This window comes from Eretmochelys imbricata, chromosome 1, assembly GCF_965152235.1.
Source record: "Eretmochelys imbricata isolate rEreImb1 chromosome 1, rEreImb1.hap1, whole genome shotgun sequence".
Classification (NCBI taxonomy): domain Eukaryota; kingdom Metazoa; phylum Chordata; order Testudines; family Cheloniidae; genus Eretmochelys; species Eretmochelys imbricata.
In genome coordinates, this window is record NC_135572.1 from 86,673,845 (window position 1) to 86,745,933 (window position 72,089).

The following is a 72,089-nucleotide window of genomic DNA, read 5'->3' on the forward strand; positions in this document are numbered from 1 at the left end:
GCAAATAGACAATTTAACTGGTTTCATGCTGCCTGTGGCCCCAGAGTGGTACAGAGCTACCAGAGTGGGAGTCATAATATGGCCCAACGTATTGGCAATCTTAAATTACCATCAGGAATAGATGGAAATATCCAACAGGACAGGAGTTTCAGACAGTATCTGTCTGGGTGATTATACTTATTTCTTTTAATTTAATTTTACCTTCTGATGCATTGGCCCTACATTTTTTTATATAAATAATATTTCCCTCCATGTTGTCATTCTTAAACCTCAGATCAACCTAGGTAACAAAAATGTAATGGGAGAAGTTGCTTTATCATTAATGTTCCTATATCATTGTCAAACTTTTAACACAACTCATCAATCATTTTTGGTGCAGAAATAGAACCAACCTTTTTAGAACTATCTTATATATTTGTTATGTTTCTCAGAAGACTGATTTGACTGATATTCACTTTGGTTTACAGTGAAATCACAAGTGGTACTTCTAAAGGCTTCACAAACTGACACAAATATTCAATCATCTTCCTCTACCTGGAAAAAAAAAAAGATCTAAAATTGACTTTTGTATTTGGCCTTTTAGACTCATAGCAAACCCAAACAATTTCATATAAGAAAGAAAGGTTGAAAGAAAGAAGGAAGGTTGGGTATGTGTCATGAGGAAAATATTTAAGCCACATAAAGGTGTGATAAATATAAAACTGATCCAGTACAGGGAGTAGGAGGACAGAAATTAAGTGAGGTTTGATTATACTATTTCATTTTATCCTTGTTGTGCAACGAGTTTACATAGGCCTGTTGATTTTAATGGGGCTCTGACAAGGACAGGTGTGAAGATCAGAGGGTCAAAAGCAGGGAATTGGAAGGGACACTAAGCAGAGAACCTCGGACAGTGCCCACTGCTCCTTGCAGTTGCCAAGGGAACACATGGACACTGCCCAGAGGAACGCTGCCCTGATGTGTGACTGGAGGGAGGATCGGCAATAGGCCCTAAGGTCGCAGAGAACTCCCTCAGCCAACATCCTCTCCCTGGTTTTGTAAAGGCCACTTTGGCCATCATTAGGAGGAGGTTGACAAAGATGTCCCATCACTTTGTGGGGCTGTGTAGAGGGTGTGCATATATGAGAAGGTGGGGGGAGAAGCCAAAACCACAACAGTAGGTCTATGAGGAGCCGGAAAAGGGGCTGCAACCTGAGGCACTCAAGGTAAACATATGCCAGGGTCTCCTGAATGCCACAAAAGGGACAGGCATCGGGGACAGAGGTGAACCGCGCCAGGTACACGCCCGTGCTCACGGCTCCGTGAAGGAGCTGCCAATCAATATCTCCAGTGGGATGTTGGACCAAGGTGGAGTATATGCTGGCCCACTGGGGTTCCTCCCCCCCAATAGGAGGCAATAGGTCCTGCCACTTAGTATTGGGGTGGGACACAAGGGTGAGGAAATGGAGAGTATGGAATATGAGCATGTACAGATGTGCCCTTGGCGTGGCTTGAAAATGAACTGGCTGCAGGTTGCACAGCTGGCTTGAGGTGTGTGGTTGAGACAACGAGGGAGCTCATGAAGCACCCTACCACAGCACCGGCTCAAGGTAAATCCGAGAGATGGACGACAAGGCTGCCTTCATCGCCTGAAGTATTCACTGGGAAGTTCAAAGGGTGGAGAGCCCCGTGCGCTGAGCAAGCACCAGGGGATCCACCCAGGCTACTCGGTCATAGTCCAGGCGTTCTCAGATACTGGTGACTCCAGCCACGACCAGCCTTTGGTGCACCGAGGGGGACTCCGCCACCTGTACACTGAGTTGGGGATTGTGTAGCAGGGGCTCTGCGAGGAGATCTACCCCCTCAGCAGCCATCACAGACCTGGTTGCCTCTGGAAGAGTGTTTGAAGGCAGGTATTAGAATGGTTAAAACCCTTTTTCTATGAACTGAAAGAGGTTACTTCAGGTTAATTATGGACACCTGAGTTGAATTAAGGGCCACCTGTGACCTTTAAAAAACTCTGACAGAGAGAAAGTGAGAGAAGACGTACACTACAGAAGGGTTGTGTGAAGTGAGGGGAAGAGGCTTCTTTTAGGCAAAGACCTGTTTCCCCCTGTGTGGGAAATCTTGGTTTTTTCTCTGTCATGGGAGGTGAACTTGACTCCTAGCATAGCTGAGCCCAGAGTGGATTAGGGAGGGTGGCTGGATGGCAACTGTTAGCTGGTATAAGGCCTACCCTGCAAATAAACCAATATGAAGTATTATACCTTTGGAGTGGGACTCATTTACCCCAGGCCCTCTCAATGCCAGAAGGAAAATGCTGAGCACTGATATGACTAAAGAGGTTTGTTGTCACGCTAGTAAACATAAGGATGGCAGAATCTAGCTCTTCTTGAGAGATTTTCCATGCCATTTTTGAATATGCAATATAACAAGTGAAAGCATTTATTTTGTGGGGGAGGGATTGAATTTAGAACTCACAAATTCTGTGTTTTGAGCCATGATCAATGTGGAAAAGCATTATATAAACTTCCAACACATCTTTGCTAATGAGCTTCTGTCTAATTCTGAAATACACTGTTCTGTTCCAGCCCTGGATATTCTGAGTTGAGATTGTCACTGGTGAATTTGTGATAGATTTCTGATGTGAACAAATGGGAGACTTTGTGTGAGAGCAACAAATTATTTTGTTTCCTACATAAACCAAGAACTAAAGTCATAGAAAACAAGTACACAAACCATCTGCACTTTTAGTCCCTAGGTTTTAAATTAATGCTAGAAATGTGTATAGTAACACTTTCATCAGAATCCTATATAATCAGTATATCCTTAGCAGTATTCCTGGAATTACCTCCTTCAGGAATAGAATCTTTTATATAAATTACAGCATAAAAGTGTTTGGGCCACGACAGTACAATTCCTTGAAGTACTTTCTTTAAAAGAAGAAACTTTTATGACTTACTGTGAAATGTTTAGTATCTCTCCTGGGATAGATGAAAGTACAGGGTCCAATCTGGTGAACATGCACAAAAATCATTTTATTCATGTGTGTGTGTATATGATCAGATCCCCAGATATCAAATTGTCCACCAACCCCCATGATCAATCCGTATGGGCCTAGGGAGATCCTATTTTACATAGTACACCATGAACCAGAGATTTTCAACCTGTATGCCACAGGCAGCTATTTCTAAGTACCCATGCCCTTATATGAACCATATAGGGCACATTAAAGTAGACAATTAAAGTTCCTTCTCACCTCCCCAGGCTGGGTGGATGATTTATGGGTCTTGTTTGCCTTCCGGCTGCTTGGGAGTTCACTATCTCACACCCTAGACACCTGCTTCCTTCACTCCATGTCTTAATTTTCATAAGCAGGGCCACTTTTTATACAGTGGTTGTTTTAGGGACAATTTAACCTTCCATTTTCAATCATAAATCATCCCTATGATAACTATAGCAATGGTTTACAGTAGGGCTGTCAAGAGATTAAAATAATTAATTGTGATTAATCATGCAACTAATCCCACTGTTAAACAATAATAGAATACAATTTATTTAAATATGTTTGGATGTTTTCTACATTTTCAAATATATTGATTTCAATTGCAACAGAGAATACAAAGTGTACAGTGCTCATTTTATATTTATTTTTATTACAAATATTTGTACTGTGAAAAACAAAAAAAAACAATTATTTTTCAGTTCACCTCATACAAGAATTGCAGTGCGATCTCTTTATCATAAAAGTTGAACTTACAAATGTACAGTAATGTACAAAAAGCACCTGCATTCAAAAACAAAACAGTGTAAAACTTTAGAGCCTACAAGTCTATTCAGTTCTACTTCTTATTCAGCCAATTGCTAAGACAAACAAGTTTTTTTGACATTTATGGGAGATAATGCTGCTGGCTTCTTATTTACAATGTCACCTGAAAGTGAGAACAGAGATTCGTATGGCACTGTGGTAGTCGGTGTTGCAAGATATTTATGTGCCAGATGCGCTATTTCTTTTGTTTATCATCTTACAGGGCAAATATTTGTAATAAAAATAATAATATAAAGTGAGCACTGTACACTTTGTATTCTGTGTTTTAATTTAAATCAATATATTTGAAAATGTAGAAAAACATTCAAAAATATTTAATAAATTTCAATTGGTATTCTGTTGTTTACCAGTGCAATTTAAACTATGATTAATCAAAATTAATATTTTTTTAGTTAATCGCATGAGTTAACTGCAATTAATCAACAGCCCTAGTTTATAGGGGACATTTTATATTAGGAAAATATTTAATGTGTTTTAGTTGTCTTTTAATGCAGTTTAGCATCTGGAAACATGGAAGGGAACCAAAATATTATAACTAGCCATCTTTCTGAAGATCACTAGAAGTGCTCACAGATAAGTTTTGGAACCTCTGTTTTACATGGACAAGGTTCAGACTGTGTATTGTTCTCAAACACTGTAATCACAGTGACTATGGCATGAAATATTTTCCATTTACAATCCACTATTCTTGCTATGAGGCTGATCACCTAGCATGTGGTATTGGTTCTCCTTCTTTATAGAATTTTTCAAAACTTTATAAACAAGACTCAGGCTTGTAGTGGGCAGAAAATGTATATTCATAACACAAATTATGTGAATACTTGTGCACACGCCCTCATTCACCAAGGTACTTATACATATGCATGCTAGCGTATTTATGGCTCTTGTCAACAAACGTTAACTTGAACAAAAATCAGTCATACAAATATCTATGGAAAATGATATTTTAAAAAGGCATGAACTCTGTCAAACACTGTTCTCAGGCTTTTTATTTATTTAAGCAAATTGTTGGAAATGCACCCTTCAATATTTGCTTGTCTCTATTCTTGATTTAATATCACCAGCAACATTACATATTATCGCAAATATATCAATATTATTTCAACACATTCTGTTTGTGGTATAGTAGTGATGTGCCCAATTCAGAAGCAACCTACTCTCTAAGAACTTCTTTGGGGAATGTCTAGTCTTTACTAATTCTCCCCTACACAGGCTTCTCCTCTTACTGGAACTTTTTTCCCAGCATGCCTTTCCAGAGCTGGCCCTTTAAATTAACAGGCAGTTTTTTGTAACTAACCATTTGTATTATTCTGTCTTCCACCTGGTAAGTTCCTGTTTATATTTCCCCTCCCCAGTTTTTCCTTATTGCTGAGGATACAACACTATTTTAAAATGCTGAGACTATATTTGTGGCTTTCTGCAGTTGTAGAATACCACTGACTTAAAGAATACTGAAGTATGATTGCATAACTGTGAAAAAATTCTATGCCGGAAGCTGAATCTATAGCTAAATGGTGACAATTGGCTCATTCTGGATCTCAATTGTGATGCTGATGCAGTATGACTATATATTTTATGAAGTCAGTTGCTGTATGCACACAGAGAAATTAGATTCAAGAGTAAATGTACTACAAACCACCAGTAAAGCTGTTTAAATTAGTTGCTGTACTGCATCTAAAGATTAAAATCTCATTACAAATTACTGCCTTTACTCTGTGTGCTGCACCACTCACAGCTCATTTAAGCAGCCTTAATGGTATTATCAGCTACTATCTTATTTCTATCATTTATTTACATACAGAATAAACTCAAGAACCACTTTTCTCTTCCCACCCCGAGTTTGTTTATTTTGTCCTGTGCCTGATCCACACTGAAGCAGTGGAAAAGAACATTGGTAATTTTAGAACAGGATCAGTAGGTGACATTCTTTCAAATTGATCTCATACAGAACTGCTTTTAGTCTCTGTCTTTCCCCTTAACTCTGCCTGAGACTAACAGTTTAATACAACAGCAAGACTAGACACTACTCATTTTTATCCTACAGGGCCTTATTCAGAGCTACCTAAATTTCTAATCTCCATACCACTAACAGCAGCCTGGCTCTATTACATAATAGAACATCATGTGCAAAATTCAATTAAAATAATTGTTTATGTGAAGCTTGAGTATATACATCACATAAACTTCATCATTAACTTAGTCCTCAGTCATGCAAGTTGCAGTATGTGGATGGACCTTCACAGCATCCCATATTGATTACAAAGGGGCTCCACATGGCTACAGATGTAAGCGGGGGAATAGTCCTGCTATTGTGGGGAACTTTTCTGGCTTCTGCACTACCCCGGTGAAGTGGGCTAGCGAAAGGATCTGAGTCCTCGCTCCCACTTCCTTTACCCGGTGGCCTCCCTGCCCTTGAGCACTCCCCTTCCACTCTCCTGTCTGGCAGAGTCCTCGTAACCCCAACAAGGCTGGGCCCAGGATTCCTGGGGGGCTGAACCCCCAACCCTGCTGTGGTCACGTAGGACAGGGGCTAGGGTGTCCCCACTCTGGGGTACTCTCTCTGCAATGGGCACTTCTCTGACCCACTGACCATTACATACAAGTTAAAGCAAATGCAAGTTATTTAATCAACAATTAATTTTAAAAAGAATAAGGAAAAATGGGAAAGGTTAAAGGAAACATCAACCCGCTCTGTGGCAGGGAACATCACAAACGGTGTCTCTGGAATGTCAGGGCAGTTCAGAGTCTGTTCCTTGTAAGTCCCAGGCCTTCTTCTCAGGCCCTGGCTGTGCTGTAGGGATGCTGTGGGTTGGACACTTGTTCTGGTGGTGGCCACATGCTCTCAGGCTCTAAGTGGTAGGACCCTTCTTCCCAGTGTCACCCCACCCTGTCGGGGTTATGATCCAAGACTGGCCTGCAGAGCCTCTTGGCTGAGGTATCTCCATGTGCTGGGCCCTCTGTCCAGGGTCCCCCTCGCTCTCCCAAGCTGCTCACCGCACCCAGCTCCGGACTGCTCCAGCCCCAGCTCCGCCACTCTGTCTCTGCTGCTCTGCCTCCAGCTTCCTGGGCTGCTTTTCTGGCCCCTCTGGCTCTGGTTGCTGCAGCTCTGCTCCCAGGGCAAGTCTGCTCTCTCTGGGCTGTGCCTCTGGCTTTGGGGCTGCAGCTCTGCTCCCAGGACAGGGTCTGCTCTGTCTCACTTTTCCTGTGTTATCCTTTAGCCAAGCTGGAACATGAAATAGATTTATAGTTTATAGACGAAGTATGATCCATGGCTTAGGACACTTAGCCAAGTACTTGGGAGACCCAGGTACAGATATCTGCTCTCTGATAGACTTCTTTTGTCACTTTAGGCCTGTCACTTAGCCAAAGGCAACACATAACTGTTCATAGTGTGTGGGGGGTGCAATTTATAGGTTCTGCAGACACATGTGACTGCCCCATAGAGGTTGTCAATCTGTGGGGCGTGCCCAATTAATGGGGAGTGGAGGAACGTTTTGAGGGGTGAACAGCTACACCAGGTGGCTCGGGACGGCCCTGTGCAATGAGGCTCAGGGAGAGAGCGCCACTTTCACTCCCTGACTCACATCAGTGGGCCACTCAGCTCTCTGGATTGGGTGGGGCACTGCAACCAAAGCATCTGGGGGAGGGCACATGACTCCGCGTGTCCTTCCCCACACCAGTTGTTGCCCTGCACTTAGCTCTTCAAAGGAATTTAGGTGCCTAGATAGGCATGTAGTGGGATTTTAAAAACTGCCTAACCTGCTTAGGCATTTCTGAAAAATACCACTAGGTGCCTGTCTGCATCATTAGACACCCCAATACCTTTGAAAATCTTTCCTCTGTGTCTCTGTACCTCAGTTCCACATCTGAAAAATGGGAGACGAGCACTCCCCTTTCTCACAGGGTAGTTATGAAGATAAATGCATTAAAGATTGTCGTGCTCTCAGATATTACAGTAATGGGAGCCATATATTTACCTTAGATTAATAGATATAATCACATACCACATCAAAACCATCTAAGGAATTTATTGTTTTGGTTGGTAGCCTACAGACCTTCAGCTCCTGGCTGTTGGAAGCTTGAGTTGTGGGACAGCATGGCTGGTTTCGGAACACCTAACTGACTTTTTTGTTCCCTGTCTGCTTTTCCTTCCTCACACAAACAGGAATTTTAGCTATTTTCAGTGGGTATATTCCATAATTAGCTGAATTTGCTATTGAAGCCCGGAAAAGGAACCTGGCCTTTTGTAGACTGCATCTCTAATCAACATGAGTGCTACATTTAGCTAGAATTATTTTGGGGAAGTTCTATGGCCTGTGATATATAGGTCAGACTAGATGATCATAATGGTCCCTTCTGGTCTTAAAAGCTAGAGCTCTCTAAAAGTTCTTCACAGACTTTCTAAACTAGTCACTCCTTGAAATCAAGGTAAAATTAAACATCTAGGAAGTTAACACCTACACTTCTTTCCACAAGCTCCCTGCTGTGGTGTCCCACCTCTTATTTACCCAGTGTTGGCTTCCTGCTCTTTTGTGTTTGTTCTTTCTCCCCAGCTCCCTCCATAGCTGCATGCTACCATGTCTCAGCACTCCAAAGGAGTGGCATGTTCTTGATGGTGTGTCTTTGGTTGCTATGGCAACTGAGTTAGATTATTAGGGGATAGCCCAGCCAGTTTTGGCTGGTTTGGTTAGTTCAGTGTGTAAAAAATAAATGGCTGCTTTTATGGCTCACAGCTCTGTGTGTCAAGTGATTTCTTCCTAAAACTGCTGCCCCCAAGGATACAACAAAGTGGCGATGAGGATGGGATCCTGTGCTGCCCCAGCAACAGAAGGAAGTAGAAGTCAAGGTAAAAAAGAAAAAAAAGCTACCAAAATCTTTTAGCTGTTGCAAGGGGGTGAGAACTGGCTTGTTGGCATTGATTGTGAAACCTGAAACTAAAACCATGGCTACACTTGCACGGCCACTGGAACCTTTTGAGAAGAATATAGTGCAATGGCATGTGTATACTGAGCGTTTTGAGCTTTTTGTTATTGCAAATGACATTACAGAAGAGGAGAAGGTTCCAATATTCTTAAGTGTTGTAGGGGCTAAAACCTGCTCCCTGCTATGCAGCTTACTACACCCTGTTAAGCCTGAGACCAAATCTTACAGTGATATTGTGGAAATCCTGGGGTCCCATTTTTCCCCCAAACCACTGGTAATTGCTGAAAGATATAGGTTCCACAAAAGAGACCAAAAAGAAGATGAAACAGTTGTACAATTTGTAGCAACTTTAAAAAGGCTAGCAGAACACTGTGAATTTAAGGAGATGTTAAATGACGCCCTGCGTGACAGGTTAGTGTGTGGCCTGTACAGTGAAACTATACAGAAGCGCCTATTGACAGAAGCTCAACTTACCTTGAAGAAGGCAGTTGATATTGTAGTCTCCATGGAACTGGATATGGGTGCAGCCGTCTCGCTGGTCTCCGAGACTGTATACAAAGAAAAGCTACAGCATCTGCCGCTTAAGGCAACAAAAACTGTTCTGAAGATGTACACGGGAGAAGCTGTGCCCATGTTAAGGTGGAGCTCAATGGACAGACTGCTAAATTGCCACTGTTTGTGGTGAGAGGTAATTACTCAGCCTTAATGGGTAGATCCTGGCTTGGGAAGACTCAGCTGAACTGGGCAGAAGTGCACCGAATGACTAAAGAAGAAACCGGTCTGACCACTATACTAAGGAAACACGCTGCTGTTTTTGGAGAGGATCTGGGAAGTATGAAGGGAATCACTGTGACATTGAATATTAAACCTGACACTCAACCAAAATATCTGAAAGCCCGAACTGTGCCATATACCATCAGGCCGAAAGTTGAAGCAGACCTGGAGCGCCTGGTCACGAATGGAGTCCTAATACCAGTTATCTATAACCCATGGGCCACTCCCATCATTCCAATAGTGAAGAAAGATGGCTCCCTCCAGATTTGTGGTGATTTTAAAGTCACTGTCAACCCAGTAGTGTGTGCAGAGCAATACCCGCTTCCCTGCATCAATGACCTCTTCGCAGGCCTGGCCAGGATACAGAAGTTTAGTAAGATTGATCTGAGTCAAGTGTATTTACAGATGCATGTCGATGAAAAGTCCCAAGAGCTGTTGACTATTGTGACTCATGAGGGGCTTTATTGACATTGTCGCCTACCCTTCGGAATAACGTCTGCTCCCACCCCGTTCCAGAGGGCTATGGACCAGATCTTGTGTGTCTTGCCAGGAGTTCAGTGCTATCTGGACGACATCCTGGTCACTGGAAGGAATGAAGAGGATCACTTAAAGAATTTAGAGACTACCCTACAAAGACTGAAAGAGTATGGCCTATGAGTCAGCAAAGACAAGTGTGAATTCTTCCAGCCCTCTGTTGAATATTTGGGACACATCACTGATGCTGCGGGTCTTCATAAGGCCCCTGCAAAAGTTAAGGCTATTGTGGAGGCTCCCTCGCCTCGAAATGTTAGCCAGCTGTGTTTGTTTCTAGGACCATTGAACTATTATGGAAAGTTCATCTCACAGTTAGCCACACTGCTAAAACCACTTCACAAACTCCTTGGGCAGAACAAGACCTGGAAGTGGACTGAAGCCTGTAATGTTGCATTTAACAAAGCTAAGGATGCACTGCTAAACTCTGAAGTTCTAACAGACTTTCATCCATCCTTACCCCTACAATTGGCCTGCGATGCCACCCCTTATGGAGTGGGAGCAGTTGTGTCACACATTATGCCTTCGGGAGAAGAGAGACCTATTGCTTTTGCTTCACGCACTCTAAGCAAAGCAGAAACTAACTATGCCCAAATCGAATGTGAGACATTGTGAAACGTTTTTGGAATTCGGAAGTTTCATCAGTACCTATTTGGGTGGACGTTTACCCTTCTTACAGACCATCAAACTCTGACATCAATTTTTGGACTCTACACAGACATTCCCCCATTAGCTGCTAGTCGTATGCAATGTTGGGCATTGTTACTTTCAGCACACACATATGAGATCAAATATCAGAAATCCACTCTGCACGGCAATGCAGATGGTCTCTCAAGGTTGCCTTTGCCAGTCAAACATCAAGATACTGCCCAAAAGGAAATCTTCTACTTTGAACACATAGAGAATACACCCATCACTGCTACTCAGATAAAGAAGGCAACTCACGTTGACCCAGTATTGTCCCAAGTTATGGATCTAGTGATGCATGGAAAATCTTGACGCACCTCTCCGGTCTCACCCGACCTTGTTACCTACATGTTCAGGAGGACAGACTTATCGATCCAATCTGGTTGTTTGTTGTGGGAGAGACGTGTCATTATCCCACCGCCACTGAGATCACAGATGTTAGAACAACTATATTCTGGTCACTGTGGAATAGTATGCATGAAGGAAATTGCACAAAGCTATTTTTGGTGGCCTGTATTAGACAGTGCTATTGAAGAGAAGGCAAGAGCTTGTATGTCATGTCAGGGTGTCAGGAATGCACCCCAGTGGGTACCCCTATACCCATGGGACTGGCCTGAAAACCCATGGCAACGTATTCATGTTGACGTCGCTGGCCCCCTTGAAGGAAGCATGTTCCTGGTGGTGGTAGATGCCCATTCTAAATGGCCAGAAGTCTCTATAATGCAATCCACTACTGCAGAAAGTACTACCCAAAAACTACGGGGACTCTTTAGTCGTTTTGGTCTTCCAGAACAACATGTGAACGACAACGGACCGCAGTTTGTTTCTCAGAAGTTTCAAAATTTTATGAAGGCAAATGGGATACACCACATCACTTCAGCACCATATCATCCATCTACCAATGGATTAGCTGAAAGATTTGTTGAGACAATGAAACAAGCTTTGAAATCAGCAAGGGGATAATACTCCATTCAAAAGCGTCTGGACATCTTCTTACTTTCCTACAGAAACACACCTCATGCTACGACCAAGGCATCCCCCGCCTTTCTAATGATGGGATGACAGCTGCACACTTGCTTTGATCTGCTGAAACCTTCTGAACCCAGACAAATTGTGCAATGTCAGCAGCCATATCAAGTTATCAGATGTGCACCCAGAGCAAAAGACCGAACCTTTAGCTCGGGACAGCCAGTTTTGTCTCGGAATTATACTTCTGGAGCTAAATGGGTCCCTGCCACAATTATTGCTCAAACAGGACCTGTTTCCTACACAGTCCGAACTACAGAGAATCTCACCTGGCTGCGACATGTAGATCAGCTGTTGCCAGGTCATGCCAGTCCTCAGGACACATCTTCAGTTGAGTTGTCTGACTTCACCTCTTCTGACAAGACACCGAATCAAGAATCACCCGTTCCTGACTGTTCTCCTCCATTACTGCCGGCGGCTGAGATACCCCCTTGCCCAGAACAAGCTGATACCACCTCCTCACCCGTTCGCACTACAAACCCTGAGCCCATTGTCAGACCTGCACCCAAGATACTTTCGGGTGCAACAACACCAAAAGTTTGCCGTAATCCACCTAGAGACAGAAGACCTCCTCAATGGCTGGATCTTTAGCTAGGGCGAACCCACGGTTGGTTATGTGGCAAAATAATCCCCGGGGTTTAGCCAGGAATGGAGGCAGTCTACCCTCCTTCTTCAGTTTAGTGTTTGTTTTATTTAGGGGATGTTCTTATAAAGGGGGGAGGAATATGTTGTGTATTTGGTTGCTATGGCAACTGAGTTACATTATTAGGGGATAGCCCAGCCAGTTTTGGCTGGTTTGGTTAGTTCAGTGTGTAAAAATAAAAGGCTGCTTTCATGGCTCACAGCTCTCTGTGTCTCTAGTGATTTCTTCCTAAAACTGCTGCCCCTAAGGATACAACACTTGACCATATATCCTGCAGCATATTGCTCTAATTTTTGTGTCATGCCTATACTGGGTATTGTAGCATATTGGAAATTATGATGTCTGGTAAAACATTTGCCATCAGAGACTTTATTAATTGTGCAGAATAACAGGCAATATTGTTATATATGTAATCCAATAAATAGAAAATGTTTTCTGGTTATTTGTAGTGCTCATACTGAAACTTAATTTCCATTTTTCCACAGAAACTGGGGGACTTCAACAGAATTTAGTTCCAGTGTAGATGGAGTGGTGTTGTTGCATTTTTGTTTTCCCTTTAACAATCCTCGATAATGAAAGCATCCATGTAAATACCGTAATGCTAAGCAATGTCATATAACATTTCATTCCCTTTTAGCTAGCACTACTGGCTCTCAGGCACTTGCTGCCTAATCTGCAGAAAAGGCCATAGGCTACTGGACCCCAGGAAACCTGAGTTCTATTCCCAGCTCAGCCACTGACCTGGTATGACTGAAGCACTTCTCCTCTGTTACCCTTTGCCTACCTTTCATATTTAGTTTGTAAACTCCTTAGGATGGGGTTTATTATTATAAGGCTAGTTATGCCACCCTGAGGCAAAATAAAGTTGACTAATATTTACTATTTATTGAAGTTATTCTCTTCAGTATCCAATACAGTATATATTGTAACATATAAAAGGTATTGGACGGGAATTGCCTTCAATAATCACAATACTATAGAAGCTAGAATAAACTGAAGTATGAGAGATTGCCAATAATAATAATAATAGTCTGATGGTATGATTTTTAAACAATGTAGGGCTGTACTATGGCATCTGTTTTTAAACAAAGTTTCTCATTGGCTTCAATGGGAAATTTTGCTTAAAAATTGATGGCACGATATAGTTCTTTGTGTCTAGCAAACAATGTAACACTTCAAACTGATATGCTATGTTCATGTTTCTGTTTGTTGTGCTTAATAGGGATTGGCAAATATCCTAATATTTGGTTTTGGAGTTTCCATTATTCACAGTATATTCAGCTAATAAAATTATAATTACAATGGAAATAAGACAGTTAAAATGGGATTTCTAGCTCTGTCTACACTGGGAACTTCCCTTTATTAGTAGCCAGCCATCAGTGTATGGCTAACAATTCGTATAGATAGGCCAACCCATACTGCACCAGTTCAGCTTATCCCAGTTTAAAATTATGTAAACTCCACCAGTGCAAATAGCCACTTTACCTTGTCACAGGTTGCAGCTAACTGTACCCTTTCCACCAATGGCTGCAATCACGGGAAAATCCCCAGCTCAGACAAGTCTTCATTTGACCAGATAACTGGAGCTAGCAACAGATGTGAATGGAAAAGTGATATTCTAAATCTTAAACCAGAATTTAAGAAGATGATGAAAGCATTCCATGCAGCGTACCAACCCCATCAGCTGGGATACAAAGACTATTATGGCGGGAGGAGGACCTGTGTACTTCATGGTCAGGCACACTGGTGATAACTGGAAAGTATAATACCTGTAGACTGCAGAGTTGTAGGGCTGTCAATTTTTCGCAGTTAATTCAAGCGACTATCAAAAAACAAACCAACTCAATTAAAAATAATCATGATTAATTGCAGTTTAATCATAGTTAAACAATAATAGAATACCGATTTAAATTTATTTTCAATATTCTTGATTTTTTCCTACATTTCAAAATATATTTATTTCAATTACAACACAGAATACAAACTATATAGTGCTCACTTTATAGTATTATTTTATTGCAAATATTTGCACTGTAAAAAAGATAAACAACAGAAATAGTATTTTTCAATTCACCTCACCCAAGTACAGTAATGCAATCTCTTTATCGTGAAAGTGCAATTTACAAATGTAGATTTTTTTTTGTGATATAATTGCACTCAAAAAGAAAACAATGTAAAACTTTAGAGCCTACAAGTCCACTCTGTCCTACTTCTTGTTCATCCATTCCCTAAGACAAACAACTTTGTTTACATTTATGGGAGATAGGGCTGCCTGCTTCTTGTCACCCAAAAGTGAGAACAGGTGTCTGCATGGCACAGTTTGTAGACAGAATTGCAAGGTATTTATGTGCCAGATATGCTAAACATTTTTATGCCTCTTCATGCTTTGACCACCATTCCAGAGGACATGCTTCCATGCTGATGACAGCTTCTGCTTGATATGATCAAAGCAGTGCATACTGAGGCATATTGATTTTCATCATCTGAGTCAGATGCCACCGACAGAAGGTTGATTTTTTTTTTGGTGGTTCGGGTTTTGTAGTTTCTGAATCAGAGTATTCCTTTTTTAAAACTTCTGACAGCATGTTTTTATATCTATATATAATATGAGGACTCTACATTTTGTAATCTGTGTTGTAATTGCAATTAATAGATATGAAAATGGAAAAATCATCAAAAATATTTAAATAAATGGTATTCCATTATTGTTTAACAGAGTGATTAAAACTGCAATTAATCATGATTATTTGTTTTAATCTCATGATTAATCACAATTTTTTTTTTATTGTTTGACAGCGCTGGTTGCAAGTAGTAATTGTGATTGCAGCCCCCTGCCAATATGACTTCCTATACTCAAACATAACTTGCATATTAATACTGCCAAAATCAGCACAGACTGAGACAGCATAGATCTGTCTCTGCTTCTTTCCCCACTCAGCCCATTTCAGAACCCGAATCCAGATTAAGTCTCTCTCCGTTATAAAGGTTTTGACTCCAAGTAATTTAGAAAATATCAGTTTAATCAGATACTGCAGAACCTTATGTCCTTGTTATATACCCCTACAGCCCACCCTGACTAGTATCTCTAAATGTTCACAGCTAACACCAAACTATATAATATTTCAGACATGAGTGAGGTGTTCCATCCTGGATTTCTGTAAATCAACAAGTCTATCTAAAGTTTGTTGAATAAAACATTATGAAAAGTGCAATACAAAACCCCCTAGCTTCAGCTAATGTAACTAGTGGTTTCAATTCAGGTGGTTTAGGCTCCCCGAATTTTGCTCTAAGTTTTGAGTTGATATGAACTTTGACACTCAAAACAAACCCGCTGAGCTTCCTAGTTTTGACAAGAAATACATATGCGGAGGTGAAAAGCTGCTATTCTAACTCACACTCCTCTGGCCTCAAAGGAAAGATCGAAACTATTTATATGTCATCACCAAAATTCTCAATACAAATATAGCAAATTTGACATGCAGATTTTTTTCCCCATTTATCTGGATGAAGGAAATGTTTTTTTGTAACAGCAGGATAATGTAATATTTAAGTAATTACAGAACACCACTTTTCTAAATGTTCTTTAAGGTATTTAGAAGAAATGGTGCCAGTATCAGAAAACAATGTTCATGACTTATATTTAAAATTATGGGTAATTTCACCATGCTTATTGCAGAGAAGAACAGAAAAATAAGCAATGTGATAATTTAAAGTTTTTGATGAATAGCGTGTTTGGAGAGTAAGTAAAATGAACATTAGATGTATTTTGAATGCTGTTATAGGTTTTTTGTGCTTACTCTTTCTTCATTTCAAATATCTTTTTTTTTTCATTTTCATACAATTCCCTCCTTTTTACTTCTATTATTTCTATTAATTCTCATTGGAGGTATTATTTAGCGTTCTTTTATTACACTGTCATTTCCCCCATGTTTTGAATGTTTTCTGTATCATTTTAATGATTTTGCTTCATTTTTCAAATGTTAATCAATCCTAAATCATAAAATTGCTGTGATAGTTATTGATCCATCACTGCAGATTACATTGATTTTGGGGTCTCTTCGGTTCGTTTATTCTCTAGTGCAGTAGTTTTCAACCTGTGGTTTGTGGACGTTTGGCAGTCCATAGACTATGTCTAAGATTTCTAAAGGGGTCCGCATATCCATTTGAATTATTTTTGGAGTCTGCAAATGAAAAAAAATGTTGAAAACCATTGCTCTAGTGCCTTACCTTTGTCTAATTATCTTACATAGTCCTGAACACTCTTTAGAACAAGATTGAAGATATGAATTACTTCTTAAGTAGATTATTATACTGGAGCAGGAATCTATCCATCATTTATGTCTTCACTAAGCTAAATCTCAACATGTTCCTAATGCATACATTTATTTTTCTCTGCTGCATTCCACATTATGTACTGTCTGGACTAAATCCAGAGAAAGATGTTATGGACACAATAAGATCAAATCAAAATACTTGTTCCAAACACTCCTGAACCTTGGAGTAATCTAGAATCAGATTCTAACTTTTCAGCTCAGGCCCAACCTACTTCCAAGCCCTTTTTTTGTTTCTAATTATCCCTGTAGGTTTGGATTATATCTGTAAAACACAGTGGGGCTGATAGAAGAGCTATCAGAGCCTGAAATATTAGAGACTAACAAATTTATTTGAGCATAAGCTTTTGTGAGCTACAGCTCACTTCATCAGATACATTCAGTGGAAAATACAGTGGGGAGATTTATATACATAGAGAACATGAAACAATGGGTGTTACCATACACACTGTAAGGAGAATGATCACTTAAGGTGAGCTATTACCAGCAGGAGAGTGGGGGAAAAAATCTTTCCTAGTGATGATCAACGTGGGCCATTCTTGTCAACTGCTGGAAATGGCCCACCTTGATTATCACTACAAAAGGTTCCCCCCCCACCGCTCTCTTGCTGGTAATAGCTCACCTTAAGTGATCACTCTCCTTACAGTGTGTATGGTAATACCCATTGTTTCATGTTCTCTATGTATATAAATCTCTCCACTGTATTTTCCACTGAATGCATCTGATGAAGTGAGCTGTAGCTCACGAAAGCTTATGCTCAAATAAATTGGTTAGTCTCTAAGGTGCCACAAGTACTTCTTTTCTTTTTGTGAATACAGACTAACATGGCTGCTACTCTGAAACCAGAAATATTAGTAATATTAGTAATTTACTTTACAAACACAGCTGAGATATATTTTATAAATATAGATTGTCACTGCTGTTGTATCAGGTCTAGGGGGAAATATACAAGAAAAGTTCCACTGAAGATACGTAAGCTATGTAAGAAAGTGGCTTCTTAGAGTTTATATATTAATATTTATGTCAGGGGACTCTGGTGATTTAATATATAAACAAAAAAATTCACACAGTGATACTAACAGTATAACCAATAAAAACATTTTTTGTGAACTAACCAGGCAGCGTGAAAAATGGGACATATCTGCAAGACTCCTCTGAGATAGACCGAAGAATAGATGTGTCTAACTGAGAACTACCTGCAGGCATTTCAGGATATCTAAATCTTCCAGACTCCCAACTTACTTTCAAGTGCTCCCAGAAAAAATCACTGAATATGACATTCTATCTCTGAATACAGGGTATTCTGTGTACTCTGAATATAATGTGAATCAATATAATCCTGGGTAACTCAGCTGTGATGCCATTGCTTGCTTCACCAGGTAGATGTGCACTGCAGGTATTTTACAGCTCCTGCTGCCAGACCCAGCCAAAGAGAAGGAAAAGGAAAAGCCTCCATGTCTGACCTGGGGTTACTGGAGCAGTCTGTAAACCTACCAAGAGCAAAGAGTCAATTGTATGTGGCTACTGAGAATGTAGGAACATACTCGTAAAGAATCATCCAGAAAAAAAAATGTTCTGTGTTGGAAAAATCTTGGTTTGAGTTTACTCCAGCTTTACCTTTTGACATTTCTCATTGATAGACTCCAAATGTTATATAAATTGATTGTTTTCTATCACAGTATAATGATAGTCAAGGGCCAAATCTAAATCTGTTGACATCAGTACATTCAAATACTCCTAATGCATGTGGAGGTTGCCTTTTCATATTTGAAAAACAAAATGGATAGTCTACAGACAAAGACTAATTATTGAAACTTTATCACATAGAGTTGAAAACAATTCGAAATTTTGGTTAAATTAGAGATTTTCCTTGACAAAAATATGGAGTACTAAATTGTCTGAGGCCTGCCATGATGCCAAATAGGTCAAGAGACTCATCTGTCATTCTGCAGCTGATATTCTGTACTCATAAACCCCATCATATTTTGTGGCATTCAACATACTAACAGTTGAATACCATGAAAATCATGTGGAATGTACAAAAAATATAATAATGGGTAGTTTGGTATATTTTGTGCATGACCTTTGCTGGAAAGTGATATCATGGGTGATTCTTGCTATGTGAAAGTCCATTGCAAGACAATTAAAATAGACAAAAGCAACTTTCATATCTAAGAGTTTACAGTTAAACATATGCAAAGATTATAGGTTTTTTAACCTATTATTAGAGCAGGTTGGCAATCGGTGTAACAGATCCTGTTCTGAGCTCTCTGACTAACAATGGCACTCATGAGAACACTGTTCAGCAGGATGGATGACCCAAGTACTAACATCACTGGATTAAGGCAGTCTTGGGCTTTAGGCACACAACAACAGAGTCCCTGTGCAGCTATGCCCCCATGGCTCCACCCCCATGTCATGGCCCCACTCCTGGCTTGGAGTAGCAGGGGCCACTATCTTCTCTCCAAAAGGCAGGAACAGTGGTACAGGTCACCCTTGCCCTGTAACCCTGCTATCCCCTGCAGTAGGGATCCTCTCCCTTCTGAAGAGGCGGGGTGGCACTGTAAGGAGGAGAGGGGAAAGTACTTAACCTCAGCAGCCAAGTATCTGCTTGGATGTACTCCATTCAAGCAGTGTATTTTGGAGATAACACCCCATTGAGATGCAGGACAGTTTTCTCCTCTCACAGCTATCAATTCAGGCTGCCTGCAGATTCAGAAAGTTGTTGCATCATTTTCTCTCCAGGGAAGTTTTCAAGCTTTTCTTCACATCCATGAGGGCTGGAAAGCTTGTGGGGTTTTTGTTTGTTTGTTTGGGTTTTTGTTGTTGTTGTTGTTGTTGTTGTTTGATGGTATTTTAGTATGAAAGCTGAGATTCTGTGTTAATGATATGACTCAGGAGCTGCACTATGACCTATGCCTTCATCTGGCCCTGACTACTTAAAGTAAATAAGTGATAAAAAGGTGCATTTTACAATTTATTCATCATGGGTGATATTCTTCTTTATGCCAAAGCCTATCAGAAGGCCTATGCACTACTTAAATCCCATTTGAGCCCTTGAAACAGGGATTTCATGATACATAGGCCTTCAGCTATATAAAGGCCCTCTGCACAGGGATCTATTTCACCCCATGAAAACTGTTTATTACGTTGTGAATTTCATTCTTCTGGGATGAGCAAAAGGGTGTAGATTTCCTTTGAGGAAGGCAAAAATCTATTAGGTCACATCCTCAGCTCTGCTTTATCCCCTTTGTCCATCTCTAGTATCACAAAAGTGACGAGCCAGAGAAGGATTCCTCTTGCTTAGGGAAAACGGCTAAGTGACATAAAGCCAGCCCCTCACCACCTGCTGTAGAGTACTAAAGCATAGGGAGCATGGAAGAGAGGAGAGAGAAGGAGGCAGGCTGAAGTATGTTGAGGTGTGTGAATCCTGAGCCAGCTTGAATGACCCCTAGAAGATAGTGGCTGTCTTTGGAAGTTAGAGAAACCCTAAATCTTGTGTAACTTATGTTGGGAGCTGAACTGGGAGGATTGGAGGAGGGGCAGAAAGGTATGAGGATCTCGCTTCTTGACCTCAACGGACTGTTTATTTATGGAGGGAGTGCAGGAACTGTCATTTTTTTTAAAAAAAGCTATGTGTGAAATCTAAAACTTCAGTTGACTATAAATTAGTAAACAATACATGCTCTAAATCTCCCGGGAGTTACTATAACATTTTCTCCAGCCTTCCCATTCACTTAGCAGTTAACACATTATATAATTTAGGACATGTTTTTCTAGTATATATTCCTAGCAACTGTTGAAGGAGCATGTGGCCATATGTAGCATATGTAAAGCAAATAGAGATAATGAGCAATTTAAAAGGCAATAGTGAAATGTAATGCTATATAATAAAAAAAAAAGAAAAGAAAAACAAGCACTTATATTTACCATTCAGAATCAAGAGCTCTAATATACTAAAGCCCTGCCAATTATTATACTGTTATATTGTTTCTAAAATATGGTCAACATGTATACTAGATTAATCTGTGAACTATAAAAAGACATGGGCCAGATTCTGAACTCATTTTACAGTGATGTAAATCAAATCACTTGAGCTATCCCAATTTATACCAGCTAAGGATCTGGCCTCATCTGATTTCACTGGAGTTACTCCAATTTTACACCAGTTAATGAGATCACAATGTAGGTTGATCACCAAAATATTATTATTTAGTAAGTTCAAGCTATTTTTTCTCAAGAACTATTTGTGATCTTTACATCTTTACAATCTTGTTTTTTCTAATAGAAGAGGCTATGGTAGAATTAGCATCCCCTTTGTTCTTTCACAAAGGAGAGAGATTGGTGGGAGATTACGCTTGTATCCTTGGGCTCTGAAAGTCCCTTTGAATATGAATAATGATAGAAAGAACAGGAACAGAGCAAAAGGTGAGAATCAAAGAACAGTATTAAACAAGGGCTTTCTAAAACAAGAAATGTATATTAATACAAACCAAAATCCTCCCAGGAAAATCAAGGTTTTGAATTGTTCCAGAATCTGAAATCTGTAAAGTATCTTTGATTTTTTTTTAAAGACCTGAAAAAGAGCTACTACTCCTGTAACTTTAACAAAAATAATGTAACCTTAATTCAAGAGAGTCTTTGGGCCTGATCCTTCATATTCTGAATCATGTGAGATCTCTAATTAAATCAATGAGATTACTTATTAGATTCAAAGTTTGCAGGGTTGGGCCTTTGTTCCAACATTTGCTATGCAGAAAAGAACTATGTTTTAAAACTATAAAACAGTCTTAAAACACATTTCCTCTTAAAGCCAAGAACAGAGTGATTTAGGACTGGTCTGCACCTAAAACTTAGGTTGGACTAGCTATGTTGCTGAGGGTGGTGAAAATTCACACCACTGAGTGACAGACGTAGTTAAACCAACCTAAGCTCCAGTATAGACACTGCTAGGTTCATGGAAGAATTTCTCTGTACTAGCTACTCACTATCAAGGGGGTGGATTAACTGCAGCAATGGGAAACTCACTTTTGTCGCTATAGCAAGTGTCTACAATTTGCACTACAGCACAGATAGGATTGTTTGTAAAGATTTTCAAAGTTCAACTTGTGCTTCCTTTTCTCTTTTAATGTTTTGATGCTTTAAATAAGGCAGAAGTTTCATTTTGAGGCTCAATATATTACTCTGTCCATCTCTTTGTCATTCTTCTTTTCATCCTTGTTTGTACAGAAGCATTATCAAGAGTATCAGCAAAGCTTCAGAAATAGCAGCTGTGGGGGTGAGACACAGAATAGGATGGTGTAACTCCCCGGAAGTCTCTGGAACAAGTTTAGAAGTAATGCAAATGCAGGTATAAGATTTGCTTCATAAACCTGCTCTAGCTCCCTTTGCAATTAAGAGCAGAAAAACCAATGGCTTTGATAGTGTGGGAATATGTCCCACTTATAAGTGACAAAGATAGTCTTCATTGATCTATCATTCAGGTAATGTAAAAAACAAAAATAGCTTACATGTCAAGGAGCAACATACAGGATAAATGAGACAAAGTGTATTACAAGCAGTCCCCCTAATTTAATTTATGCCTACAGCATCCCCCAGTATGGAGATCACAACTTCTATTGACTTCAATTTGGAGTTGCACTCATTTGTGTTGCCAGGGATGAAACTGACCCTCACAAAATAACATTGGTGTAAGATGACCTATTGAGTGACAAATTGGTGTTAGATACACTATGCCGCTCACATGTATTTTCTTATTACTTCAAGCCTAGGTTAACATTATGCCAGTTTTTTACAATGGATTTACACCAGCAAAAAGCTGGAGTAACACTGTGGTGAATCAAGCCCCAGATGTGTAATTTACATTACCATTTATATCACTGTTTAATTTAGTCAAGAAGGCTTTAAAGAGCAAGGGCCAGATTCTCAGCTAGTGTAAACTGGTGTAGTTCCATAGGCGACAATAGAGCTATGTTGATTCATATGAGATGATAAGTTTTACTTTACTGAAGTTTTACTCTGAACATAAGGTAAAATAATTCATAAATAATTATTCTGCTAATTGATAACATGTTTTACCGAAACTAATGTGTATTTTCCGCAGAAAGATACAGTCTGGTATCCTTGTTTCTTATTATCATTTAGATAAAGCTGTGATATAGGCAAAACAAAACCCCTGAAAATAGTTGAAAAGAAAGCTTGGAACAAATAAAGAGGGCCAAACGCCTTGACAAGTTTATGAATAAATTTACCAAAATATAAATATGAATGATATTTTATAGGCAGTTTATTCTAACTGGCACTGACTCCAGGACCGTGAAAAGGAAATAATAATTTCATTGGTGTGTCATAGATTGTAAACCATTGCATAGTTTGACTCAGACAATCTACCTCATTCAGTTAGAATATTGGTCCATTAACACTATTATACTGTCTCTGGCAGTTCCACTATCTGATGATTCAAAGGAGGCAAATCACCCACACACCTTGCTAATTCATCTAGTCAATTGTTCAATGCTGTCTGAAAATAAAACATTATTTTTGTAATTCCTATGAAGAGGAGCTAAAGCCCTGAAGCATGAGATTTGATTCCCCTTTATTAGAATGCATAGAAACAAGTGTTATTAGTAATAAAATTACACAAGAAATCTCAAGAAAATTATTTCCCCATCTCTTAATAAACACTAATCCTGATTCAGGACCATCACCCAAGGCTGTCATGTAGACAGCAGTTAAACAAGCCCTGCTGTGGAAGAGTTGTTCTGTCCCACTATAGGTGGATTTATTATTTTTTGGTGCTAATGCTCCTCATGCACTAGGTACTTGCCAGACATTTAAGAAGATATGGTTCCTGCTCAGTTCAAAGTCTGAGACTAGAGAGACAAGTAGGCAAGAGTCGGGAAAGAGAACAATAAAAGAGATTGGTAAATCTGGTTTATTTGTGCAGACAGAGGTAGCACTGAAGAATAGAGGTTTTAAGATGGATTTGAAAGTGGGAAAGGTAAGGGCCTTTCAGATGTACACAAAAATTGCTCCACTGCATTGGAGCAAAAGGTTCAATTTCTGGCGATGACTCATGTTATATGCTGTCACGTGATGGGATTTGTATTTTTACAGTTGGCTTTTTTATAAACCCAGAAAGTGGCACACAAAAATCATATTACCGGAACATGTTTAGGGTTGCAGGTCAAGCACTCAAAAGTTAGGAAATGCCAGAATTAAGGTTGCCTATTTTTTTTTCTGATAGGACTCCTGCCTTATTCAGTGTCCAGGAATGGACCTGCTCCACGGATGAAGCAAGGATGTGTCATGGAGGAGTCTGTTGTTTCATTTATTGCAGAAGTTGAAAGGTATACAATGAATGATGAAGGGGATTGCAGGCAGAGAAATGATGGTCTCATGATTAAGGCAGTTGAATGCAACCCTGTAGAACTGGATTCAGTCTCTGCTTATCCGCAGAGTTCCTGTGTGATGCTAGAAAATCACTTAAAATGTTCAGAGGTGGTCACTTAGTATATGTTCCCCATTTTCTGGGTGCCCATCTTGAGACCTGGGGTCTGATATGCAGAAGTGCTGAGAACTTGCAACGGAAACTAGAGTCAATAGGAGTTTTGTTTTGAACATAAAAAATGCTATGTAATGGTAAGTACTCTGAAAAATCAGGTTATCAGCATCTCAAATTGGGCACCCAAAATTAGTGGACACCTTTGACCTTAATCTTTCTGTGCCTTGCCTTTCCATCTTTAGAATATAAATACTCTGAAGTTCATGAAACACTCAGATAGTATAGTGATGAGTGCCAAGGAAATTAATAATTCTGTCTTCAGAGCAGGGTTGAATAATTAGTTGGGCATCATCCAGTGGTCATGTGGATGAGGCAGGGGTTCTGTCGAAAATATAGTGTGTGATATTCGACTTAACAACCATAATAATGACAAAGCCCTGGCTGGGATGATTTAGTTGGTGTTGGTCCGGCTTTGAGCAGAGGGTTGGACTGGATGACCTCCCGAGGTCTCTTCCAACCCTAATCTTCTATGATTCTTCTATGATTCTAAGATAAATCTTATGCCTTATGCCATAAGACATATGCCCAAAGGGGCTGAATTAAATTTACATAGGCAACTTGAATTCTGGTGTTTTCTGACTTTTGAGTGCTTGACTTTGCAACTGTAATAATGTTCTTGTAACGTAGTTCTGTGTACTCCATGTAGTAAATAGCAGTTGGGTCAGTTGTGGGCAACCTGCAGCCCGTGGACTGCATGCGGCCCATCAGGTAATCTGCTGGCGGGTGGCCAGACCGTTTGTTCACATTTGCACAGCTGCCCACAGCTCCCAGTGGCCGCGGTTTGCAGTTCCTGGCCAATGGAAGCTGCGGAAAGTGGCGCGGACCTGGCCACCATTTCCCGCAGCTCCCATTGTCTGGGAACGGTGAACCGTAGCCACTGGGAGCTGCAGGTGGCCACACAAATGTAAACAAGCAGTCTGGCGGGCTGCCAGCGGATTACACTGACAGGCCGTGTGCTGCCCATGGGCCGCAGGTTGCCCACAGTGAGTTGGGTGGATGACTATACACACCGTTCATGAAGCTCCCTCCATTTCACAAGTGATCATTAAAGACTGGCTGATGAGGCTATACCTACACATGTATTTTAGACGGTATTAATTGAGGCTAAATCCTTGTACAAACCATTATATCTATATTTATCTATACAGATAAGGTTTTTGTGTTAGCTTCTTTGTATATACCTTTGCTATAGCTGTGATATTTTACTTTTGGAGCAATTAATAACATCTGTTTATTTGATGTGTACCTAGATTGTAAGCTCTTTACTCAGGGCCCATCTTTATGTACTGTGTGTGTAGAACACCTTGTACAATGGGTTACTGGTCCATGACTATGGCTCCTTGCTGCTACAATAATAATAATAATAATAATAATAATTAATAATAATTAATAATAATATGTTGCATATTTGTGAAGACTGTCAAGGATGCACAGCCTGGGATGTGTGCTCTTTTTTCGATTATAAAATGAAATTAATAAATTGTCATTATTTCTATAATGATTAATCTTCTTTGTCATTCACTCAGATCAACGAGAACCATTGTTTGAAGACATGGCGTCACAAGTATACACTTGGTGTTTAGAGCTAATATCCTGCCATAAAATCTGCTTATGTGCAAATCAGGAAATCCCAAAGTCATATTAGTGTGAGCCAAGTAACTAATGTTCTGTGGAGAATCATTCTAACATATGATTTTCAAAACTTTATGCTGTAAATTTTCTTTTAAAAATAATCTAACTTGATTTATTCAAAGAAACTTCATATAGCTAACAGAGAATTAAATGGGAAAATTATTTCATGATTTTGAATGGGGAATTCTACTGTTGCTAGGTTATCTGTCCACTTAACTCAGAAGGCCAATTTGCACCACAAAAAAAAAAAAAAGTTCATCTTCCAGTCACTTGCATCTTTTTAGGTACAGTGATTTGTCCTTTAATAACATTGTAAAAGAGAACCATAACTTTATACCATCAAGAAACGTGACAAGAAGGAAGTGTGTGGGTTTGATATCTTCTCTCTCAAAAGATACAATTCACGTTTCTGCTACATCTGAGTACCAAATAGCAATTAGAAGAGATCAGCTTTATTTTAACTTCAGTTACGTTATGGTTTGTAAAAGAATGAAGCTCTGTATTGATAGTCTGATGAAAGAAAAGAATAATTGTGCAGGCAGACTTTCAGACTATTTATTTCAAAGATTATCATTAAAAAAAAAACTTGAAGGGCAAAACAAAAGTAGCTCTAAAATACATTAGAAGGGAGAAGAAAAATGAAAGAAAAGTGTGGGTAGAAAGAACAAGAAACCTGCCCAACATTCTTCATTTCCTGTCACAGAAAACAATGTCAATATGAAATAGAAGGGAGAAAAAGGCTAACATTCGTGTAAACAAGACAAATATCGTGAAGTTGGCTATTATAGTGTAAGCAATATTAGTTGACCAGGTGTGCATATGGGCCTGGTGATATACCCACTAATTCAATGGAAAGACTGCTGATATACATCAGGTGTATTGTGAGGTATTGAATGTATTTCAGTCACTTGACAACAGCAAAAAATGGCTGGGTTGTCTACATTACAAAATTATGTCAACTGATCTTACTTTGTCAGACAGCCATGACAGTTATTAAATCTCTTTTGTGTGTGTATGCTTCGCTCCTGGTGTCAGCCATGCACATCCTCAGTAGGAGCACTTCTACTGATTGTAATGCCAGTGTGGGGCCTTGTGGGATAGCTCCTGAATGCAAGTAACCATTGATGTAAGCAATGCAGAGTCTACATGGACATTGAGTCCACCTAATTACCTCATCCATCATCTGACAGCCACAAAAAGTGACACACAAACTCTCCGCTAAATAAATAAATAAATAAATAAATAAATTTTATTATTGTGAATATAATCTTCTAAATGTGACTCAAATGTTAACCTTTGCAGTGCTGCCTTCTTCCAAATGCCACCATGCAGGTATTTATTTTTTTTAACTTGTTGCCATTGTATTCTTTTAACATACCTATACTACTAAAATCAGAGATTTAAAAACCAAGGTCCTCAGTCCTGCATTCCTTATTGTTTGAACTCAGTAGGAGTTTAGCTTGAGTAATAAACGAAAGACTAGGCACCTGCATCTTTTGTCTTTCATCCATCCCTAGTATGCTGCAAATAAACACCCTGTTTACCTCCTTACTTGTGTAAATCAGGAGCAATTCTACTGAAGTCAAATGAGATACTAAAGTAAACTAAAAGGAGAGTCATTTTCTATATTTGTAAAAGGAATCATATTGCATATACTTGCAAATCAAAATCCATTCAGTTTCTTTACTGGCAGTAACAGTTATTATTGTTAACGTTAAAATAAAAAGTGGGGGAAAATCAACATGTAGTTTCTGTAAATAATGGATCGACTTTACACATTAAATTTGTAAACATTTGTGATTGGACTTAATTTGCTAGACTTTTTTTTTCTTTTAATATGCTTGTTTACTTACATTTTTAAAAGTATAATTCCACAATAAATGCTTTCCATTTCCTTGGTGACTGTTTGTGAATAATTATAGTCAAGATGTTGTAAAGTACAATCAACACTAAACTCCTTATGTTTAACAATGTTATGATAAGGATAAGCTATGCAACTAGTACAGCTTTAATATTCTACTCTCTACTGAAATGTTAATTACAAGGCCAACTTCAAGTATTTGTGGTGTTGACAAGTACTGCCTTCCTATTTATTATGTAAAACTATTAGGGTTACAAGGCTAATCTGTAAAATATATATAATATATAATATACATGAACAGTATTTCTTATTTATCACTGAGGGGAAAAAAGATATGCTAGAATAAGAGTATTGGGAAAAAACACAGAAAAAATGGTGTTAAACTGCCCCACATGTAAACACTTCAGTGCATTTGCTTTTCAAAGGAATGCTATAACAGACTATCTTCTTAGAGACAGTAAATAATTCAGTCCAGAACCTCTCTAAAGAGGAGTTTAAGAAGCAGAAAAAAACCATATTTGTTCAACAACTAATATTGACATGTTGGCATTCATATCTATTTTTAAAAGAAATATATAGTTTATTCCATCCAGAAGACTCCATGTTTCTGATAACTAATGACTGCCAGTAGATGCAACATTCTTCTTCTACCACTTAAAAGTGCTGCTGGTCTACAGATACCTGACTCCAGGCATTGGCTCTGCTGCAACTAGAGTTGAAAAGGCAACTTCATTTAAGCGTCCTTAATTTTAGAGTGAAATCACCAATCTAGATTTTGGGCTGGATAGCAGTTCAATGTTAAGTGTGGAGCCTATGGTTCCTGCTGAAACTGCTGTTAGCACCTCCCTCCATGCCAGCCTAGATACAGCCAGTGTAGAGGACCATCTCCTCAATTATTAGCACTTTTCCTATGCAGTTTTTATGCAGGGCTTAAGTAGTGCAAAAAACTTTGCACTAGTCCTTTGCATCTCAGGGAAAGTGGGGCAGGGAGGGTTTCTAGGACTTTATCCATACAGAACTGAAAAAAAAAATATCCTGAGTCCAAAGTGGCTTCCACTGATGTCAAGAGAAAAGTCAATGAATTCTATGAGAGCTGGATTAAGGCTAATATTGTATCTGGTAATACTAATAATAATTGTAATTTTTTAAACAGCTATTGTATAGCAGTAGATGATTCGAGTCACTGGACTTTGGGAGTCATAAGCAAAAAAGGATATTTGGTCCTTTCATGGACTTCCAAATGCTTTTTCATACGTATCTGAAAGAGAACATGGTTCTGGCAACATTTCCATTGAAACTTAGGGTACATTGGCATAGCAAATGAAGGTGTGACTGTAGTGTAGGTAGGCACACTCGTGTTAGCTTTAATCTAGGTAGCCTGGGTAACAACATTAGTGAAGATGAGGGGAAAGCAGTGGACATGTTGTTCCTTGACTTTAGCAAAGCTTTTGAAACAGTCTCCCACAGTATTTTTGCCAGCAAGTTAAAGAAGTATGGGCTGGATGAATGGACTATAAGGTGGACAGAAAGCTGGCTAGATTGTCAGGCTCAGTGGGTAGTGATCAATGGCTCCATGTCTAGTTGGCAGCCGGTATCAAGTGGAGTGCCCCAAGAGTCGGTCCTGGGGCCGGTTTTGTTCAATATATTTTATTAATGATCTAGAGGATGGTGTGAATTGCACCCTCAGCAAGTTTGCAGATGACACTAAACTGGGAGGAGAGGTAGATACGCTGGAGGGTAGGGATAGGATACAGAGGGCCCTAGACAAATTAGAGGATTGGGCCAAAAGAAATCTGATGAGGTTCAGTAAGGACAAGTGCAGAGTCCTGCACTTAGGACAGAAGAATCCCATGCACCGCTACAGACTAGGGACTGAATGGCTAGGCAGCAGTTCTGCAGAACAGGACCTAGGGGTTACAGTGGATGAGAAGCTTTTAAGAGGTGTAACATACTTCTCCTATGTGGCCAGCCAGTTCTGATGGCTGGTGTGTAGGGGGGGACAGTTTGGCTTAGCTATGACTCCACCTCCTTCATCCTTAGCCCCACATAATGTTGAGTTACTCTTTGTGTGGAAATATTTAATAGCAACTCACACAAATCCACACTGCCCAGGGTTTTCTATTCTAGACATTCCTTATGCGTGATCTAGAGGGTATACTTCTTTTCTTCCCAAACACTGCACCTGCATTAAACTGCATCAAAATCCTTGCCAACAAATAAAGACAGCCCTTTCTCAAGGAGAAAGCCATTACTCAACGTGGTGATGCAGAATCAGGACCTAAGGTAGTCATTACCTTAAACCCACATCTACAACTCATTCTAATGCCATTATTGTGCACTTCCATATCAAAGGCATTATATCTGTAGTTTAATGTGCACACTCTCATCTTAAGGATCAATAGTGAAACCCTGAATATTATCAAATCTATTATTTAAATGAAGGTGTACCTGACACACATTTTATATAGGTGACTTGTAAAGAGCAAGACTTGCTACTTGTGGATGTCTTTGGAATTTGGTGTCAATTGCAACCTCTCCAAATAGCTCCAGATAGAAAGTTTGACAGTGGCATTCAAAGCCAACTGGGGGGGTTAGATACCTCTATGTTAGACCAGTGTCTAAATCCCCTAGCTCACTTTCAAAATCTCAACCTTTGTGCGCAGTCCTGAGCCGCACTCTCCTTACTCAGGTAATGATCCCACTAAGTTATGTCAAACAAATTTATGATTGCAGTGCAGGTAGGCATACCCATACTATCTTAAATTTAGCTAGCATGGCTAACAATAATAACAAAGATGTGGCAGCATGGGTTTCAGCGTTGGCTAGCTGCTGCAGTACAAGCCCACTGGGGACCCTGGGTATAGACTTGGGTTGTTATCCACACAGGAGCCACTGCTACCATGTCTTAGAATCATAGAATCATAAAATCATAGAATATCAGGATTGAAAGGGACCTCAGGAGGTCATCTAGTCCAACCCGCTGCTCAAAGCAGGACCAACTCCAACTAAATCATCCCAGCCAGGGCTTTGTCAAGCCTGACCTTGAAAACCTCCAAGGAAGGAGATTCCACCACCTCCCTAGGTAATGCATTCCAGTGTTTCACCACCATCCTAGTGAAAAAGCTTTTCCTAATATCCAACCTAAACCTCCCACACTGCAACTTGAGACCATTACTCCTTGTTCTGTCATCTAGTACCACTGAGAACAGTCTAGATCCAGCCTCTTTGGAACCCCCCTTCAGGTAGTTGAAAGCAGCTATCAATTCCCCCCTCATTCTTCTCTTCTGCAGACTAAACAATCCCTGTTCCCTCAGCCTCTCCTCATAAGTCATGTGCTCCACCGCCCTAATCGTTTGTGTTGCCCTCCGCTGGACTCTTTCCAATTTTTCCACATCCTTCTTGTAGTGTGGGGCCCAAAACTGGACACATTACTCCAGATGAGGCCTCACCAATGTCAAATAGAGGGGAATGATCACGTCCCTCGATCTGCTTGCAATGCCCCTACTTATACAGCCCCAATGGCCGTTAGCCTCCTTGGCAACAACGGCACACTGTTGACTCATATCCAGCTTCTCGTCCACTGAAACCCCTAGGTCGTTTTCTGCAGAACTGCTTCCTAGCCATTCGGTCCCTGGTCTGTAGCAGTGCATGGGATTCTTCGGTCCTAAGTGCAGGACTCTGCACTTGTCCTTGTTGAAACTCATCAGATTTCTTTTGGCCCAATCCTCTAATTTGCCTAGGGCCCTCTGTATCCTATCCCTACCCTCCAGCATATCTACCACTCCTCCCAGTTTTGTGTCATCTGCAAACTTGCTGAGGGTGCAATCCACACCATCCTCTAGATCATTAATGAAGATATTGAACAAAACTGGCCCAAGGACTGACCCATAGGGCACTCCGCTTGATACCGGCTGCCAACTAGACATGGAGCCATTGATCACTACAGTCATAACCACCTTTCTGTATACAGTGCTATAAAATTCCTCCTGGCCAGAGGCAAAACCCTTTCACCTGTAAAGGGTTAAGAAGCTAAGGTAACCTCGCTGGCACCTGACTCAAAATGGCCAATGAGGGGACAAGATTCTTTCAAATCTGGAGGGGGGAACAAAGGTTTTGGTCTGTCTGTGTGATGCTTTTGCCAGGAACAGATCAGGAATGCAGGCTTACAACTCCTGTAAAGTTAGTAAGTAATCTAGTTAGAAACTGTGTTAGATTTTCTTTTGTTTAATGGCTGGTAAAATAAGCTGTGCTGGATGGATTGTATATTCCTGTTTTTGTGTCTTTTGTAGCTTAAGGTTTTGCCTAGAGGGCTTCTCTTTGTTTTGAATCTGATTACCCTGTAAGGTATTTACCATCCTGATTTTACAGAGGTGATTCTTTTACCTTTTCTTAAATTAAAATTCTTCTTTTAAGAACCTGATTGCTTTTTCATTGTTCTTAAGATCCATGGGTTTGGGTCTGTGTTCACCTATACAAATTAGTGAGGATTTTTATCAAGCCTTCCCCAGGAAAGGGGGTTTAGGGCTTGGGGGTATATTTGGGGGGAAGACATCTCCAAGTGGGCTCTTTCCCTGTTCTTTGTTTAAAACGCTTGGTGGTGGCAGCATGCAGTTCAAGGACAAGGCAAAGTTTGTACTTTGGGGAAGTTTTTAACCTAAGCTGGTAAGAATAAGATTAGGGGGTCTTTCATGCAGGTCCCCACATCTGTACCCTAGAGTTCAGAGTGGGGTAGGAACCTTGACATGGTGGCAGTGGTGGGATCATTTTGAGATCATTTTGAATCAGAAGCACAGCAGGATTTTAAAAGGTTTTGTAAAAGGTAATTGCAGCTGTGGATTCTGTCTCTCTGCCTGGAGGACAGAGCAGCAGGCATAACAAAAGGATTTTTTTTGTAGGCTGAGAACAGCTATCAGAAAAAAATAGGTATCAGTTTACAGCACAGCAAAATTTTACAAGCCAGGATTTTTCTTTCTAACTCTCAGGTATAACTAGGTTAAAAACAGAGAGGTTAGAATGACAGAAAGCAATACCCAACAAAAACAGGAATATACATTCCATCCAGCACAGCTTATTTTACCAGCCATTAAACAAAAGAAAATCTAACACATTTTCTAACTAGATTTCTTATAAATTACTTACTAACTTTACAGAATTTGTAAGGCTGCATTCCTGATCTGTTCCCGGCAAAAGCATCAAACAGACAGACCAAACACTTTGTTTTCCCCCTCCAGATTTGAAAGAATCTTGTCCCCTCATTGGCCATTTTGGGTCAGGTGCCAGCAGGGTTACCATAGCTTCTTAACCCTGTACAGGTGAAAGGGTTTTGCCTCTGGCCAGGAGGGATTTTATAGTACTGTATACAAAAAGATGGTTACCCTTCCCTTTATATTTATGACAATTACCCATTGAACCTGATGATCTAGCCAGCTTTCTATTCACCTTATAGTCCATTCTTCCAGCCCATACTTCTTTAACTTGCTGGCAACAATACTGTGGGAGACAGTATCAAAAGCTTTGCTAAAGTCAAGGAATAACACATCCACTGCTTTTTCCCTTATCCACAGAGCCAGTTATCTCATCATAGAAGGCAATTAGGTTAGTCAGGCATGACTTGCCCTTGGTGAATCCATGCTAACTGTTCCTGATCGCTTTCCTCTCTTCTAAGTGCTTCAGAATTGATTCCTTGAGGACCTACACCATGATTTTTCTAGGGACTGAGGTGAGGCTGACTGGCCTTTAGTTCCCCAGATCCTCCTTCTTCCTTTTTTTAAAGATGGGCACTACATTAGCCCTTTTTCAGTCTTCTGGGACCTCCCCTGATCACCATGAGTTTTCAAAGATAATGGCCAGTGGTTCTGCAATCACATCTGCCAACTCTTTTAGCACCCTCAGATGCAGTGCATCCAGTCCCATGGACTTGTGCTCGTCCAGCTTTTCTAAATAGTCCCGAACCACATTTTTCTCTACAGAGGGCTAGTCACCTCCTCCCCGTGTTATGCTGCCCACTTAGCCAAAAGCTTATTCTTCTGCTTCCACATACAACCAACCTGTGCAACTCCCACCTGACTGCAAGTTGGTTTTGAGTAGCCCCCTGAGTTTGACAGTCTCAGATAATCTGTACTTTTTCTTTCAGTGAGAGAATTCTTGGCATTTTGTCTGTTTTTGTCAGAAAAAATATGCAAATAAGTGGAGGATGTTATGTCACAAATGTTGTTGTTATGCAGCAGCTATGTTGCTGTTACTGAGTGTACAATTCACAGTAGGGGAAGTGTTCCTAGTGGAACTGTTGCTAATAATCACTGGTTGTTCTTACAAGGTGTAGCTGAAAACAAGCATCTACTGTACTTAATACTATTTAGTTTATCAAATTGTTTTAAAACCTTATGTTGACACATCAGCGTGGGACAGTACTTCAGATTTGTCACCCAAAAAGAATAGTTCAGATGTGGGTATGTCCTTCACATTCTTTCCAGTGAAGATTGCTGCAAAAAACTGGCCATGTCTCTGAGCAAAACTTGATTGGGAAAGGAAAAAAGGTTGATTAATATGAAAGAAATAGTGTCTATTTCAGTGTTTAGATAGAATTGTAGGACTGGAAGTGACCTTGAGAGGTCACCCAGAGCAGTCCCCTGAATTCATGGCAGGACTAAGTATTATCTAGACCATCCCTGACAGGTGATTGTCTTCTTAAAAATCTCCAATGATGGAGATTCCACAGCCTCCCTAGGCAATTTATTCCAGTGCTTAACCACCCTGACAGTTTAGGAAGTTTTTTTTTTCCTAATGTCCAACCTAAACAGGCCTTGCTGCAATTTAAGCCTATTGCTTCTTGTCCTATCCTCAGAGGTTAATGAGAACAATTTTTCTCCCTGCTTCTTGTAACAACCTTTTATCGATTTGAAAATTGTTATAATGCCCCTTCTCAGTCTTCTCTTCTCCAGATTAAACAAACACATTTTTTTCAATCTTACTCATAGGTCATGTTTTTTTAGACCTTTAATCATTTTTGTTATTTTCTCTTGACTTTTTCCAGTTTGTCAACATCTTTCCTGAAATGTGGTGCCCAAAACTGAAACAATATTCCAGTTGAAGCATAATCAGCGGAGAGTAGAGCGGAAGAATTACTTCTCATGTCTTGCTTAAAACACTCCTGCTAATACATCCCAGAATGATGTTTACTTTTTTTTTGCAACAATGTTATACTGTTAACTCATATTTAGCTTGTGAACCACTATAACCCCCAGATCCCTTTCCTCAGTACTCCTTCCTACCCAGGTTCTAGCTTCTTTTGAAACTAAAATAAAATAGCTAGACAGATAATTTTCCTGGAATAAAAGTTGTGTGGATTCCATTGACAGTGTCATGTAGCTAAAATCTGACCACTTGTTTGAAAATATAGGGGGCTGTCTTCATATCTTTACTGGTGATAGCAGCGTACATTATTGAGGGTGGTATTCGTAGAAAAAAAAGATTGTCACTATATAAATATTGTGCTCTTTTAAAGGCATAACCATTGCCACACACATTTACATGTGATAGAAAAATGTTTTTTGGCAATCACTAAAGCACATGGACAGTGGCTATTATACTCCCACCCCTTTTCAGCAAAATATTCAAGCTAGAAATCTGACTGTGAATGCCATTAACCACTTTTTTATAAAAATGTACCTAGTCCAGCTCATTCTGACTTTTAACACAAAGGAAAGTGATTAAGTGCAACAGTATGTCTGTATAAAGAACTGATATTTTGGTTAATAAATATTTTTGTTCAAGGATGAAATTACATATGCTAACGCTAATAACAATGCCATTTCAACTTATTTGATATTCTTTGACAGGGCTGATACTAACTGCAATAATCAACAGCTTTTCATCTGAACAGCATGATTGTCTCTTTTGAGTGCTTTATTTTTTTTCTTTCAGTTCCAATTTTTGTCTGCAAACTAGTCTGTGTAGAGGAGGGTTTTTTTTACCATTTATATAGTCCAGAATATTGCTTAATAGTTCTTCTGGAAATCTTTAATTCTGCATTCTCTTCTCATTTAGAAATTCATGATCAGTTTAGAAAGATTTGGGTATAGTGCAGGTCATTTAAGAAGGAATAATCAGGAAAAAAACTCAGTTATACCATCTTATCCGACATCATTTTTAGGGAATGATTTTCAACCCTCCTGAAGCCTTAAGGCCATATACAAAAATGTGTGTGCAATTGAGTGCCTAATGAATGTATGTAGATTGGAAAGAGTGGCTAGAGATGTTACACAGAACTGTTTGTCTTGGCAGACAAGGTGAGGAATGAGAGACAGAGACAGAATGCGGTCTCAACATATTGCAAAAAATGACCTCTATATAGATTATGAAGTAGCTTTCATTAGCAAAGCCATACAGAAATTCAGTATGATTTGTAATTTAATTTGATGAGATTAGATACTGATCTGGAGTAACTTGTGTGACGGGGCAAGGCCAGATGGCTATAGAAAAGTAGTGGGAGATAGATATATTAGCTCCAGGCTAAACAAATCCCTGGTACCAGGTTAAGTGAAATGGAAGCTGCTCCAGGTCAATTAAGACATCTGAGGCCAATTAAGAACTTTCCAGAAGGCAGGGAGAAGGCTAGGTTGATTGGGACACCTGAAGCCAATCAGGGGCTGGCTGAAACTAGTTAAAAGCCTCCCAGTCAGTCAGGTGGGTGTGCATGTCAGGAGCTGTGGGAGGAAGTTGTGCTGTTGGAAAGGCTGAGTAGTACACATCATATCAGGCACAAGGAAGGAGGCCCTGAGGTAAGGGTGAAGTGGAGCTTGAGGAAGTGAGGGCTGCTGTGGGGGAAGTAGCCCAGGGAATTGTACTTGTCCTGTTTCTAAAAGGTCAGCTACCATATCTGATACTATTAGGGTCCCTGGGCTGGAGCCCGGAGTAGAGGGTGGGCCCGGGCTCCCCCACCACCACCTTTGCCTCCTGATTAATCACTGAGACTGGGAGATAACAGAGACTGTGCAAGGAAGGATAACTTCTCCTCACCTCCCTTGCTGGCTTATGATGAAAATCGCTCAGTAGACTGTGACCCTTGTCTCTAGAGAACAAAGGGTTATGTGGAGGGTCACAGTGAGCCTCTGAGGCTAGTGAAATCTGCCAGGAAATGCGAGACCCATGGAGGCAAGGACAGAGCTTTGTCATACTTTGTACAGCTCCACTGAAATAAATGGAGATAAAGTGATTTTCACTAGCTACGCATCTGGCCCACTGTGTTGTCCTTTCCAAGAACAGAAGTGGAGTTTATTCCCTCTACAAACATTATTTAGCTAATACCTGACCTGAAGATATTTCCTTTCCCTTTCTCTAGTTGACTGTGGTTGCTGGGTCTGATAATGCAGACAACCATCAAAACCTTCCCAGGATGGAATTGGGTCAAGAACTTTATAAAGGATTCTCCATATCTCCTAACTAAATCCTTCTCTTTCTGTGATTTTTCAGCACTTACTAAAATGGCAATCAAATCAAGAATCCTCCTTCAACCTTCATGCAAATGTACAGATGGGTAGATTTATTTTATCTAATTTTGGATCCACTCAAGTGTATCTATCCACACTCTAGGTTTTAAATTGTTGTGTAGATCCAGGCTTATGTTCTGTCTAGACTTGACAAAATGCAAGCTAACCTTCTGGATGAGCACTTTATCATCTCTTATAATCAAAATACTATTTTTTTCTTTCTTGATTTATTGGAAATAATGTAAGAATTCCTGTGTCATGAGATCAGTTGGCTACAGGATGTCTGGAAGCTGAGGAAACACACCCACATCTGTAAAAAATGAATGAAAGACATATTCAAAACCAAAGCCAGTATTTTTTTGTTCCCAAAGACCCAATGAGATTCTCTGAGCTAAATCTTGGACTTCAATGAGACAAGGAACAGATCCTTCAAAAAATACTGCTACTATTTAATTTGTAAACATTCTATATATTGGCTATATAATGAATGTCATAGTTGGTATCAATCCTAAATACCTTACAATTATCTCATTGTTTCCTTCTACTCTTCCTTCTTTGTCTTTATCCACCAGTCATATCTTGTTTTATATTTAGACTGTAAGCTCTTTGGGGGTCTTTTGTTCCGTATTTGTGCAGCACTTAACACAGTGGGATCCTGGTCCATGACTAGGGCTACTAGGTGCTACCATAAAACAAATAATATGAACTATGTCATATAGCCAATACAGATACCAATACTACTACCTCCATGCAATGACAATAATGGTTATGAACTTAATCAACATAGCCATATGCCTTTTAATTACTTTTCTGTGTGCAGAACAAATGACTGTTAGGGCTCAAGTTTCAAACCTATGAGTGTGGTCTCTTCTGTTCCCATTCCCAACATCCCAGTGTCACACCTTGCATCTTCTCTTTCATTTTCTCATTTCCCTTTTCCCTCCTGCCTCTCCATTTGTTCATTCTCTCTCACTCTCTTTCACTCCCTCTCCCTAACTCTTTGCTGTACTTTTCCTCCCCTACTCTTCCTCTCCCTGGCATAATCTCCCTCGCTCACAGTGTGGGAGAGAGGAAGAGGGAGAAAGGAGGTGAGGGAAAGAGACAGAGGACATCTTAGGTGTACCTCAGTCCCTCCTATTCTCTGCTTGTGGTGCATAATAGTTTAATCTCATTTGGGCTGCAATACTTTGGTCTAATTTTGGTTCTTGGGTTTGTGTGTGGGCTCTGAGTGGTGTTAGTGGCCTGTGATATAGAGGAGGTGAGACTAGATGATCTGGTGGTCCTTTCTTGCCTTAAACACTATGACTCTATCAATTTATAATAAAATATTTTATATAGTGAGTACCCTTCCTTGCTAAAAAATATTTGAGATGCAAATCCTTTTCTTAGCTGAATGAACAACCTAGTATAAGATTACTATAACTATGTAAGGTTTATGTAATTTTTGAAAAATACACCCAGTCATGAGTATGGTGAGTGTAAGCATGGCGTAAACACTTCTCACTCTAATATGTTTAAGCAATCCTCATGATATGTGAAATCCGTGAAAAAGAAAGTATTTTTCTATATATTATATAGATATATACATATATCTCTGAATAAAAATGAAGGCACAGTAATATGCAGGTAAAATATTTTACTAGAAAAAGAAAAACACCCAGATCTAGTCATCTCCTCTTCTCCCAGTTCAGAACACTATTGGCATATAAAAGAGAAAAGGGAAGAGGGCACATATCAAGGAATTAAATAAATACATTTTTAAAAAATGGAATAAAACATAAGGAACTAATGTGTGCCAGTCTAACATTCTTTTTTTTTTTTTCCTTTTTGGTAGAGTTGTTCTCTCTGTTCCTGCTTTTCTACCTACTAGAGGACACTTTCTGCACCATCAGTTATATTGTCCTGTCACTGTGTGTGCTGCTGTGATGTACTGTACCTACTTTTTAACATGTCTGGCACAGGGCCAGCTTATTAGAAGCCACTTGCTGTGCCACTGCTTTTCCATTCCTGCCACTCTTTGTGATGTTGTACTTTGTCATAGTGCCAAAGTAAGATATTCGTGTATAAGGTACCTGTATATGTCTATGACTAGAAGGCTCATATGGCTTCAGCTTCTGGGAGGCCATCTGTTGTATGGTTCCTGACACATGTTCCTGTGCTACGTCACAGAGCTGATTTTTGTAAGGTATAAATTAGTTTATAATGAGCTTGGGCTCCAACTGACTTTGGGTGTGTGGCAGATGATGGTTTTATAGTAGCCCAGACGCCATGCCTGCTGTGATAGTGTTGTATATTTCCTCCTTGATGCTGCTCTGTGGTGGTCCATATTGCTAACGAGTAATATACATGTTCATCTAACCCAGGACACCTACTTCTGCCATCATTGCTTTTCCAGGGATGCAGCTGCAATAATAATAAAGAAATATACACTTGATAGATCAAATTTTCTGTCCATTTCTTTTGTTGCTGTTCTGTTATCCCACTATTGTCAGTTACAGAGTTGTTTAGTTAAATTGCAGCCACAATGTAGACATGAGGTCAGACATTGGTTTTCATTGAGGTCATTGCTCATTGGCTTTCTATTCATCTACTGAAACTACTTGCAACACGCTACTGAAGATGGCAATGCTGTGACTGAAAAGCCTTTGAAAATATTCACTCAGCTAAGAATCTGCATGAAGAACTTCACTGAGAAATAGGAGAATCATTTTCTTCACACTTAAGGAAAGTGGCTATACAGATGTAGCCTGTTTATTCAGGGCATTGTCTCATCCCTCTGGTTTCTGGAAAATGAATGCCAAGTACAGAATGTGGTGAAAGAAGTCAGAAAAACTGGATCGCTGCAGTCATTTTCTCAAGGATTTGATTGTATTGTTTTTCTAAGTAGCTGCCTACAGTTGAACTAATCGAGGAAGTGACTGGAAAGTATACCTTGACTGAGCTACAGCATCTACATGAAGAAAAACAAACGTTATATGAGTAGTGCTTAGAAAACATTCATCTGACACTATCCCTATAACTAGTCATTGTAGAGAGTGAATAGTGACCTCTGACATATGATAGGAGTATAACTTTTCATCGCTCTGACCGATGTCAGTGATGAGGCTGAGAATTGAATTTCTTCCCTGCATTCCTGTGACTCACAGCTGTATAATAGAGCATTATCAACAACAAACCCCCCAAATATTTGGGCGGAAATTGAGCAAATGAATTCACCTGAGTCCCTCAGATTGGAAGAAAATATGGCAAACTGAAAGAGGTGGTGGAAAGCACTTGAAAATATTGTGGAAAGCAAAATATTTTTCCACAGAAATCAAAGGGAGGGAGAATCCTTTCACACTGCTATGGGTCACAGGTCCAATGGCACTGGTGATTTACATCACATTCTAGTAGAAACAGGAAAATATGACAAACTGCTAGATGAAGACATTCAAAAATAATCTGAACCCAGTGTCAATGCCACATAGTCCTACATGTGGCCAAGAATTAGGGAAATTTTGAATTCCTTGAGTATAAGAAATGCTTGCTTTTCTAATTCCGCATAAACAGCAGCAAAGTGTAAACCATATTTTTTCTGCTCTTATTTCATGTCTAATTTGAGCCACTGGACAGACTCTGTTCTACCAATAAAATAAAAGCCAGCAGGATCTTATTAAAGGGGAAAAGGCAAAATTCCACATTTATTGTGAATACAGAAAGAATCATAGTAAGCAGTTAGTTATAGCTATAACATTCCATTCAATCTCATATTTATTCACACATTCATTCATACGAACACACACACACAGGTTCTGCAAGATTGTTATCATAGTTACCAGCCTCAGAGTTGCTCATGCCAAGCCACTGGCCAGGTGGCCTGGACATGAGGCGGGAGCAGGGCCTTGTCAGATGCTCATTTGATGCTACTGGAAGTTGGTTTGCAGAATTAGACCCCAAAGTTCTCACTTTCTAGAGTCCATTTTTATAGGAATTTCTTCCTGTGCCAGTCTATGGGAATTGCTTCATCATGCTGTTGCTGAATCAATCAGCAGATAGCACATTCCTGGTGGCTCCATGTTGCTAGATGTTATCTTGTTCTTTGGTTCTCCCATTCTTGAGGCTGTTGGGTGGATTCCAGTCTGCCCTCCGGGGGTCCTCTGGTTATTTCCACTCAATGCCTTCTTCATGCGATGGACACTGGATTCTTAGGCTGAACCACCTTGATCATTCAGTTATTATCCACACCAAGCATCCATCCACATACATCCTCTATTTCTATTTTAATCACAATTGTTAATACAACAAAAGGGCGGGGAGTCTCTGAGTGCAGTTCGTGTTGTTACAGAGTATTGCTTTGAGTCTCTCTCTGTGTGAATTGCTTTGAGAACAGACTCTGTCTTAGAATGTACTAACGCAATTAGCAGCTTGCAAGTTTCAACATAGAGGGAGCGAAACAGTACCAAAAACCAAGAGACCTCTTAATTAGTAATACCCTGGAATTTAAACTATGGGGAATCAAACTCATTTATGATTTTAATACAGAACTTCTTTAATATGAACCAACAACTCTTCCTGAATTAATTCTTACACAGCTTTTTGAACCTGTCCCAAGCTCCTTGTTTCTCAACAGCAGCTCCACCTATATCTCTTCCTATCTCTCTCTCTTTTCAATCAGAACAAAATTTACCCTGGGGAGCCCACTAGTTCATGTATCATTTAGGATAAGAGTTTAGTAAGATTAAAAAGATAGTATTGGATACTTATCTGGGTAATGAGAATATACACAGTTGTATTAAATAGGACAAAATATAGAAGGAACTGCCTTGGGTAAAGAGGCAACTTTCTGTATGAATGTGATAGGGTCTCCCATGGCCGGATGGCCTTAATGGCTAGATCTTTCAGCCTGTAAGGCCAGAGAGGCTGGTGGAGGGACCCAGGTCCTCCTTCCCTACTGGGTCCCAGCCCAGAGTCCTGTGTAGATCAACCCCTAAAGAGGGGAGATGGGTTTCCCTCCCAATAAGGAGTCAAGACCCACTTGCCTGGGCTACTGCCTACAAGTCTCTTCAGTCTGGGACATGGCCCCGCTAGCCCAGTTCACTGGGGCTCACCTAGTCAGTTGCCCTGGGGCTTATCTGCAGTGACTTAAGTGCAGTTGCTGGGGTTTATCTTCAGCCTCCTACTGGCAGGGGAGCCCTTACTTGCAGGGCGGGTCTAGCTGAACTCAAAGGTTTTCTTTAACCCCCGCTGTGCCAGACAGCAATTTGCAAGGTTTCTTTAACCTTCCTTTCAAGCATCTGATACTCACTAGTATCAGAGATTGGACTAGATGGACCACTGGTGTGGTCTGGTAAGGCAATTAATATGTTCCTATGTGCTTACTCTGCAAGTGTCCATCAGTAGGCAGCTTCTCCCAAGTATACTGCCTGGGGAATTTAGCAGACTTCTGGATTTAAATTTACCTTCTCCACCATGACACAGACTTCATTTTTTGTAAAGGACAGAGTAGTTTCAGATAAGTCCTGACCCATATTTCAATTTAAACTAGAGATAGGCCTGAATCAGAACCCCATATGTGAAATACCCAACCAATGGGAGAAGTTGAACTCAGTGGAAACTACTCATATGAATAAAATTATGTATATAATAGTTTGTAAGGTCTGGCTCTCATTATCATGATAAGGACATGCTTTGATCAGAATAAGGTTCACTGCAGGTTGTAACAGAGAACCTTGATTTTGGAGGCACTTGATTTTTTTATTTTATTTAAGGTATAGCTAACTATCCATAAATTGCAATCTTGATTTAATGAGCTGTCTTTCCTTTGCTCAATTGTGTAGTCTGGTCAGTCTTTTTAATATAAAATGTGAGGGTTTAAAAACATAAGGGACTTGATCTCCTGAAGTTTAATGGCACTCTCTTCCTCTTTACACAATTTTCCTGTATTTTTTTAATGAAAATAACTAAAGATGGAAAACATCTTATTAAAACACATTCATCTAGGAGATAAAAAAACACCAAATAAGTGAGTTTTTAAGCCATTTAGTTTATTTTTAGAATGCTTTCTCTCTAATCTCAGCCACAGAAGAGAGAACAGGGACAAGAAAAGACTTGATTCTGATTCTATTTGAGTTTTCTTGCTCTTGATCATACTAAAGTGGTAACCCCATCAGCTTTTTACCATCTCTGGTTGGCTGGAAGGTTGAGATCTTTCCTTTTGGATGCCAGCCTTGCTTCCTTTATCCAGGTTTATGTCCCCTTAGACTATTGCAATATGCTCTAAATGGGTTTACACCTTGAAACTATTTGGAGTCTGAAACTTTTGCAGAATGTAGCTGCTCATTTACTGAGTGAAGCATCTCACTGGGAGGTGCTTTTTATAACCTGTAAAGCCCTTCTAACGGCCTGGGACTGGCCTATTTGAAAGGCTTCCTCTCTCCTCATGCCATACTGCCATAACTGCAGTCAGCAGGATACATGAGCTAGACTCTCCTTTTCTATAAAAAAGAGGAAGCATCTGGCTGGGAGTTCTCTATGAGGGTTCTAGCACATGTTCCTCCCCACTGCTCCTCAGTCCTTCTGGTCACTATCCTATGCTGTTTATCCATGTGGGCACTAATGATGCTGACATGTCTGACCCTGAGCACATCAGCAATGACTACAGGGCTCTGGAAGCCAAGGTGAAGGAGTCAGGGGCTCAGGTTGTATTCTCATCCATCCTCCCAGTTGAGGGTAAGAGCCCATGTGGGGACACGCACATCCTGGAGATGAATGCATAGTTTCACAGATGGTGTCAACAGGAAGACTTCAGCTTCTTTGACCACAGATGCTGTTCCAGGAAGAAGGTCTGCTGGGAAGAGAGTGGGAAGAGCATCTTTGTGTACTGACTCGCCCAGGGGGGAGGTGACAAAAATCCACAGGTAAGTATAAAAAACGGTGACCTTAACAGAGGGTTAGATGTTGATGGGGTGGAGGGATGTAATATTACAATAGAGACAAAGGAATAACAAAAAGGAAATCAGTTGGAGAATATGATCAACATTTAAATGGAAGGAGGTTGGGGAATAAACAGAAAGAACTGGAAGTATTAATACATAAGTTGAATTATGATTTAATTGGCATCACAGAGACTTGGTGGGATAAGTGTCATGACTGGAATATTCATATATTCATATGTTCGGAAAGGACAGGCAGGGAAAAGGGGAGGAGGAGTGCATTATATATAAAGAATATACGCATTTGTTCTTGAGAGTCTCTTGGTAAAGATAAAAGGGTTAAAAATATGGGTCATGTCATGGGGGGGGGTCTTCTATAGACCACCAAATAGGGAATAGGAAGTAAATGAGGCATTTCTAAAACAAATAACAGAAATATCCAAAATCAGGACTTGGTAGTAATGGGGGGGCGCGTTAATTACCCAGACATCAGTTTGAAAAGCAATACAGCAAAACACACAATTTCCAATAAGTTCTTGGAAATTATTGGGGACAACTTTTTTTTTTTCCAGGAAGTGGAGGAAGTAACACAGGTGATAGATATTTAGACTTGATTCTGGCCAACAGGAAGGAATTAGTAGTGAATCTGAAGGTGTAAGGTAATTTGGGTGACAGTGATCATGAAATGATAGATTTCATGATTCTAAAGAAAGGAAGGAGCAGCAGAATAAGGATAATGGACTTCAAAAAAGCAGACTTAAACAAACTGAAGAAGCTGGTAGATAAGGTTCATTGGGAAAAAAAAATCTAAGTGAAAAGGAGTTCAGGAGAGCTGGCAGTTCTTCAAGGAGACAATATTAAAGGCACAACTGCAAACTATTGAAAAGCAAAGGAATGATAGGAAGGATAGTAAGAGGCCAATATGGTCCATCAGAAGCTCTTCAATGAAAATCAAAAGGGAATCCCACAAAAAGTGGAAACATGGTCAACTTGTTTAGGAGGAGTACAAACGAACAGTACAAGAATCTAAGGACAAAATCAGAAAGGCTAAGGCACAAAATCAGTTACACCTGACAAGGGACATAAAAGGCATTAAGAAGGGGTTCTTTAAATACATTGGGAGCAAGAGAAAGATTAAGGAAAGTGTATATTTTCTACTTAGTAGGAAAGGAGAGTGAATGACTGATGACATCAAGCAAGCTGAAGTGCTTAATGCCTATTTTGCTGCATTCTTCACTAAAAAGGTTAATTATAACCAGACACTCAACACAATTAATATTGACACCTGGAGGAAAGAATGCAAAAAGCCAAAATAGGGAAAGAACAGGTTAAAGAATATTTAGATAATTTAGATGTTTTCAGGTCTGCAGAGATCTGTTAGCAATCTCAGGTTTCAGAGTAACAGCCGTGTTAGTCTGTATTCGCAAAAAGAAAAGGAGTACTTGTGGCACCTTAGAGACTAACGAATTTATTTGAGCATGAGCTTTCGTGAGCTACAGCTCACTTCATCAGATGCATACCGTGGAAACTGCAGCAGACTTTATATATACACAGAGAATATGAAACAATACCTCCTCCCACCCCACTGTCCTGCTGGTAATAGCTTATCTAAAAGCCATTTCCAGCACAAATCCAGGTTTTCTCACCCTCCACCCCCCCACACAAATTCACTCTCCTGCTGGTGATAGCCCATCCAAAGTGACAACTCCTTACACAATGTGCATGATAATGAAGTTAGGCCATTTCCTGCACAAATCCAGGTTCTCTCACTCCCTCACCCCCCTCCAAAAACCCACCCCTATACACACACAAACTCACTCTCCTGCTGGTAATAGCTCATCCAAACTGGCCACTCTCCAAGTTTAAATCCAAGTTAAACCAGAACATCGGGGGGGGGGGGGTAGGAAAAAACAAGAGGAAATAGGCTACCTTGCATAATGACTTAGCCACTCCCAGTCTCTATTTAAGCCTAAATTAATAGTATCCAATTTGCAAATGAATTCCAATTCAGCAGTTTCTCGCTGGAGTCTGGATTTGAAGTTTTTTTGTTTTAAGATAGCGACCTTCATGTCTGTGATTGCGTGACCAGAGAGATTGAAGTGTTCTCCGACTGGTTTATGAATGTTATAATTCTTGACATCTGATTTGTGTCCATTTATTCTTTTACGTAGAGACTGTCCAGTTTGACCAATGTACATGGCAGAGGGGCATTGCTGGCACATGATGGCATAAATCACATTGGTGGATGTGCAGGTGAACGAGCCTCTGATAGTGTGGCTGATGTTATTAGGCCCTGTGATGGTGTCCCCTGAATAGATTTGTGGGCACAATTGGCAACGGGCTTTGTTGCAAGGATAAGTTCCTGGGTTAGTGGTTCTGTTGTGTGGTATGTGGTTGTTGGTGAGTATTTGCTTCAGGTTGCGGGGCTGTCTGTAGGCAAGGACTGGCCTGTCTCCCAAGATTTGTGAGAGTGTTGGGTCATCCTTTAGGATAGGTTGTAGATCCTTAATAATGCGTTGGAGGGGTTTTAGTTGGGGGCTGAAGGTGACGGCTAGTGGCGTTCTGTTATTTTCTTTGTTAGGCCTGTCCTGTAGTAGGTAACTTCTGAGAACTCTTCTGGCTCTATCAATCTGTTTCTTTACTTCCGCAGGTGGGTATTGTAGTTGTAAGAAAGCTTGACAGAGATCTTGTAGGCATTATTAAGGAGAACACTTCAATCTCTCTGGTCACGCAATCACAGACATGAAGGTCGCTATCTTAAAACAAAAAAACTTCAAATCCAGACTCCAGCGAGAAACTGCTGAATTGGAATTCATTTGCAAATTGGATACTATTAATTTAGGCTTAAATAGAGACTGGGAGTGGCTAAGTCATTATGCAAGGTAGCCTATTTCCTCTTGTTTTTTCCTACACCCCCCCCCCCCCCCGATGTTCTGGTTTAACTTGGATTTAAACTTGGAGAGTGGCCAGTTTGGATGAGCTATTACCAGCAGGAGAGTGAGTTTGTGTGTGTATGGGGGTGGGTTTTTGGAGGGGGGTGAGGGAGTGAGAGAACCTGGATTTGTGCAGGAAATGGCCTAACTTCATTATCATGCACATTGTGTAAAGAGTTGTCACTTTGGATGGGCTATCACCAGCAGGAGAGTGAATTTGTGTGGGGGGGTGGAGGGTGAGAAAACCTGGATTTGTGCTGGAAATGGCTTTTAGATAAGCTATTACCAGCAGGACAGTGGGGTGGGAGGAGGTATTGTTTCATATTCTCTGTGTATATATAAAGTCTGCTGCAGTTTCCACGGTATGCATCTGATGAAGTGAGCTGTAGCTCACGAAAGCTCATGCTCAAATAAATTCGTTAGTCTCTAAGGTGCCACAAGTACTCCTTTTCTGTTAGCAATCTCGGATCTGTTAGCAATAGTCTTCAAGAACCCCTGAAAACTGGAGAAGGGCATAGTACTTATCTTTAAAAGCATAGAGGACCTGGGGAATTATAGATTTATTAGGCTAGCTTCCATGCCTGGAAAGATACAGTAGCAAATTATCAAACAATACATTTGTAAGCACCTGGAGGAAAATGGGGTTATAAGGAATACTCAGCATTGATTTGTCAAGAACAAATCATGCCAAACCAACTTAATTTACTTCTTTGATAGGACTACTCACTTAGTGGGTGCAGGGAGCAGTAGATGTGATATACCTTGATTTTAGAAAGGCTTTTGATACAGTTCCTCATGACATTCTCATAAGCAAACAAGGGAGATGTGGTCTAGACAAAATTACTATATGGTGAGTGAACATCCACCACATCTTTTAACACTAGTTGAAAGACCATACTGAAAGAGTAGTTATCAGTGGTTTACTTCCAAATTGAGAGATCTTATCTAGGGGTCAGTCCTGGGTCCAGTATTATTCAATATTTTCATTTATGACTCGGATAATGGAGCATATAGTCCGCTTACAACATTTGCAGATGACACAAAGCTGAGAAGGGTTGCAAGCACTTTGGAGGACAGGTTTCAAATCCAAAATGACCTTGATCAATTGGAGAATTGGTCTGAATTAAACAAGATGAAATTCAATAATGACAATTGAAAAGTACTTCACCTAAGAAGGAAAAATAAAATTCACACTACAAAATGAGGAATAACTATCTATATGGTAGTACTACTGAAAAAGATCTTGGGGTTATAGTGGACTACAATCTCAATATGAGTTGTCAATGTGATGAAGCTGCAAAAAAGGCTAATATGATCAGAAGTGTTGTATTTAAGACACAGGAGATGAGGCTTCAGCTGGAGTATTGTGTGGGCACCAAAAATTAGGAAAGATGTGCACAAATTGTAAAGAGCCCAGAGGAGAGCAACAAAAATGATAAAGGGTTTTGAAAAGCTGACTTATGAGGAAAGTTTAAAAAAACTGGGCATGTTTAGTTTTAAGAAGAGAAGACTGAGCGGTAAACCTGATAAGTCTTCCAATATGTTAAGGTCTATTATAAAGAGGTAGGTAATCAATTGTTCTCCATTCTCCATTCAATACTGAAGGTTGGACAAGAAGTAATGAGCTTAATCTGCAGAAAGGGAGATTTGAATTAGCTGTTAGGAAAAACTTTCTAAGGATAGTTAAGCTCTGAAATAGGTTTCCAATTGAGATCATGGAGTACCCATTATTGGAAGCTTTTAAAAACAAGTTGGACAAACACCCGTCAGGGATGATCTAGGCCAGTGGTGGGCAACCTGCAGCAATGGAAACCATCCATTCCTGGCCAATTGGAGCTGTGGGAAGCAGCGCAGGCCACAGGGACCTGCTGGCCGCTGCTCCCTGCAGCTCCCATTGGTCAGGAACGGTGAACCACAGTCACTGGGAGCTGCGGGCAGCCATGCCAGCAAACGGTCAATGTAAACACTGTCTCGTGGCCCACCAGCAGATTACCCTGTTGGGCCATGTGTGGCCCGTGGGCCGCAGATTGCCCACCACTGATCTAGGTTTAGTTGGTCCTGCCACAACACAGGGAGCTAGAGTTTATGACTTCTCAAGGTCCCTTCCCCCCTATATTTCTATCATTTAAAATACCTCAGATTTGGTCACTTTCCAGGAACTCTACAAAAGACACCTGTTGGGATGGTTTACAGAGAGGGCTGAGGGTATGCTTGCCCCAGTAACAAAAGAATGGAAATGATCTTTCTTTGTAGATGGCTGGCTGAATTCCTTGTTTGAATGATTATTTTAATGCTGCTGGGGTTTTGTTATAGTAATAATTATGTATTAGGGCACCTGTTATAGGAGTCTATTTATTTAGATTTAAAAAAACAAAACAAAACACTGATAGTTGAGAAGATGTCAAACATAGTGAAGATGACATTTTAGAATAGGGACAATTATGTCATCTTTCTTTATTTTGAATAGAACCTTACTCTGAAAGTAGTCCCATTGATTCGAATGTGGATACTTAAAGAATAAATTGCAATATAATGTGTGAGTAGGGCTTTCAGAATCCAGTCCATAGTGATCCAAATTGATTCTTAATCTCACAGATTTCAATGGGACTTTTGCCCACCTAAGGACTTTAGGATTAGGCTCATCATTCTTTAATACAGAGATTTTTTCAATTTCTGTAACATCCAACACACCAGAGAGGCTTGCTATCACTTGTTATCAATAGCCAAAGCTCTAGGTCATAGTAACAACAATCAGATCATCTTAGGTCTTGTCTATATGGGAAATTAGTGTATAGGGAGTTGTGTGCTATGGAGAGTTTAATCTACTGCTGTTTCAACCATCAAAGCGCAGTATGGAACTTTTAGTTCATGGTAGCATGATCCACAAGGCCAGATAGTGTGTGGCAGGCAAGAGCAGTATAGATTTGCATCCCAACTTGCCATCTAGGCAAACACTAAAAAAAGACCCTCTTGAATATTTGATTAAACAAAACATTGACAGATAGTATTAGACAGCAAATGACATCGGTGCTCAGTATCCCATCCTCACTTTCTTTTGCTAAATTTCATAAGGGACCAATGGTTGCTAGAGTTCTATCATAATACAGAACTGGAAGCTATTGATTCCACTATTACTAACAGTTTCTTTCTGATTGTCCCAGACACATTGTACCTAAAAATGCTGCATTTCTCTGCATTTTTACTTCTGCAGCAAAATACTAAGAATACATTTTATTAGTTAGAGATTTTATTTCAGTAAATTTATCAGTTTCAATATATAGCAAAACAGCATTTAAATAAGTACTTTGTGTCTCGTCTTCAACAATTTTCATTGCATAAAACCTGATTGCTCACTATCCCAATTTCTGACTTGTAATTCTGTCTCTCTTACTGTAGCATGAAGAAGACACAACGGCCAGTTTTATATTATTTTCATTATTGTGCAAAATCATCTGGGGGAGAAGAACAGGGGAGCATCAGGATGCACCAAGATGGCTGAGTAGAGGGTGAGAATGGAAGAACGGTAGGGAGTGGGGATGAAGAAATAAAGTTAGAAAGGGAGAGTCTTGAAGGTGATGACAGCCTGTTTGAATTCAATCTGATCTCTTTCTGTTTAGGTTTCTTATCATCACATCTTGTTCCATGTCTCCTGCTGCTACCGTGTGCACGCCGTACACTGTGCCAAGTCTGCATCTAGTGACACCCCCATGGCTTGTCCCACAAGGAAAGCTACACTTGTTTTCTTGCTATCCACAGTTCTTGGAATATCGTCACTGACATGCTCTGCAATTTCATGCATCTCATTAAAATCCCCTCTCACAATCACTTCTTTAGCAGGGCTTCCAACATTCACTTCATTTTTAAATTAAACTTCACACAATGTAATAACTCATTATCCTTCTTTGTTATACCCTTTTCTCCACCACCACCTAATCAACCCTCTTTTACTGATATCTCTTGCAATGCTGTGTCTAAATTACAGTCATATTTTGAGAATGCTGCAGGGGTGAGGGCACAAGTATCTTTCTATTCTGTCATCATGTTCACTTAGAACTGATTGAAAAACAGGAGAGCGCAGTTTTGTGGGGAGTTTCAAAATAAATTTCTTTGAGAAATGGGGAAAAAAAGCCATAAAATGGACAATTGGGACAGTCTTGAATAGAAAGCCGTTAACAAGGAAAAAAATATCTTCATCTCAAAAAGAATGAAATGATGAAAGTATAAGTTGATTCAATGTTTCCACTTGGAAGAGGAAGTGGTCATTTTGAGGTATTTTTCAGTGGACAGAGAAAGGGAAGGGTGGGTTGTCTCTAGACTCTAAGCGGACACCCCAAAAACACAAGAAAAAATTCACAGGGGCAAAGGAATGGAAGAGGAAGGATGATGTGAGGGAGTTTGGGGACTACAGCTCTGTATCCCTACAGGGAACCCTAGTTGGCAGATGGCTAGATCCTCACTGTGTAAGCTGCATGTAACAAAATGCCCAGTCCAGGACTGTAAACTCTAATGGTCAGTGAGACAAATACCAGCTCAAATTCCATTCCTTCTCCCCAAGAATTGGCGAGGAGAGGGGTACAGCCCTATAAGGAACCCCACAAGGCAGTCATACAGTATATTCTGGCCAAGCACCATCAAAAACAGAGCAGCAGTTCACCCAGTGTGACATCTGTGTTATGAGTCTGTTCCCCACACACATAGTATTTATTAGTTCTTTCAGTCATGGAACAACACATGATAACATTCAGTTTCCAGCCACAAGTTACAGAGTGGCAAAAGTTCGGGGAGGAGGATTGGTAAATTTTCAAAAAAATATATTGATTTTTTCAGTTTGAACTGTTGTCAAAAATCGGAAATTTTGAAGGAGCCTCCATATTTTCCTGAAACAGTTTGCTTTCTTCACAACAATTTCTGACTATTTATTATTGATTTTTTTTTTAAATGACCAGCTCTATTTGCAGCCCCTTTGCATAGGGGCTGGGCACAGTCACACTGCTTGTGCACACTTCATTTGTAGCACTAGCCACACCAAAGGAGATGGGAAAAAGCGGGTCCAGAGTATTACCCTCCTCATACCAGCCAGTTAATGTGGCTGTGCACATCAATGAGTTTATGCTGTCAACTCATTAGAATGGCACAACAGCTACACTTCCCCTTTCTACCAGGAAGTTACGGAGGCTTCTGCTTAGTAGGTGAGAAACTGCCACCAATATGGTTCTTTGCCTTTAATGCATAATAGACGCCTTGGATTCCAAGACACTTGCAACAGTTTTCTGTCTCTTACTGTAAAGTCATGCACATCAAAATATTATATTTGTGATAATATATTTCTGGCATAATACCAATAGCATTCAGTAGTCAGAGTTACCACACAAAGAGCTGTTCTCTAAAAATGACAGCTTGAAAATGAGAGAGACTTCATAACCTTTTAAAAGGTCTTAATCCATTTACTGCATTATAAATGCCTCTCAGATCATTTTCTTACTTAATAACCACACTTGTTGAACTATGCACAAGAGTTCCTTATTAATGTGCAATTATATGTTAAGATGTGATTAATGATAGTTTTTTTCTAACGAGTCAATCACAATTGCATTTATGCAGCTCTACATTTGAACTACTTCACTCGTATTTTGACAGATATATATGGGAATGAGATTCTTAAAAACATTAAATAAGGAAGTTGGAAAAGGGTTATGTGTCTGTCTTCTCTCTCCAGAGTTTTCCCCCTAAAATTAATTTAAGCCCAGCCTGGTCTCAACCTTTTTACAGATGGCAAGATTTTTTTTTCCCAAGCTTTCTCATCTCCAATACTAATAATCTTTGGGTTTGTTTGCTTATTTTCAGTTTAAAAAGTGAATTTTTATTTAGTGTATTGGTTCACTGCTCCTATTGCTAGACATCTCTTCTATGAAATGTTCTTATTCTCATTAGCTCATCACTATCTAACCGGTAAACTTCATAGGGCAGGAGCTATGTATTATATTTCTTCTACAGGGATTAGCATATTAATGGCACTTCACAAATAAGAAATTTTACATATAATTTAAACATTGAAATTTTCATTCCACTGAAATTCTGAAATTTCATCATTTGTTTTCATCCCAGTTGGGACAAAAATATGAAATATCAATTTTTTAATGGAACCCAAAGTTCCAAAATAGCGGTGGTTACCAGAGGCATAGCCAGAGCTCACCATTTTATAAGAGTTACTAGAGAAATGAAGGAGGATTTGGGGGTGTGGGAACAGTATGAGACATATTAATGGAGCATCATAGTGAAGGGAGGAATGGATACTAAAGGCTGGTTAAAGATCTACTCAGATACTTCTGGAGGTATAGGTTTGGGGCTATTTTACAAAGGCACGTGATGCATCCAGAAATGGCCCTTCACCAGGATACAAAAAGAATTGTGCAGAATTTATCATTTCTGGATTTTTTCCCCATTTTGGTTGCAGTGGTCATTTGGGGAATGGAGTTCTCTAATAAACAGGTGTGTTTCTGAAGTGAGAACACTGCAATAGTACGTTATCTATCTTTGTCCTCCATATCGCACAGAATTATGAAGTTGGTAAGGGCATTTGTGCTACAGTGCTTAAACTTTAACATCTACTTTTCTTCCAGTCATGCTCAGGATTGATGATGGCTTATCAGATGCATTGTCTTGTTTTCAGATTGACAGATTTTGGGACCTGGCACCAGGAACCAGAAAAGAACCCGAACAGATGCTGCCTGTCTATGGAACCTTGGTGTATGATGACAGTCAGTGTAGTGCAAAGATCAGTGGCATCACAAACATTGTGGAGATATGAGAGATGTTTTAAATTATTGTATGCAATGTCAGGAGTGGGAGGGCTTGTCATGGATATGGCCCATTACAGAGGAACAAGTGCTGCAGTACATAGTGGTGTTAGTAACCCAGTAACTGGCATCATCAACTGTCTCCACATGCCTAATGTCCCTTACATTTGCCAGTAGGCTGAATGGTTACCCAGATCCTTGTAGTGGATTTTAGCTTGGAGGTTTCTAGTGGTGTGGTCTTGAAGCACTGATTCTAGAGAAGAACTGGGTATCCACCCATGAAAGCTTATGCTCCAATACGGCTGTTAGTCTATAAGGTGCCACAGGACTCTTTGCCGCTTTTACTCGTTCTAGAGAGGATAGATGTTGTCCCATCATTAGTCATACACTTAGGGATCTGGTGCAGATCCTTCAGCCCATATGTCATTATGGATAAAAGATGGCCTTGCTCAAAGTGGCATTTCTAGTAGAAAGAAAAGGAGTACTAGTGACACCTTAGAGAAACCAATTTATTTGAGCATAAGCTTTCGTGAGCTACAGCTCACTTCATCGGATGCATGGCTGCTACTCTGAAATCTGATTTCTGGTAGAGTTTCTGGGGGCTTTTAGGATCAGCGAGCGAGTACCTTGGTCCTGTAGGCACTCTTCTGGAAGGGCTCTGTAAGAAGGATATGCACTGAGGTGGGCGATCGGTGATATTAACCTTGAGGAGGTTGAAGACAGATCAAGAAGGTCAGGATGAATCCATTATTTTACAGGAGGGTGGTTAGCCAAGTATCTGTCCAGTAGAGGCTGTGAGGGCATGCATGGCAAAAAGGCTTCAGATAGATGGACCCCTCTTGACAGGAATTCCCTCACAACATACCAGCTTGTTACAATTTTAAGATGGGGACTGATGAGGTTAGAGCTTTCAGAACATGAATTTGGTTCCCATTCATTCAGGACTGGAGTGGCAACAGCAGCAGCCCAGCTGGGTCTGGGATTAGTGCAATTCAGACAAATGAGTGTTGGCATTTTGAAGCATAGTGGTGAGTAATCAGTGGTAATTTTCCTTTGTGTTTGCATTCTAGATGCAGCCAATGGGCCAGGCATACGGTGGTGTGGATCTACAAGCATAGCATTGCTTATTGGATGCATAGGCAAGCTTTCAGGCTGTCTGGAGGTTCAGAGTTGGGCCTCAGTGGTGAAGCAGTCCTGAGCTGCCATGGGAGGAGATGCTGATGCCCCTTCTGTACACTGTGCTGGCCATGAGCAGGTACCATATGATTGTGGTTCCCCTTGGGAAAAATTATTTGGGAATTTGTAAAGCAGTGGTGGGCAACCTGCACACTGCGGGCCACACATAGCCCATCAAGGTAATCTGATTGTGGCCCATGAGACATTTTGCTAACATTGACTGTCCACAGGCACAGCCACCCGCAGCTCCCAGTGGCCGCGATTCACTATTCCTAGCCAATGGGAGCTGCGGGAATCGGCGGGCTGCAGGTTTCCCACCACTGATGTAAAGTGATCAGAGCTATGAGGGACTTGGGGCAGATCCTGGAACTTTTCCCAGAGTGAAAATTATTTGGTCAGGCATGTTGCATTGTAAGTTGTGGTAGGGAGCTGTGAATCCCCCTTGGGCTGACAATGATAGGAGGTATGTGAATATGGAGGTGTCAACATTCATAGGTGGTATAGGGGTGGTGGTAATTTCTCATCCAGGTGTACCATATGATGCATCAGAATTATACAGGGGAGATGGGGTCCACCTCTCAGACTTGGAAGCTGACATTATTTTTGGCTGATAATATAGAGAGAATTAGTAGATGCTTGGGAATGCAGCTAGCTATGGTTGGGGAGGCAGCCAAGCTAATTGCTGGTGCCTCCTTGTGGCAGTAGTCCAGTGCAGGTACTGTGTAGGGGAGGGATAAAGTGATGAGATAAAATGGATTAGTAAAGGATTTAGAGGAGGAATTCTGTAAAGGAGTAAAAATGGGATGGGTGGTACAGGGCTCTTCCCCCCGCCCCCGGTGTATGTAAATGATTATGAAATTACCTCTACTGTATGCTTGTATCTGCCGGGTACCCCCAGACATTAATGAATAAAATTGTGGCCTAATTAAACCACATCCAGTGTCTGCTGCCCTTCTGAAGGATTTATGAATGGTATGTCAACATTTTAATAGACTTAAACTAGCTGTCAGCAATCTCTGATAGCAAAAATACACCATCTTCTATGGGTTGGGTTGGTATTTGCTGGCATCTGGAATCAAAGCAATGTGACTTTGAAAGGGGAAATTAATGTATGGATCTTTAAAAGGGTCTGTGTGGGGGGAGATGGAGAATGTGTATAAGTATAAATATGCTTGCCCAGAAACAGTGGTAACACTTCAGTGGGATTCAGGTCTACGCTGAAGATACATAATTCCTGAAAACTGTTGAAAAGCAATCACCCAGCAGCTCTGGCAACAGTGGTAGGAGGGGAAAACTGCATTTTTCTGCATTTCTAATCAAAGATACCTTGATGAGGATACCCTGAATTTGACTCATTAGTGTGGCAAGAGAAGGCTGATGTGAAGAAAGAGGCCCTGCCAGCTGAGCATTTTGTAGGAAGCAATCATGTTTACCCAAAAGATTTTTCTCTTGGTAAGATGGAAGAAATGTGTGAAAAAAGCAATTACAGAGGATACACTGCTGAAGTCCATGGAAAATTTCAGAAAACATTGTTCTAATTATGCCTCCAGTGTGCTGACCCATGAAGTGCAACACAGATCCTGCTTTTGAGCTGAAAGAGAGAAGAATTCATGGTTCTCAGAAAAGTCACTGAGTCACTGCACCACTGAAAGCCATCTCTGAGGGAGGGAGAGAGAGTTCCAGATACAAAAGACATTCCTGAAAATCAAGAGTCACACTTGAATCTAGAAAGTATTACAAAATTGTCTGAGGGGTTTATGACTGCATAATTATAACAACACTTGGCATTTATTAGTAGTATAATTTCATATCTAAGTAGCATTCACAACAGTCATCTGAGGTAGATATTATCACCATTTCCCAGATTCCTCATATACAAATTAAACTCTTAAGTCTTAGGGCCAGATTTTCAAAGGTATTTAGCCGCCTAGCAAAATCAATAGGAGCAAGGTGCCTAGCCTGCATAGGTGCTAGGTACCAATCTACATCTTTAGGCACCTAAATACTTTTGAAATTCTGGCCTTCAGATACTTGAAAAGTTTACTGTATATGTCCATTTGACTACCCATATATCTTACAAGACTTCTTAATTTAAGCATCCAACTGTAAAAGTCGATGTCATGCTATAATTGCTGTAGATAGCGTCTGTTGGTATTGATCTTAAAAATTTCTGAAAATATATTGGTTCATTTCAACACAAGAAGCCTGGGAAACAAGCAGGAAGAATTGGAAGTCCTGGCGCAATCAAGGAACTATGACGTGATTGGAATAACAGAGACTTGCTGGGGCAGTTCATATGACTGGAGCACTGTCATGGAGGGGTATAAACTGTTCAGGAAGGACAGGTATGGGAGGAAAGGTGGAGGAGTTGCATTGTATGTAAGATAGCGGTATGATTGCTCAGAGCTCCAGTTTGAAACTGGAGAAAAGCCTGTTGAGAGTCTTTGGGTTAAGTTTAGAAGTGAGAGCAACAAGGGTAATGTCGTGGTGGGTGAGTGCTTTTTACCACCGGATCAGAAGGATGAGGTAGACAAGGCTTTCTTCGGACAACCAACTGAAGTTTCCAGATCATAGGCCCTGGTACTAACGGGGGACTTCAATCACTCTGACATCTGCTGAGAGAACAATACAGCAGTGCACAGACAATACAGGAATTTTTCTGGAGAGTGTTGGAGACAACTTCCTGGTACTAGTGCTGGAGGAACCAACTAGGGCAGGGGTAGGCAACCAGTGGCACAGGTGCCAAAGGCGGCACAAAAGCTGATTTTCAGTGGCACTCACACTGCCCGGGTTCTGGCCACCAGTCCTGGGGCTCCGCTGCTGGCCTGGGGTACTGGCCGCCAGCCCCCTGCCAGCCGGGGTTCCAGCCACCGGCTCCGCTCAGCCCGCTGCTGGCCTGGGGTCCTGGTCACCGGCCCGAGGCTCTGAAGCCACCCCCACCTGTGGCTCACTGGCCCCAGCCTGGGGCAGTGAGGGGTGCAGACAGGGGTAAGAGGGGCACAGCTCAGCACCCCCACCTTAAAAATTTTTCTAGTGCCACTGTACTGGGATATTTTTAAGTCCTGATTTGTTGCTTACATCACTATCACACCACGTGGAACAGCGCACTGCGTTTGATGTTGAGATTAGAATGTAGATGCAAGAACTGGAATCAGAATTTTCTGACAGATTTCAAGATTTCCAGCAATTTGGCCCAATACTTTCTTTTTTAATTAAACCTGAAAAGTTCAGCAAGAACGACTTGGATTGGTCTGTATTTCAGTGGATGGGTGTTTAAGATTTCGAAATGCAGTTCATTCAGTTAAAAAGCTCAGAATTGTGAGCCTCAAAGTTTGGAGATCTGCAGAGTGCACTTGAAGCTACCGAAAGAGATCATGGGGCTTCTGTTGTGACCTGCTGGACGTCCCTGGACCAGTGAAATTTAACTGGTGTTTGCAATTCTTTCAGCATTTGGATCCACATACCCACGTGTACAGCTATTTTCACACATGATATCTGTTCTCTGTCCCTCTCGGAGCCAGTTAACAACTGATCACTCAGAAGCCTGTGTGCAGCTTAAAGTGCCAGACATTGGAAAACTCAGCAAGGAAAAGCAAGAGCAAGGATCACACTAAACTGATAAGATCTGCATTTTAATTTAATTTTAAATGAAGTTTCTTAAACATTTTAAAAACCTTATTTACTTTACATACAACAATAGTTTAGTTATATATTGTAGACTTACAGAAAGATACATTTTAATGTTTTTAGAAGGTATTACTAGCACACAAAACCTTAAATTAGAGTGAATAAATGAAGATTTGGCACACCACTTCTGAAAGGTTGCTAACCCCTGGACTAGGGGCCATGATCCTCTTGACCTGCTGCTTACAAATAGGGAAAATTTGGTAGGGGAAGTAGAAGTGGATGGCAGCCTAGACCGCAGTGACCATGAGATTGTTGAGTTCAGGATCCTCACAAAAGGAAGAAAGGAGAGTAGCAAAATATGGACCCCAGACTTCAGAAAAGCAGACTTTGACTCCCTTAGGGAACTGATGGGCAGGATCCCCTAGGAAGCTAATATGAGAGGGCAAGGAATCCAGGAGAGCTGGCTGTATTTTAAAGAAGCCTTATTGAGGGCACAGGAACAAACCAGTTTGAAGTGCAGAAAGAATAGTAAATATGGCAGGCGACCAGCTTGGCTTAACAGTGAAATCTTTGGTGAGCTTAAACGCAAAAAAAAGCTTACAAGAAGTGGAAATTTGGACAGACGACTAGGGAGGAGTATAAAAATATTGCTAGAGCATACAGGGGTGTAATCAGGAAGGCCAAGGCACAATTGGAGTTGCAGCTACCAAGGGATGTGAAGCGTAACAAGAAGGGTTTCTACAGGTATGTTAGCAACAAGAAGGTCAGGGAAAGTGTGGGACCCTTACTGAATGGGGGAGGCAACATAGTGACAGAGAATGTGGGAAAAGCTGAAGTACTCAATGCTTTTTTTGCCTTGATCTTCAAAGACAAATTCAGCTCCCAGACTGCTGCACTGGGCAGCACAGGATGGGGAGGAGGTGAGCGGCCCTCAGTGGTGAAAGAACAGGTTAAGGACTATTTAGAAAACCTGGAAGTGTACAAGTCAATGGGGCTGGATCTAATACATCCAAGGGTGCTGAGGGAGTTGGATGACGTGATTGCAGAGCCATTGGCCATTATCCTTGAAAATTTGTGGTGATCGGGGGAGGTTCCAGACTATTGGAAAAAGGCAAATATAGTGCCAAAATTTTAAAAAGGGAAGAAAGAGAACCCGGGGAACTACATACCGGTCATCCTTACTTCAGTCCTCGGCAAAATCACAGAACAGGTCCTCAAGGAATCCATTTTGAAGCACTTGGAAGAGAGGAAGGTGATTTGGAACAGTCAACATGGATTCACCAAGGACAAGTCATGCCTGACCAACCTGATTGCCTTCTATGATAAGATAACTGGCTCTGTGGATATGGGGAAAGTGGTGGATGAGATATAGTTGACTTTAGCAAAGCTTTTGATATGGTCTCCCACAGTATTCTTGCCAGCAAGTTAAAAAAGTATGGATTTGATGAATGGACTATAGGGTGGATAGAAAGCTAGCTAGATTGTCGGGCTCAATGGGTAGTGATCAACGGCTTGATTTCTAACTGGTATCAAGTAAAGTGCCCCAGCGGTCAGTCCTGGGGATGGTTTTGTTCAATATCTTTATCAATGATCTGGATGATGGGCTTAATCTTCATTGCCAGCAGATCGAGGGACTTGATCATTCCTCTCTATTCAGCACTGGTGAGGCCTCATCTGGAGTACTGTGTCCAGTTTTGGGACCCACACTACAAGAAGGATGTGGAAAAATTGGAAAGAGTCCAGCGGAGGGCAATGAAAATGATTAGGGGGATGAAGCACATGACTTATGAGGAGAGGCTGAGGGAAATGGGATTGTTTAGCCTACAGAAGAGAAGAGTGAGGGGGGATTTGATAGCTGCTTTCAACTACCTGAAAGGGGGTTTCAAAGAGGATTGATCTAGACTGTTCTCTGTGGTACCAGATGAAAGAACAAGGAGGAATGGTCTCAGGTTGCAGTGGGGGAGGTTTAGGTTGGATATTAGGAAAAAAAAATTCACTAGGAGGGTGGTAAAGCACTGGAATGGGTTACCTAGAGAGGTGGTAGAATCTCCTTTCTCTGAGGTTTTTAAGGTCAGGCTTGACAAAGCTCTGGCTGGGATGATCGAGTTGGGGATTGGTCCTGCTTTGAGCAGGGGGTTGGACTAGATGATCTCCTGAGGTACCTTCCAACCCTTATATTCTATGATTCTATGAATTTCACCCTCAGCAAGTTCGCAGATGACACTAAGCTGGGAGGAGAGGTAGGTAAGATGAAGGGTAGGGATAGGGTCCAGAGAGACCTAGACAAATTGGAGGATTGGGCCAAAAGAAATCTGATGAGGTTCAACAAGGACAAGTGCAGAGTCCTTCACTTAGGACAGAAGAATCCCATGGACTGCTATAGGCTGGGGACCGACTGGCTAAGGAAGAGGCAGTTCTGCAGAAAAGGACCTGGGGATTACAGTGGATGAGAAGCTGGATATGAGTCAACAGTGTGGCCTTATTGCCAAGAAGGCTAACGGCATATTGGGCTACTTACTGTGCCTATTCTCCTCTCCAGTATATGTTATTTGAAGATTCATTTGAAGATTCTGCCAATGTATTAAGCACCTCAGGCACAATTAGCAAAAGCCTGGCTTTCTAATGGTTCACTTCTGATCCAGTTGGAATCATATTTGGAAATCATGAAGTGTGTTTTATATGTTAATGTCATTACAACACCACTTATAATGATCTCTGTAAACCAAAGACATGGATGCACCTGAAATAATCTTTGAGATTCAGCCATTATTATATTAGATAATTAACCTGAAGGTTTTGGTTTCCAAAAAACGTATTACTCCTTTACCAAGTGTGACAGCCCTGCTCAAGCAAAGATGACTGTGATGGCTGGACGACTGTGATGGCCACCTGAGTTGGTTGGAAGACTGATGCATACCCAAGAACATGCTATATGGGGAGCTATCAGAGGGAACAAGAACAACAAGACATCCCAAGCTTCACTATAAACATACATGCAAGCGAGATATGAAGGAATTTGGAATTGATCCTGACCCATGGGAAATCTTGGCAAGTGATCATAACAAGAGGTACCATTGTTTCCAACGGGGTATTAAAGTCCATGACAGAAGCTGGCTCCTACAGCTTGAAGAGAAAAGAGCCCGTAGGAAGCAAGCAGCTCTCAACCAAGATACATATATTTGCAATAACTGCCAAAAATCATGCAAATCTCAGATTGGACTATTCAATCACTTGAGACATTGCAAGGCATCCACATCCCAGACTGCAATTCCCACCATCTCTCGCAGTCGAAAGGATGCCAACAGGAAATGACTCCTCGTAGTTGAACCATGCTCTGATTTTGAGAATTGGAAAGAAATAGCCTACAAGAAATTAATTGAAAAATTCCACATAAGCAACATTTCAAATCTGAATGTACCATATTGTGCATCATTGGTCCTTTGGTGAGGAAAAACAGAATAATTTGAGTTGTTGTTGATTTCAGAATTCAGACCCAATCCTTCTGTTACTGAAGTCAATTGCAGCTCTCCTAAGGGCTTCAATGCAAGCAGGTGCATCTCTTAAATCATTTGGCCTTTCATTTCTGGTTGAAATTACAAAATGCATTTGGAAGAGTCACTTTGATTTCCAATGTAAATTGATCCATACAAGAAAATAAAATAAACAGAAGTAGTAGCATAATTGACAGATGGGACAGAGGAATATTTAAGGGTACAATTAAAGTACACTGGAAGAACTGTGAGAGGAAGATTGCAGTCTACTTATATTTTATACACTAGCCAGTGCATATGAAAACTTTATTAGAATGAGAAGTAAACTCTTCATTCATATACATCTATTATTTTTAACATAATATAATAAAGGTTAGGAGCATAAATTTAGTAATAGAAGAGAAAAATGAGGAAAGAAATATTAGTTTTAATAGGCATGTTACACAGGGCACAATTAAAGCTAATGTGCTGTCTCCCAGATCTGGGTCCATGAATTGTGGGTGCCAAGTCACTGCTATTTTTTCTTGCTAAAATGGTTAATGCTGTTCTAACTTGGCTCTTTTTGTAGATATCATGACGCTACACAGGTGAATTTATTTTGTGTATTTGGCTTCGCTCTTAGCACTGTAGCCTTTGAAAGACCTTAGCTACCCATTAACTAGTGTTGATCTTAAAATTTAATTCCATTTTCAATGAATGTCTAGCTTGACACGTCTAGCCTGAATGTCGAGCCATTGGCCATTATCTCTGAAAACTCGTGGTGATCAGGGGAGGTCCTGGTTGATTGGAAAAAGGCAAATATAGTGCCCATCTTTTAGAAAGGGAAGAAGGAGAATCGGGCAAACTACAGACCGGTCAGCCTCACCTCAGTCCATGGAAAAATCATGGAGCAGGTCCTCAAGGAATCCATTTTGAAGCACTTGGAGGAGAGGAAAGTGATCAGGAACAGTCAACATGGATTCACCAAGGGCAAGTCATGCTGACCAACCTGATTGCCTTCTATAATGAGATAGCTGGCTCTATGGACATGGGGAAAGCGGTAGGCATGATACACCTGGACTTTAGCAAACCTTTTGATATGGTCTCCCACCAGCAAGTTAAAAAAGTATGGATTGGATGAATGGACTAGAAGGTGGATAGAAATCTGGCTAGCTCTTCGGGCTCAACGGGTAGCGATCAATGGCTTGATGTCTAGTTGACAGCTGGCATCAAGTGGAGTACCCCAGGAATCTGTCTTGGGGCTGGTTTTGTTGAACATCTTCATTAATTATCTGGATAGGATGAATTGCACCCTCAGCAAATTCGCAGGTGACACTAAGATGAGGGGAGAGGTAGATACACTGGAGTGTAGGGATAGAGTCCAGAGTGACCTAGACAAATTGGAGGATGGGCCAAAAGAAATCTGATGAGGTTCAACAAGGCAAGTGCAGAGTTCTGCACTTAAAATGGAATAATTCCATGTACTGCTACAGGCTGGGGACCAACTGGGTAAGCGGCAGTTCTTTAGAAAAGAACCTGAGGATTACAGTGGATGAGAAGCTGGATATGAGTCAGCAGTCTGCCCTTATTGCCAAGAAGGCTAACAGCATACTGACCTGCATTAGTAGGAGCATTGCCATCAGATTGAGGGAAGTGATTGTTCCCCTCTATTCAGCACTGGTGAGGCCACATTTGCAGTATTGTGTCCTGTTTTGGGGCCCCACTACAGAAAGAATGTGGATAAATTGGGGAGAGTCCAGCGTAGGGCAACAAAAATGATTAGGTGGCTGGGGCACATGATTTATGAAAAGAGGCTGAGGAAACTGGGTTTATTTAGTCTGCAGAAGAGATGAGTGAGGGGCGATTTGATAGCAACCTTCAACTACCTGAAGGGGGGGTTCCAAAGAGGATGGAGCAAGGCTGTTCTCAGTGGTGGCAGATGACATAACAAGGACCAATAGTCTCAAGTTGCAGTGGGGGAGGTCTAGGTTGGATATTAAGAAAAAAAACTATTTCACTAAGAGGGTGGTGAAGCACTGGAATGGGTTACCTAGGGAGGTGATGGAGTCTCGAACCTTAGAGGTTTATAAGCCCGACTTGACAAAGCCCTGGCTGTGATGATTTAGTTGGAGTTGGTCCTGCTTTGAGCAGCGGGTTGGACTAGATGACCTCCTGAGGTCTCTTCCAAACCTAATCTTCTATGATTCTATGACAGAGGATATAATTCCAGAGACAAAGAGCCTGCTCCCACTAAAGCTAATGTCTAATCTCCCACTGACTTCAGTAATAGCAGGATTAGGCCCATAATCCACGCTACTCCAAAAGGAGTACTTCTAGCTACTTTTTATGATTTAACTATTCATATTTATTTATATACAGAAGTACAAATGATCCCTTTACATACTTATGCACAAATCCCTTTGATCTCTGTTACAAAACTTTGGCTGAATAAGTCTACTATGTTGATAAGATGTAGTAAAAATGTTCTGGTCTATTTCAAATATATTGGTTCTGTGAATGTTTAGCATCTTTCCTTTTAAACACCATTAACAAATACTGCAGGCTACATTTTGTCCTTATATATGTTCAGAAAATTTATACAAAGTAACATAAGTTTGTAGACATAGCAATAATTACTACTCTGTCACAGCATATATGTATCCTATCCAAGTGGATTGGTGTTTCAAAACCCTATAAACTCTAGTCTTGAATAGGAAGGTAGTAGTAGAGCTGGGTACATTGTTTTTGCTAATATTAAATTTGTCAACAAATGCGGTTTCAGGGCAATCAAAAACTATCTGTGAACTCAGGTCAAATTCAGCTAATAGTTTTGGCCATATTTTTTTTAAAAGATTATTTTTTAAAGGCAAAATGATATTTTCAAAACAAACTGTTTCACATTTGGATTAGAAACAAACCATTTTGTTTCAAAATGTCATTTCAGGTCAACATTTCATTAATTTGAACAGAGAAATGAAATATTTCGGTTTTTCATTTTGGCAAGAAAAACAAACAAAAAAACAAAAAAATAATTTAGATTTGAAATTAATTTTTTCTTTGAATTTTTTAGTTTGGCTACTGAACTGAAAAATAATGTATTCACTCAGCTCCAGGAAGCAGCCTAGGATCTCTTTTGCAAGCAGGGGTTTCAACTTTGCCTATACTTTACATGGTCTCCTTGCACTACATAACTGTATATGGGCCTGGCAGAATATAATTCATAATTAAAGACTTTTCCCATGTGGATCTGGTTGTGGGTTTTAATTCTGAACCATTGCTTGCCTCCAAATATACGTTCACACCCAGGAGTTTGGTTTCAGGATTATGTCTAGTACTAAAATGCTTTGCAACCATCTAGGAAGTTCATTAAAATCAAGAAAATAGTGTTTGTTTTGTTAGTTTCTGTGGAATTTTTAATGTTTTCTATAGAAAAATTCAAGAATACCTGAAAATGTTCAAAAAATTGTTTTGTTGAACAAAAAACTTATTTTTTTCTATTGGTTACAAAAAGGGAGTAGAGGTTTAAGTAAAAGTGTTTCCATTACATTTTTTTGTTTAATTTTAATTTAAAAAATAGCAAAATGACTTGGCAAGGGTGGGAATTTATATTTTGATCAAAAACATAATATTTGACTAAAAATTTTTATGGAAAAATTGTGACAAGCAGCTCTGTTCAAAATAATTTATCTTTTGGATTTGACCCTTCTTTTTAACTCACATTGTCTATGAGCAATCATTACTTTTTCAAATTCATTTATTAGTATTTTTATGACAAATAGTTGTTCTGAGCATATTTGGGTCTTTGGACTTTCACAGATGTCAGAGTAAAACCTTTGCCTCATTGAAATAACTAGAAGTTTGCCATTGATTTCAGTGGGACCAGGAATTCACCCATTGTGAGTACTTTCTTGATATTTAGTCTGTGTGATTGGTTACATAGAGTAGGTAGTGTGTGTTTCCTTTTCCTGATCAGATGGCCAGACTCTTGAACACCTGTAGGGCAGAGTCTCTCAGAGAGGTTTGAGAGATGTTGTGTGTCTGAATTAACGATGACACAAGATTCTCAGATAACAGGCTCAACTGAAATTATTTAATCTAAGATTATCAATCAGAGATTAGTACAGCAATATACAGAATACAGAAAGAATAAATACAACATCACTCGTTGTTGTCAGACCAAGAGCTGACTCTGTCTCCTTCACTGTATTTGGAGAGACACACGTTTTTCATTCCCTAAATTCCCGTAATAGTGTCATTATACAGGGTTATAGACAAAGAAGACCTCTTTGATGAAAGAAAGATATTGTGATATCATTTCTATACATTCTCAGTGTGCCTGATTTATGTATGAAGGTATAATTATTTACTTTATAGTTATTCTTCCCTATTGATTCCCCAAGAGAAAATATCTGCTGTAACAATCATCCCTTATTAGTTCCCCAAGTCTATACATGCTTATGTAAGCATTTTACATATGTTGAGATGGTTTCCATGAATATCTTGAGTTTGATCATTCTTGGCTGCCTTCAAGTCTGTAAAATACAGCCTAATGGATAAAATTCCTGAATAGATTTACTTATCAGTCAAGGGCCAGTGTTCTGGGCCTTACAATTCATACATACTCTTTGTTGAAGATAAAAATTCTAAAGAATAATTAATATATACATGAATCAAATATAAAGAGAGAAAAGATCAATATTTATTAACAGAGTTTAGGGAAACAAAGTCATTAGAGTTAAACCTTTGGAGAACAAATATTTAATAATAGACTCTTCAGTCTAGGGGAGAAAGCTATAACATGGTCCAATGGCTAAAAATTGAAGGTAGGCAAATTTAGACTGAAATAAGATATACAATTCTAACAGTGAAAATAGTTACACATTGGAACAATTTACCAAGGGTTGTGGTGGATTCTCCATCACTGGCCATTTTTAAAATCAAGATTGGATGTCTTCTCTAAAAGATATGTTCTAGGAATTCTTTTTGAGGATGTTCTATGGCCAAGTTATACATGAGGTCAGACTAGATGATCACAACAGTCCTGCCTAGCCTTGGAATCCATGAATATGAATCTCTGAAAACTTAGGGATTACTAGAATACTTAAAATCTTCCCTTCACACAAGAAAAGGCATTCTATCTGGATTCATACTATTCCTAGATCATGGATTTAGCTGTGTTCCCTCCTGACTGAAGGAGAGAGAACGATATACAAGTCAGATTTACTGGGTGTTTAGCAGACTTAACACTGAATTTTCTCTTGTCATATTCCCACCTAGTGTATACATAAGATGACCACACAAACACTTTTTCCATGCAGGCTCATGTGTGCATTCACTGATACAGATGTATATTCTATACTCATTAGTAAATGCTCCTCCCAAATATTTGTTCAGTGAAATTAGTCACAGATTTTTGTGGAAAAGCAAATCAAAAAGGTACAGACATGGTGAGATCAAACTTTCACATGCTCAATGTTTTTATTCTTATTTATTATTTTAAATAATAGTGCCTAGTAGCCCCCGTCACGTCCCATGTTTTGCCCACCTGCTTAGAATATTTTCAGGTTGTCATCTGCTTTGGTTATGGTCATTGAGTTTCTTGACCTGGACTGTTTGTAAAACATTTCCAACTGGCTGATATTCTTGCCCAGAGAAGGAGTGTGCAAATCTTTTCTTAATTTTGCAATCTCAATCAATTGCAGTAGATGGAAATGCTAATTTTTAACTATCTGTTGCATAAGTGAAATTGACAGGAATCAGAGCTGCTGGATTATTATGGATGATTCTGAGACAGGGAAAATAAGTTTTACAGCCTCTAATATCCGTTCTGTATTACTATCTTATGAAGAATGTGGGACTCCTCACAAATGTTTCCAATTTCCTTATTACATAAGATCACACATTGTAATTAAGATTACTCTCATTTCTTGCATGGTAAAAGACATGGCTAGTAATGTCAATTCTGTTATATGTATATGAAGTGTAATTACAATCTATAATGGCTGAATATAAAAACAGTGAAGTTGTTCTACCATATGAATTAATGTATGCACATACAGTTTCAATATTTTTTTACAGTATGTCCTTAAAAATAAACCACATAGATGTTTCAAGCAATGTGTAATCCTAAACATAACTTTTTTTCCCAGGAAAAGGCTAAAAGGCTCTTCAAACTTCTCTAAATGAATAATCACTCCAGGGTCTTCATAACACTTGAAATCTCAAAAAATGTGAGTTCAACTTTTTCATACTGAAGAGAGAGAGTGGGAAATAAACATTCAAAATAATTATTTACTATATGTAATAATTTGGGGAATAATTATGGAGAATTGTCAGCTCAGGGTTAAAAGTTTTCATTCTAAACGGAATATTTTTATTTTAAAATTCCATGCAATACTTTTCCTTTTAAGGTTGGCTGAGGTGATTAATTTATGAAAAAGTCCCTTCTACACCATCACTTCTGTCTGTCAAGCAGATGTACAGAGCAGAGCAAACACTTTCAGAATTACATTCCAGAAGTAAGGGATGAGCAGCAATAACACCAAAAGCACCAGTTTAAAACTAGTGTGGTTAAGCCATTCACTATAGTGGTGTGGATGTAGTTAGACTCTTGTATTGCCTCTATCCATTTCCGTATCTACTGCTGAGCTGATTGAATTTCCTTTCTCTTTGTAATATGTCTGTAGCTTTCAACAGCAATATCCTTTCCCTTCCCCCACATCCCCATATACCTTTATGGAATTGGGAGGGTAAGGAAACCAGGGGAAAGTTCTGCAGGATCTGGAATTTTTATTTTGCAGAAAATTCATATCATAATGAAAGAGTATTACACAATTTCCCACAGCTGGGCATTTCTAAAAATCCTACTCAGTGCCTATCTGAATCTTTAGGTTATTAAGTACCTTTAAAAATCTTGCTCTTGTTGGCAGTGTACTGCAGAAAAGGCAAAGATGGCTGTTAATATTTGGGGTTTGATCAAGGTGAGAAGATTAAACTGTATAGAAGGCAGTTTGGGTGAAAGTGGTCATGAAATTATAGAGTTCATGATTCTAAGGAATGGTAGGAGGGAGAAGAACAAAACAAAAACAGTGGATTTCAAAAAGGCAGACTTTAGCAAACTCTGGTAGGTAAGAGCCCATGGGAAGCAAGTCTAAAAGGAAAAACCATTGAAGACAGTTGGCAGTTTTTCAAGGAGACAGTATTCATTGCAGAAGAGCAAACTATCCCACTGCATAGGAAAGATCGGAAATATGGCAAGAGACCATGCTGGCTAAACCAGGAGATCTTCAATGATCTAAAAATAAAAAAAGAGTCCTATAAAAAGTGGAAATTTTGTCAAATTACAAAGGATGAATATAAACAAATAACACAAGTATGTAGGGACAAAATAAGAAAGGCCAAAGCACAAAACAAAATCTAACTAGCTAGAGACATAAAGGATAACAAGAAAACATTCTACAAATACATTAGAAGCAAAAGAAAGATAAAGGACAGGTAGGCCCATTACTCAATGATGGAGGGAAATAATAACAGAAAATGGCAGAGGTGCTTAATGGCTTCTTTGTTTCAGTTTTCACGAAATGGTTGGTGGTGATTGGACGTCTAACATAATGAATACCAGTGAAAATGAGGTAGGATAAGAAGAGGCTAAAATAGCAAAAGGCCAAGTTAAAAATTACTTAGACAAATTTAAAAGAATGAGGAGTACTTGTGGCACCTTAGGGACTAACAAATTTATTTGGGCTAAAAAATGTTCATGGGCTAAAACCCACTTCATCAGATGCATGCAGTGGAAAATACAATAGGAAGATATATATATATATATACACAGAACATGAAAAAATGGGGGTTGCCATACCAACTCTAATTAGACTAGTAAATTAAGGTGGGCTATTATCAGCAGGAGAAAAACATTTCAAACAGTTGAAAAGAAGGTGTGAGTAACAGTAGGGGAAAACTTAGCATGGGGAAATAATTTTTAGTTTGTGTAATGACTCATCCACTCCCAGTCTTTATTCAAGCCTAATTTAATGGTGTCCAGTTTGCAAATTAATTCCACTTCCGCAGTTTCTCATTGGAGTCTGTTTTTGAATTTTTTTGTTGAAGAATTGCAACTTTTAGGTCTGTAATTGACTGTCCAGGGAGGTTGAAGTCTTTTCCGACTGGCTTTTGAGTGTTATCATTCTTGATGTCTGATTTGTCCATTTATTCTTCTGCGTAGAGACTGACCAGTTTGGCCAATGTACATGGCAGAGGGGCATTGTTGGCACACGATGGCATATATCACATTGGTAGATGTGCAGGTGAACTAGCCCCGGATGATGTGGCTGACGTGATTAGGTCCTATGATGGTATCCCTTGAATAGATATGTGGACACAGTTGGCAACGGGCTTTGTTGCAAGGATAAGTTCCTGGGTTAGTGGTTTTGTTTTGTGGTGTGTGGTTGCTGGTGAGTATTTGCTTCAGGTTGGGGGGCTGTCTGTAAGTGAGGACTGGCCTGTCTCCCAAGATCTGTGAGAGTGAGGGATCGTCCTTCGGGATAGGTTATAGGTCCTTGATGAAGTACTGGAGAGGTTTTACTTGGGGGTGGAAGGTGACAGCTAGTGGCATTCTGTTACTTTCTTTGTTGGGCCTGTCTTGTAGTAGGTGACTTCTGGGTACTCTTCTGGTCTGTCAATCTGTTTCTTCACTTCAGTAGGTGGTTATTGTAGTTTTAAGAATGCTTGATAGAGATCTTGTAGTTGTTTCTCTCTGTCTGAGCGGTTGGAGCAAATGCGGTTGTACCGTAGAGCTTGGCTGTAGACAACGGATCGTGTGATGTGGTTTGGATGAAAGCTGGAGGCATGTAGGTAAGTATAGCGGTCAGTAGGTTTCCAGTATGGGTGGTGTTTATGTGACCATTGCTTATTAGCACTATAGTGTCCAGGAAGTGAATCTCTTGTGTGGACTGGTCCAGGCTGATGTTGATGGAGGGATGGAAATTGTTGAAATCATGGTGGAATTCCTCAAGGGCTTCTTTGCCATGGGTCCAGATGATGAAGATGTCATCAATGTAGCGCAAGTAGAGTAGGGACATTAGGGGACAAGAGCTGAGGAAGCGTTGTTCTATGTCAGCCATAAAAATGTTGGCATACTGTGGGGCCATGTGGGTACCCATAGCAGTGCCGCTGACTTGAAGGTACACATTGTCCCCAAATATGAAATAGTTGTGGGTGAGGACAAAGTCAGAAAGTTCAGCCACCAGGTTTGCCATGACATTATTGTGATACTGTTCCTGATGTCTTGTAGTCCATCTTTGTGTGGAATGTTGATGTAGAGGGCTTCTACATCAATAGTGTCCAGGATGGTGTTTTCTGGAAGATTGCCAATGGATTGTAGTTTCCTCACAAAGTCAGTAGTGTCTTGAAGATAGCTAGGATTGCTGGTAGCGTAGGGCCTAAGGAGAGAGCCTACATATATGGAATATGTCAGCCATAAAAATGTTGGCATACTGTGTCCAGTTTTGGGCCCCACACTACAGGAAGGATGTGGAGCATTGGAGAGAGTCCAGAGAAGGGCAACAAAAATGATTAGGAGTCTGGAACACATGACTTATGAGGAGAGGCTGAGGGAACTGGGATTGTTCAGTCTACGGAAGAGAAGAATGAGGGGGGATTTGATAGCTGCTTTTAACTACCTGAAAGGTGGATCCAAAGAGGATGGATCTAGACTATTATCAGTGATAGCAGATGACAGGACAAGGAGTAATGGTCTCAAGTTGCAGTGGGGGAGATTTAGGTTGGATATTAGGAAAAACTTTTTCATTAGGAGGGTGGTGAAACACTGGAATGTGTTACCTAGGGAGGTGGTGGAATCCCCTTCCTTAGAAGTTTTTAAGGTCAGGCTTGACAAAGCCCTGGCTGGGAT